General features: G+C 35.7%; 2 protein-coding genes and 1 pseudogene across 3 annotated transcripts; 1 reads left to right on the forward strand and 2 right to left on the reverse strand.

The window, feature by feature from the left end:
- Nucleotides 1-2,222: 2,222 nt before the first annotated feature.
- Nucleotides 2,223-9,262, forward strand: LOC113509487 (organic cation transporter protein-like). Of its 2 annotated transcripts, none has more exons than XM_052894019.1 (7): nucleotides 2,223-2,530; nucleotides 4,128-4,260; nucleotides 4,581-4,836; nucleotides 4,982-5,307; nucleotides 5,530-5,827; nucleotides 8,293-8,474; nucleotides 8,998-9,262. In XM_052894019.1, the coding sequence occupies exons 1-7, from the start codon at nucleotides 2,292-2,294 to the stop codon at nucleotides 9,166-9,168; spliced, it is 1,605 nt and encodes a 534-aa protein (XP_052749979.1). In that variant the 5' UTR covers nucleotides 2,223-2,291; the 3' UTR covers nucleotides 9,169-9,262. The 2 variants fall into 2 exon arrangements, with proteins under 2 accessions (XP_052749979.1, XP_026748624.2); XM_026892823.3 differs by having other exon boundaries at nucleotides 2,224-2,530; nucleotides 4,041-4,260.
- A 2,001-nt stretch (nucleotides 9,263-11,263) lies between these two features.
- LOC113509489 (organic cation transporter protein-like) lies at nucleotides 11,264-46,049 on the reverse strand (annotated as a pseudogene).
- An 11,348-nt stretch (nucleotides 46,050-57,397) lies between these two features.
- LOC113510234 (organic cation transporter protein-like) lies at nucleotides 57,398-69,414 on the reverse strand. The gene is made up of 6 exons (XM_052894028.1): nucleotides 69,170-69,414; nucleotides 66,855-67,068; nucleotides 64,038-64,293; nucleotides 61,783-62,424; nucleotides 59,319-59,500; nucleotides 57,398-58,676 (listed from the first exon to the last, which is right to left on the reverse strand). Exons 1-6 carry the CDS (start codon nucleotides 69,364-69,366, stop codon nucleotides 58,518-58,520), a joined length of 1,650 nt encoding a protein of 549 aa, XP_052749988.1. The 5' UTR covers nucleotides 69,367-69,414; the 3' UTR covers nucleotides 57,398-58,517.
- Nucleotides 69,415-72,089: the final 2,675 nt, after the last annotated feature.

Raw genomic sequence — 72,089 nt, forward strand, 5'->3', positions numbered from 1 at the left:
GACGGCCCACCTGATGGAAAGTGGTAACCGTCGCCTATAGACATGAGCAGTACCATGGACATAACAGAGTATACTGTTTCACCCATGATATGTTATTCCTCTGTACCCAGTAAATTCACGACATATCCCACCCTTCAAACCGAAACACAGCCATGCAAACACAACTACTTTACGGTTGAAACACGAATGGGACAGAGGTACCCACGCAATCGACTTTTGTACAAAGTCTCCCTCTGGCATATATATATATATATATATATATATATATATATATATATATATATATATATATATATATATATATATATATATATATATATATATATATATATATATATATATATATATATATATATATATATATATAATAAATCAATCAAGGCTTCATTTAAAATTATTTAAAAGTTAAATACGCTCAGCATCTGTATTATAAACCGTGGATGATATATTTAAGTGATTATTTCTAATTATATTAATAAATTATAAACAACTCCTACTATACATAAATTTCCATAAATATATTGATCATTATGATGTTAAATATTTACTAGAATTTCTATTACATTTGATATACTCGTATGCATCAAGATGCTTTTCCTTCCTTGTGTTGTTTATAGAATTATTGAACCCTAACAAGTTATTATAGTTCTACAGAGAAGCTACTTAGTAATAAAACACATCGTGGAGCGGCGAAATCTTTCGTACACGTATTCTAAATTCAAATATTTACAATCCACACTTTGTTGTAAATTTTTAAATTTAGAATACCAAAACGCTATATCTAAATGCAGATTTTACTTCGAAAGAAGTAGTTTTTTGCTCCACAAAATTAAATGGTATTTTATTTTTATAACAAAGGAGGCAAATGAGCATGCGGCTCACCTGATAATAATTGGTAGCTTTAATAAACACAAAATTAATATGGCATCTACGCGGGAGTAAACTCTTTGAATTGAAAGTCGCTTTTGAAAATAGCTTAAAAAAAAATTCTTATTTTAGAAAAAGAAAATATGTTCTTTCTCTACGACGATTAAATTTAAATGAAAGTACAATACTTAGATAAGATTAAATTAAAATGCGCAAAAGAATATTATCGCTAATGCCACTCGTGTACTGCTTGTACAGTTTCACTTTGATTGTCTCAAATACTATGGTTCGATTATTATCACGTTTCACAGCACTCGCTTACATCAACATATTTAATCATCAACAGTGAACCCATCGTGATGAATAGACTTGGAATTTAGCACGATGGTTTCTAAAGGGGACCACGTAAAAGTTGACCTGACAAGGTATATTGTTAACAATTGGACTGGTATTCCCCATTACTAACAATCCTCCTCCCGCTCCATTCTCGGCTGGGCTAATTTAAGGAAAGAAGAGTTCATTTCTTAAATTAGCCCAACCGAGAATCGAAACTCAGACCTCATTTACACAAAACAACATGTCTACCGCCGCGTCACAGGTATAGAACTACTACTCATTTGCTCTTGGTAATTCTGCAACTGCAACGCAAAAAGTGAACAACTTTAAAGAAATAAAATTTTGTATTGTCAGATTGCGAATTGCTCATGAAGTTAACCAATAATAATTACTTGCTAAAAGGAACCTAATGGTCGAGGGATGGTCCGCATTGACATTAAATAAGGCATTAATAATAATGTTATATAAGGGAGCTTATGGTGGGGGAATGGGCAGTAGCGTCCCTCTTAAAAAAATCACTGAAGCCTAACTGCGGTTGCCAACCCGCCCGCCAAGCATAGCACCTACGGGAAAAAAATAGAGATATAAAATTATGCAAATAGAGAATATATTAAGATAACTATCATAGAAATGTTTGCCAGATCAAATTTTAATCTGAACTCCAAAATCATACCCGATAACAATAATAGAATTGATTGATTTTTTGTTTTATGTTCGCGGTATTTCGTCAAAAAGTAAATCGAAATAAGACCCTGATACCCAAATATAAAACATGAAACCAATTTCATGAGTATAATCACAGTTGAAAGAACTCTTGTTCCTTACAGCGCAGCGTGCTACTCGCATTATCATTGGGTCAGGACCTTGGCGCACTTCCGTCGTCGTGTCCCATTAACACTGTCGTAATTTTGTGTCGCACATCACTGGTTTTCACAATCCCGTACGATACATGATTAAGATTAATATCAATTATAATTGGGCGTTATCAGAAACGAGTACATTTCATTATACGTAATAGAATACAAAACAAACAGAACTAGCTCCTTGTTCGCCCCGCACGTTTGTATCAACACAGCAAACGGGTGGAGATGGCTGAAAGTCGAAAGGGAAGTGTAATGTCGGACAGACCCAGTGTAACTGGAAGCAATAGGATGGCCAGGAAAGGCAGTGTGGCGGAGAAGCCGATAGATTTGGACGACCTGCTCATCAACGAGCTCGGCCAGTTCGGCAGGTTCCAAGTGCGCATGATCATGCTGATCTCGGTGCCGATGATCATGTCGGCGTTCATGAGCGAATATATCTTTTCGGCTGCGGCTATACCGCACAGGTATTTTTTGTGAGATTTTGTGAAAATAAATTAGGAACTAATTACAAAGATTAGTGACATTATTGATGATTAATTTTCTGTCGTATTAATTAACTTCTTAAGATTTAAACGATTTCTTTTTTTTTTTATTAATTAAGTACCTATTGTAATTTTTAGGCCATTTTTATAGTTAGCATTTAGAATAATCTGCATTGTTTTTATACATTTTCTTATAAAAAGTTTTTATCTGTTTAACTTGCATTATTAGTCTTGTCCGTTGTTCCGATTCTTTATACGATGTTTCAAGTATTTGTTACTATCTGTATGAGTTGTGATTTTATCAAAGATTGTCCCGTTGTATTTAGAAAATACTCGTATTATACTTACTGATTGACTGTCAGACAACACGATATTTTGCAAGAAAATTTATATTCACTTTGTAGCTAAGCACTTAATATGTATTTAGAATAATGTATTCACAATCACAATATAAAACATAGAAAATACATATACAAGAAGTGTCTCATACTAGGCAAAAGGCACCGGCTCAGCTGATTCTGTAAGCGTTCCAGCGCAATATGAACAGCGGCACAGCCCTGGTTTTCAGCCAGTCCCTCTCTTAACAAAATATTTCCCTATATTGGCATATAATTACAGATAAATTAGCACACGCGAGCGAAGTTGAATTACTTGTATTACTAGTTTTAATATATAACAAAATGTTATAAAACTAAAAAATTTTTGATAAATAGTTACCAATTGACACATATATAGGTATATGATAAATTATGCTAGACCGCAAATGTACAATATCAAATTGGGGTTATCAACTTTGTTAACTTTGTTGTTATGAGTGATTCATATGAAGTTGTAATTTTACAAGTATACACTTATTCGAAATTAAAATAACTTCTAATGGAGTGGCAATTCAACTGACAAGAGTATTTCATTTTGACAATTTATATTTAAAATTTATCTCATTGAAACTTGCGTAGTCACCGCTAAGGAAATTAAATTTTTTATACAGGCCTGTAGTTTTGAAATAAAATCCTATAAAGTGTCCAAAAATTTTAAAAACCTCCATTATCAAAATATCGAATTGATCAGACATCATTAAGACAACAAAACCAGTTAGGTATCTATAAAAATTCTGAATACTCAACTTAATAATGCGGTACCTTATTTCTCGATAAAAAACACTGTATAAGTGACAAATGCAGCCTCGTAAGTGAAGTCTAATCTAATTATGCTTGGAGCTCCTAAATAAACATTTGGATCTTTTAGTCTGATTTAAAGAGAAACTACGCGGATTGACGACAGTACTCCAGTGAAAGTTTAGCTTGTGATATGAACTCATAAGCAAGCTAATTCCTAAAGATAATATTAATAATACTCTATATTATCTATGACGTATCTTTGTTAAAAGGTCTTTAAAATGTTTCTTCATGGGCTACAGTACACACTTAGTACACGCATCGTTTGCGTAGAATATACTTAATTGCCAATGATGGTTTTATATAAAAAAATTCAGATGCATGATCCCAGAATGCGGTGAAACGTCTGAAAATGCTGTATTCGAACCAGATTGGCTCTCTAATGCGATGCCCAATAACACTAGATGCGAACGCTTCGAGTCCTCGCAAATTGGAAACGGATCCTTGGACTACTGCCCTGCTTATTTGTTTGAACAATCCAGAACACTCGAATGTGAGAGCTTTGTTTACGAGAAAGACAACTCTGTCGTGTATGATGTAAGTACTTTCTCAAGTTGTATGACTAAAATTTCTATTTTGGAACATGGCCATTCTGTATTATTTCTGACAGACTGGCAGATCCTAAACTGATGGATGTAAAAGGATGAAATTTTAAAAATTAGTCCACTAATAAGAACTAAAGTTTGTGGAAATATCATCAGGTTAGATCTAGTGCTTTCATAAAACGATTATTCACTTATTGGATTGTAATGAGTTGATTTGATATCTGTCCTCTTGTTTGAGACTTGAGGTCCATGTTTAAAAATGTAATGATAATGATCCAACATGATGATAACGTTTAACAATTTGTTTTTCAGTTCAATTTGGGCTGCAAAGACAACTTAAGAGTATTAGCTGGTACTCTAAACAGCGTTGGCACACTATTAGTCCTCCCCATCATAGGCTTCATTTCGGACCGCTGGGGACGAAGACTGGCGCTTACTCTCAGTGTCTTCAACTTGGCTCTGGTTGGTCTTATCCGTGCCTTCTCCGTCAACTACCCCATGTATCTTGTTCTTCAGCTCTTGCAGACCACAGTTGGCGCCGGAACTTATAGCTCTGCCTATATATTTGGTAATTTTTTGAGTAAATCTTCTATGTCTTTGTTTTTGTAACGCATCGTTTAATTCTCGTAGCTTCTAATTCTTTTCATAATATCTGGATATTATTGAAATGAATGAGATGTATTAATTTCTTCAACATATTATAATATTTTCAGCAACTGAACTTGTCGGCCCGAAGTATCGCGTAGTGACAAGTGCAACTTGTGCCTCTATGTTTGCTATCGGACAAGTGGTGCTAGGACTTGTGGCCTGGTTAGTACAACCGTGGCGGTACATGATCATGACTCTTCATATCCCGTGCTTCCTGATTATCTCCTACTACTGGCTCCTCTCCGAGAGCGTAAGGTGGCTCCTCTCAAAAAAGAAATACGATGAAGCAAAAGAAGTATTAGAAAAAGTAGCGAGAGTCAATAAAAAACAGATCAGTGAGAAATCTATGCATTCGTTAATGAATCCACCACCACCGCCACCAGTTACTGAGGTACTGTGTTGTTATTTTGATTTTAAAGTTTATTTTTTTTTTATCAAAATTTTGGAAAAGGCATCCAAAAGAACTGACCACTATTTTTGTATGAGAAGATTATGAATTTACCTTTGTACACTAAAAATAAAACACGTTGTTCTTCTAATGTGGTTAAAGTGGGTAAAAATAAGAACTTTTTACTTACTATAATTTGGCAATTTATACCACATTTGTTTGCAGGGCAACGATTATGGTTTAATTAAAACCATCATCAAATCCCGGGTTCTGCTTCGCCGCGTGTGCACTACGCCCATCTGGTGGATCACAACCACGTTCGTGTATTACGGACTGTCAATCAACTCCACCGCTCTCGTTGGCACCAATATGTACCTCAACTTCATACTGACGTGCGCCATCGAGATCCCCGGCTTCTTCACGGCCGTCCTCATTTTGGACAGAGTCGGTAGGAAAATCACACTGTCCAGTGGTTTCTTTCTGAGCGCAGCCTTCAATATCGCTTTCGTATTTGTTTCCAGTGGTAAGTTTGTGTTACTACAATTTATATTCTATACTAGTTATTACCCGTAACTACGTCCGCATAACTGTAAACCCTTGATTCACCAGGATAAAAAAAAATAGTCATTGTCCTCCTCTATCTCAAATACTATATATGTGTATTAAATTTCATGATTGCTTGAGCCCTTAAGATGCTATAAGGTAACCATACAAACATACTTTCATATTTTCAGTATTAATAATAATTTTTACTGTGTAACAAACAGTGACAGATTTTATAGTGAAATTTAAAAGAATAAATGATAAATATGTTGCCAACCACAAGTATTGAGAACATTTGATATTGAAAAATAATCACTATTCGTAAACGCCTATTATTATTTTTTTTATACAACTTAGAATGGCAAACAAGCTGACGGCCCACCTGATGGAAAGTAGTAACCGTTGCCTATAGACATGAGCAGTACCATGGACATAACAGAGTATACTGTTTTGCCCATGATACCCCCCATGCGTTGCCATTCCTGAGGACTCAGGTGTTATTCCTCTGTACACTGTAAATTTACGCCGTATCCCACCCTTCAAACCGAAACACAGCCATGCAAACACAACTACTTTACGGTTGAAACACGAATGGGACAGAGGTACCCAAGCAATCGACTTTTGTACAAAGTCTCCCTCTGGTAAGGCAAACAGTACCTGTACACTAAATTTCATAGCAATTGGTTGAGCTGTTAAGATAGAACAAACAAACTCTAACATTTATTATATCAGTAAGGACGTCATATTGTCTTTCATTGTTATTGAAGGTCGTGTTACCATTGTTTCTAATAATTCGATTTCGAACGATAAAAACTATCTAGTGATTGTACAAATAATCTTATAATCACGTATTTTCCATTTTTATTTGAATACTAGCTATTTCTTGCGGCTTTACTTACATGAATCAATATGTTATGTTTATTTATTTATTTTTATTTAATACTTTATTGTACACACTAATTATACATAAAAATATGACAGAGGTAATCAAATGTTCAAAGGCGAACTTAACTCTAAAAGAATTCTCTTCCAACAAAACTCTTTCAACAAAATTTCATCAGTATTAAATTAATTTGTTTAGTTAGTTCAATTTACATAGATAACTAATAAACTTATATTAAATAACTAACTTATAGTAAATAACAAACTTTTGCCGTGAGTGTCATAAGACAAAGCAGTAGCGTTCTTTTAAACATCACCAGAGCCTAACTGCGGTTGCAAACCCGCCTGCCAATCATATCAACTATTGGCAAAACCTCTCAAACTTTCCTATATGGATGATTTTCAGCAAGTGAGATCATTGTCTAATGTCGATGAACTTTATTGGTTTCGAATTTTCAGAAAAAATGATTTTTTCAGAAAGTATTTTATAAAAAGTCGCTTCTACTCGTATATTTCGGATATATCTGCTTCTCTGAGACCTATAAATTGAAAGAAAATTTGGAAGGCCCCCCAAAAAGACAGATAGACAGGAGTCATATTTGCTGAACATGACCCATTTTCGAATATTATTAGGATTAGTAGCTCACTGCATCTTCGCTCGGAAGAAAAATGTATGTTGCTTCTAAAAATTACTCGTAGTTTTGTCCAATGTATCATCATCAATCACTTATCAATCATCATTGATATTAACAATGTGAATGTAATTTATTTCGCTCAACATATTTAGCATGCACACTTGATCTTAAATGGTCACGTACAGTGCGGTTTCAAAGGAACTTTTTCCCGCGAACACTCAGGCTGTAGAATAAGCTCCTTGCCGAGATTTTCCTTAGAAACTATAGTATGAAGTTTTTCAAAAAGGGTATATTAAGATTTTTTCAGGATCGGCAATGCGCACGTTACACTCACAGTGTTGCAAGCATTCATAGGTTATAGTAACCGTTTACCATCAGACAAGCTGTAAATAAGTATACATTACATATTAAGAAAGAGATGTTGCATCTCTGTCCATCTTCTACCAAATTTATCATGGGGAATGCTTTGAGGAATTGTTCGAATTGATACATGCTCCTGATTTTCACAACCGTACAACCCGCCACATACTAAAGTGCCATCCCAACCATCTGGATGAGTGACATCGTCGTCGTCGTCGTTCACCATGCATTTATCAAGGCATCTTCTTCCACGCACAACCATTTTTTTAATCAACTTTCATCAGCAGTATTTCCGAACTGATACGACATTATAACCTTTAAAAAAAGAGCATATTCATTTTTACAAGGCTGGCAGCACAACTGCAATGCCTTTGGTATTGCGGGTGATCATGGGCGGCGGTAGTCACTTACCATCAGTTGAGCCGCATGCTAGTTTGCCCCCTGTGTTGTAAAAATAAAAAAGAAGAACACGCTGTATTTCACAATCACACCAATTGCCTGATCCTCGATCTAGGATAGTTTATATTATTAGGAACTAGACAATAAGCATTTGTCGTCTTTGCCCCAGACCTGACCACGGTGAGGCTAGTGCTATTCCTGCTGGGCAAGTTCGGCATCTCGATAGTGTTCACGTCGCTGTACCTCTTCACCTCGGAGCTGTACCCCACGCAGTATCGGCACACGCTGCTAGCCTTCTCCTCCATGATAGGCAGGCTCGGGTCTATCACCGCACCGCTCACTCCCCTATTAGTGAGTACTTGTGTTTTCTTTATAAGATGATAACGGAATCGTAACCCTGCCTGTGGTATCGGTATACGCTAGCAGGCAACCAGTGACAGACGATAGGTGAGGATGTAAACAGGTCAGTCGGCGCATCGTGAAGAATTCGACAAGAATTAACCACGATGGTTTTAAGGGGGAACCGCGTGAGTATCGACCTGATATGATGTATTGGGACTGTTAGACCCCATTACTAACAATCCCTTTCCCCCCTGATTACTTGTGTTATCTAGAGATGGAAATTTGGAATATTACTATATTTATTTCATGTCATTTAGTAAAATTATTATTCTTATTCAAAATTATATCACCGGTGATGTAATTATAAAAAAGTTATTTTGGCTCGCAATAATCTAATGTTCAAAATAAAATAATTTAATGTTCATGTACTTTCCAAAAAAAAAAATTTAATTTGTTTAAAATTCCAAAAAAATGTGATGTTGTTTTACGATACGCTCTTTTAAACTTAAAACTTTACCATTAAATATTCCAGGCGGATAATTACTGGCACGGGATCCCAAACCTGATGTTCGGCGGGATGGGCCTGATCTCCGGGTGCCTGGTGCTCACGCAGCCCGAGACCCTCGGCACCAAGATGCCGGACACTCTGGAGGAGGCGGAGGCGATCGGCAAACCAAAGTCCAAGCGGCAGACGTCTACCTGACATCCAACTTCTGATTAGCATTATTACTCGTATATTCCTGTCTACATTCGTTGTAAATATTAGTTTAGGTGTATTAAAAACGTTTATTTGTTTATATTATTTATTATTGACCTACACTGACGGTCTAACATTAGATTTTAAATTGTTGAAATGTATTAAATTACTATCCTGTTATTAAAATCAATGGCAGCATAGTTCTTTTTAATGTGTGAAAATGGGATAGTAATCCCGCCTGCGCTATCGGTATATTATACGCAGTTGGCCCATCGTAAATTCAACAAGAATTACAGAAAATTAGTCCATTATCTTAACGTTTTTTTTAATGAGTGAAAATAGCACGATAACCCGTTTGCGCTATCGGTATACATTGGCGGAGTACCATTGAGGGGTAATAGGTGTGGATGAAAAGGCAGGTCAGTTAGCCCATCGTGAAGAATTCAACGATAAATTAATCACGACAGTTACCAGATGGAACCACGTGGAGGTCGCTCTGATAGGGTATATTGATAGCAATGGCGACTACACTCCCTATTACTAACAATCCCTTCTCCCCATTACCTTAAGTTTGCTTTAAAAAGATTGCTTTAATCAATATGACTGCCTTACTGTGAAAATGTAACGTCATACAATGAGAATGAAATGTATACGGGGGACAATTTTAGGAGATAACAAGTAGCAATAAAGTCGGATAAATAAGTTACTAAAAATAAATTGGCAACACTCTTGGCCATTATCAAAAAAAGATATTTCACCAATCGGATTGACTCGGCTATGTTCGTAGCGATTCGTGCATCAACAACTACTAATGAAGTTATGAGTAAAAGCGTATAATGAATTCAATTAGTAGTCGAATGAAATTAATAATCGAATAATTTCAAAATCATTCGAATAATTCGATTAAATCGCTCAGTCGAATAATTAGTAAAGTCGCACATAGTTACAACTATTAAAATTTTATATTTTGCGACATTGACAATAATTGGTTCCACCATTTTGTCACTATTTACTCAAGTGAAATTCTGACACGCAAATAATTACTTATCCATAAATTATATTGAATAACAGCATTTATTATTGAATATAAATATTATTTGTTGTCAAGGTGCCTATATTTACCTATATTTACCTATATTTACAAGAGATGTACTTGAATTCTTACTATTAGATATATGTAGGTTCCATTTGTCTGCTAGATAAACTATCATATCTGCCTGTTTACTGTATATCTACCTTTTTATTGTACGGATAATCTGATAGTATTGTTTTATTGTTACCCTATTCCCTTTGGCCGCAACAGAATATCAGTGCTTTGCTCTTTTGTGGGCGAAGCAATAAACTGAGTTGTGGCCATTTTGTATTGTTATGACACACGCATAAGGAAATAGTACTTGGCTTTGTGTATTTTTTTTTTAATCATTTATGTTATCTCGCTTTTTATGTATATGTTATAATTTGTATGCTGCAAGTAATGCAAATAAATTATCTATCTATCTGTCTAGGTAGGTGTCTTATAAATTTAGTTGTGACCACTACAAAATTCGAGAAAAAGTAATTGTTAGTAATGGAGTGTAACAGTCTCATTGTGGGGGGAAGGGATTATTAGTAATGTGGACTACTAGTCCCATAGTTAACAATAAATCCTTTTAGGTCTACCTCCACGTGGTCCCCCCTAGAAACTATCGTGCTGAATTCCAAATGTATTTATCACGATGAGCTAACTAACATGCTTTTTCATTCTCACCTATCATCCCTCACTGATGCTCCGTCGGGGTATACCGTTAGTGCAGACGGGGCTACCATTCCATTATCATGTATTAAAAAAAACCTGTCTCATTGCTAGCAATATACTCTATCAGATCGACTTCTAAGCGGTTCCACCTGGAAATTCTCGTAGTTAATTCTTTTCGAATCAATTACAATGAGCTAACTGGTCCACTCACCTATCATTACACGTTGGTGCCTCGTCGACGTACACCGATAGCACAGGCGGTTTACCATTCTATTCCATTCCATCGCTAGTGCAATATAAAACACATTTTATTATTTATATTGTTTTATTTTATTAACATCAAATGCACACGTTAATATTAAAAAATAATATCAAATGCTTTACAAATATACTTAAGTACTAAAAAATTTTATATAACAATTATAAATAATTAATATTTCAGAAATTTTATTTATTCATACTGGTAATAGTTCATTACTGCAGCGGCCAGCAACTGAAGCATTGATGGACGAACGTGCAAATGTGGGCCGAGGCGTAGCCGAGGCACACATACGTGAGTTTATCAATGCCTACTTGTGGCCAAGGCTTCTATAGTACTTTTCTCAAACAATGCGCGGAAATCAAAAACACAATTTTACTTTTTAAGTTCAATGACGAATAACGAACAATAATAATTTTTCACGGGCCATAATGTTTTTTTTTTTCAATAAACAGCTTTCTATTTGCAAGCCAGTTCGAAATTTAAATAAAACCTTGTATTAGTTACCTCCTTGGTAGCCATGTTTCGAAGTAAAAGGTCATTCAATTTTTAAATTACAGGACAGATATGAGTTTACATAGTAATTTATCTGGCCGCAAAACACGACAGATATGGATTTTCATACAACTTTTGCCGGCCGCCGCCCGCATGTGTCTGGCCAGTAAGGCAAGTTTGATTTGTTTTGAAGAAGATTGTCAAAATAATGCTCACATTTTCAAGCATGTTTGAGAAAAAAATATTACACAAATAAAAATTATACAAAATATTGCGTATTTAATTTAACTTAGTAATAATAAATATTAATAGATTATTACAAAATTTCTTATTATAGCTAGCTAGTTAATAAATTCGAGATTATCTACATGTAGAATTGAACTACTTATAAACGTTCGACCGGTCGATCAAAGCGTAATAAATCACAGACATCAGTTGAATATTCTAAGGTAACTACGTCTTCTTACATCTCTAAGAAGGCAACCTAAAAATGAGACATTGCAACTGTCACGAGGTACGCATACCTCGCTGTTTTACTTGATTTGCGAAATATAATTATTATTTGTAATTATTTTGTTTAATTAAGCCGCGTGATCCCGGCATAGAATAGCCACCCCTTCCCTTCCCGTGGGTGTCGTAAGTGGCAATGAAAGGAGGTCGAGGGATGGGCAGCAGCGTCCCTCTTAAAACATCTCTAAAGCCTAACTGTGGTTGTTAATCCCAAAACCCCCCAAAGGGGGAGGCTTATGTTCAGCAGTGGACAGTTAAAGGCTGATATGATAGGATGAAACATTATTTTAACGCTTATTCTAAGACTAATCCTGTTTTCATCAGGATCATTAATATACCTTACCAGAGGACTTTGTACAAAAGCCGTTTGCTTGGGTACCTATAGAGGAATGGGATAGCCCATTCGTGTTTCTACTGTGAAGCAGTTGTGTTTCGGTTTGAAGGGTCGGATATGGCGTGAATTTACTGGGTACAGAGGAATAACATTTGAGTCCTCAGGAATGGCAACGCATGGGGGGTATCATGGGCGAAACAGTATACTCTGTTATGTCCATGGTACTGCTCATGTCTATAGGCGACGGTTACCACTTACCATCAGGTGGGACGTCAGCTTGTTCACCATTCTAAGTTGTATAAAAAAATTTGCAATACACTGAATACCCCATTTCGTTAAAATGGAAGATGTATGCAGTGTTGTAATACTGGTATTCCAGTTAAATATCAATACATACATTAATAGATTGCCGTGTGGTCCCGGCATAGAATGGACCACCCCTTCCTTGCTTGTAGTTGTCGTATGAGACGACTAAAGGAACTTAATGGTTAAGAGATAGGTAAAAGAGTCACTCTTAAAACATTACCAAAACCAAACTGCAGTTGCCAATCCACCTGCCAAGCATAGCAACTACTGGCCAAACTCCCCCTTATAGGGGAGGCCTATGTCCAGTAGTGGACATAGACATAACAGCTAAAGTAATGACGTTTAAGTTTACATTATGTTACAGTTGTCTTGCTTTATTTCTTTTGTAAAGCAAATAAAGTATACTCATTCATTGTTTATCAATTTTACTACGCAACTTGTGTGCCTATTCTCATCATCGTTGATCCACTATTGCCGGCTTGAAGTCTACCTCACACTTGATCAGGTCACTGGCGACGTCCGCGTCACCCAGCCGCTCAGCGTCGTTCACGCTGTCCGGGAGGTCAGTGTTGGTCGTGTCCGGGAACATCAGGGACAACGCGGCCGGCCCCAGGGCCACCAGGCCGAACACTATACTCGTCAGACCGGTCATGTACTTCTCCTGTAAATTTGAAGAAGCGTGAAAAAATACTTAGAACGGACAATCTCGTCGAGTTGGGGGGAAAGGGATTGTTAGTAATGGAGACTGAGAGTCCCATTGCTAGCAATATACCCAACCAGGTCGACCTCTACGCAGGTCCCTCTGGAAACTATCATGGTTAATTCCTAATGAATTCATCATGATCGACTAACTGGCCTGTTTTCATTCTCATCTATCACCCTTCAATGGTACCCCGCCAGCGTATCCCGTTAGCGCAGGCGGAGTTACAATACCATTTTCACCTATAAAAAAAACCGTTGAGTTACAACATCTTTGATTTGATCAATCGCAATACAGGGACAATATATTTGACCTTGTGTTTTCTTAAGATCGTTTATTTTTGACAACATCTGTAGCAGGAGGGCAAGGGATTATTAGTATTGAGAACTAAATCCTACTACAGGCAATATACACTGTCAGGTCGAACTTCACGCGGTTCCTGTTGGAAACTATCGTAATTAATTCCTATTATATTTGTCACAATGAGCTAACTAATCTGAGTTCATCCTCCCCTATCATCTCTCACTGGTGCTACGCCAGCGTATATTGACAGCTCAGGCGAGGTTACCATTCCATTAGCATTCATTAAAAAAGAAAATCTTTTTGGCAAGCAAAATAAGATGTTGTTAAATGAGATCTCGGGTTCCATTCGAAAAGAAATAAAAAGGAGTTTTTTTATACAACTTCGAATGGCAACTAAGTTAAGGACTAATTTGACGGACAGTGGTAACTGTCGCCTATAGAACTTTTCAGAATTGGCTTGGGATTGTGCCTCTAGACGTCCATAACTTGGTTCCTTACAAAGCAGGATATTTTAGCCTGAGGTAAATTGTCCTCAAGATAGGATACTTTGAGAGGTTGATGTGATTTTAGAGGGTAGAATAATCCTTCCCTTTATTTAACTTTCATTCATATCGGATAGAAATCTTAATTTTGAAAACTCCTGCTTTTAAAAAAAGGTGAATCTGAAGGTGAAGGTGAATGTGAAGATGAAGGTGAATGTGAAGATGAATGTGAAGATGAAGGTGGATTTGAAGGTGAAGGTGAATTTGAAGCTGAATGTGAAGGTGAAGGTGAATGTGAAGATGAATGTTAAGGTGAAGGTGAAGCTGAATGTGAAGGTGAAGCTGAATGTGAAGATGAATGTTAAGGTGAAGGTGAAGGTGAATGTGCAGGTGAATGTGTAGGAGGTTACCAGCAGCGGCGCGTGCGGCGCGAGCGCGGCGGCGAGGCGGCCGGCGGTGGCGGCGGCGTTGGTGAGCGAGTTGCGCGCCGGCGTGGGGAACACCTCGAGCGCCAGCACCGTCAGCGAGAACAGCCCGTAGCTCGCGCACATGCTCGCCGCCACGTGCGGCCACACGCCGCCCAGCCACCGCGCCGCTGCACACATCAACATCACTGAATACACTATGATCCCTACCAGCTATTCAACGGACAAGCCCAAGTAGAGAAATATATCCCAATTTTTTTCCAAAGAGGATTGACATCAGGCAGACGGCCGGACGTAAAACTATAAGACATCTTTGTATAATATTGACAAAAAACATATTCCGCCGACCCCAAATAATGATTGGGATAAAGGTAGGAAAATCATCTTCCCTGATCATGATCCCAATTTTTTACTAATCATAACATGAAATTAAGGGAAGAAAAATTCTTGACAATTCTTGAAAAATGTAGGAAGACTCCCCTACTAGATGGAGTGACGACCTGAAATGCGTTGCAGGGAGTCAATAGATGCAGGTGGCTCAGAACCGTCCTTTCAACTTAGAATGGCAAACAAACTGACAACTGATAAAAAATTGTAACCGTCGCCTATAAACATGAGTCTATAGAGGAAGTTTATGTCCAGCAGTGAACGGATAATGGCTGAAATGATGATGAACATGAAATTCGTCAGTTCGCTCAAGCGCAAATATGCACTACAAAGTCGCGAAAGTTACTTCGATATCCTTAAGTTATTATTGTACACATCGCACGGATATTTTCGATCGTTTGCTTATAATTGACCCATAGGCCTCAGTTGTATAAGCTAATTGGGCCGACATTGTATCTTTCTGCCTTGCTTGCTTAATGCCTTGAAATCGTTCTCTATATATTGTCGTGTATGATCTTTAAGATTAATAATACTCTAAATACTTAAAGTATTTGGAGTATTATTGTTTTGTACTTGTTTAAATGGTATGCCACTGAGTGTAAGTTTACCATCACATGACACTTATTTGTATAATTGAGGAGAGAGTAAGTATACTACAACAAGAAATGATTATTTCCTTACAGTTCGGCACAAATACAGACGCTATAAAGAATATAGCGCACAAACAGTATGCGGCGCAGATGGGTGTCTTCCGGCCGAACCTGGTGAGTGTGAAGGCGGTGACGGCCCGCGTCGGCACCGCCACCAGTAACATCAGCGAGAAGTTCAAGTACCTGCAAACAATGCGAAGACTATATGTTGTACAAGATCCAGAACTTAACCAAAAGGGAGAATGAATTGCTAGTCCTAATGGTCCCTGTTCTTAGCAATGCAATCCCCTGGAAGCTATCGTGGTTAATCCCTAGTGAATTACGACGGGCTAACTAACTTGACTTCATCCTCAAGTATCCCGCAAACATATACTTTAACCAAGAGCAAGCCAGAGAACTTAATATTTTAATCCAATTTATAAAACTGAACTAAAACTCAAGCAATCCAGTTGACCAAAGGTCTTATCACAAATTTTTAAATACTTGACAGGTTGAAAGCACATTACTATAAGCAAGCTTTGTCTATGTCTTTAGTGCCAATTCGCTGGCAGGTTCTATGTACAATTCGCAAAGCAGTGCAATTTAATCTGTAAAACTGTCAGGTTTTAAGCGTTCATAATAAGCTATCTAGAAAATAAGTGGAGATAGATACCAATAGATACTTGTTAAATTATATTAAAGAAAGTGTCCTACCAAGATTAATTTCTATTAATTTTAGGATTATTTTCCTTCTGGTTCCTAGACTTGTTTTCCCTTAGGAGGAAGCCAATAATTCCCTTTCCACCTTGTATTACTACTGAAATCAATAAACGTAACGTACTTGCTGCCCGAAAGGTTGGTTGAATTGACCACTGTGCCGATGTGCACGAAGATGGCGCAGAAGAAACAAGCCGCCATCAGTATGACGCGTAGTAATATTTTCTTAGATCGCAGCACCGAAAGCAATTGTGATTTTTGCCTGTTTTCCTTACAATCCTGGAGTAAAAACAAATCAAACTATAGAAAGTAATCATACCTTACTAGTAATAAAATGACAACTATACTATGTCTAAACCAGGAGATATTTAGGAGAAATTGATACGGGGCGTCTTAATCAGACCAATAAATGACAAAACAAAAATTCTGTTTGTCTATATATCTTCTTACCCTTATCCCAATAATTTGGGATCGGCGTAATATGATTTTTTCCATATTACAAAAAGACTTGGTTTTTAGTTTTACGACCGGCCACCTGCCTGACGTTAATCCTCTTTGGGAATAATAAATAATACGTAATAATAAAACACAAATTAAAATAACAAGAACATAACCATATTCATTTTCGTATTCAAAAGTTTGTTTGTCTATATCTGCAAGTTTATTTCAGTATCATGTAAAAACTACTGTACGGAATTGGATATGATTGTCACAGATGTATATCTGAAAGTCTAACTTAAAATCTGATATGGAATATGTTTTAACCCTTATATGCCATCTAGAAATAGTCTTTTTAATTAGTTTTCCAACTTTTTAAATCAATCTACGCGTAAAAAGATCAAAATCAAGAAACAGCGAGTAAAGAGATGAGAACAAAAAATATCACGACAATCTAATACAATCCCAGTTGTTGCAAGCATTAATAATCGTTTGCTAATAATTGGCGAATATACGTAATTAAAGAATCGGTGAATTTATTTTTCTATAAATTTGTAAATAGATTTACAAATTGATGTAGAAAATGAAGACGGACAGGCGATATGTTAAAAGAAAACAGTAAATGGATCAAAACTGTAACATAATAGAGCCCTCGGTATAGAACTGAAAGAAAAAATGGTCAGCAATATAAATTGTGTTTGGATAAGATCCAAAGTGTTGCATGCGGATCAGGACAGCAAAGGATAAAAAAATGGAAGACGCTAAAGCTTTATAGACTTTTGTTCTTCAACATAAAGGAACATTGACTCAAAAATATCGTACCTACTTTCGTCCACGGCAAAGGGGGTATCTCTATGGAATCATAGGTTCCTTTGTTTTATTAATCATGTAAAATATAAGGTGGATTAATAAAGATTTTCAAAATGACTTTATAAATTGATGCCTTAATTGTTATTGTCATTTTTAGTCAACTTCAACCAATTGTTCGGTGCAGGCCTGCTACGAGTTACCATAGAAATATCATGTGTATATTAATTTGTGTTTACCTTGCAACAAATGAATAGTTATTACTCACAATACTTTAAATATATTAATATCTAAATAAGATTTGCGCGTAAGTAGTGTGCGCGAATCACAGTAAAGCGCGTCTGTGACAGCACTAGCGGCCGCGATATACAATGCCAACACCGGCGCGCGACACACGCTTTCTTTTAATGCAAAAAAAGATTTTTGCGTATCTTCCCAACGCCATTCATTTTCCTTTTTTAATGTTGTCTCTCTCATGATTGTATAAATTTTGACAAATAATTTACCGCTCCCAAAAATTTAAACTTTTCATCAGGTTCTGGGACTTTTATATAGTCTTGTTTTTATCAAACTAAATATACAACTTCTAACTTTGCATTTATCTCTGTTAAATTTTAAATTTATATATATTTAAATAATAAATGGTCTTTCCCCAAACAATAATATCATCGACGAAACTATCCACAAGTCTTCTAAATGGATCGATGATATCAATAGATGCGAAAGTACAAAGATCTACGCTTTCCTCATCGAGTTGCACAGCCCAAAAGCCTGATTGGCATCAAGTACTGTTTCTTCTAGCTAACTCCGTTACTGTGGGCAGCTGGAAGTGTGCGCGCTGTACCGCGCGGTTTATCGCGCGGGAGCATATGCGAATGCCATTATTTTTTTTAATGGACAATTAACTAATGGATGAACCCACGGGTAGGATGATATACTTTCCTAATGATACCTAATTTTTCCATTTTTTGTAACTCTTAATAATCTATCCCGTATCCCTAACGGTATTTTTCTGGAAGCACATACGACAGGGCGTATGGAATTATCGACTACAATGTGATACTTTCCGGGCAGACATCCAATCTGAAATAAGTCACTATAATCTGTTAAATTTATTCCATAAATTCGTTTTACTAATTTCATTAATTCACATGATTTTCGGCCCAGCACACTTTGACAATCATTGTCTGCTATGCAAATCTCAAATTATATATAGTATTTTTATACAACTTTATGATGCTTTAATGTATTTTATCCCCCAACTTCTAGCTTTATATTAGTATTTTTAATATCACATTCATTATAACCTAGTTCTGGTGTGTATGATAATAATTTATGTCTTGGTCAATTTGTTTCTTCCCCGTTCGCACAAGTCAAAATTTCAAACCACTTGTTACTTTTGTTATCAGTAATTACTGATATGTGAAACGATTCTTCCTCGTCTGACTCCATTCGCTTCTTCTTCGCCGACTTGCCTAACTCTATTAAAGACTTACATGCTCGACGAAGTGTCCTCCTACAAAACGTCGTTTCTGCTTCTGTGCCAGCAACAGAGCATCTGAACGACCGTTCGTCCGGCGCGCCGCCCGCCACTGCTCAACAGACTCAAATGACAGTGAAACAATTCACTGCCGACCGCTCCTGTGATGTTTCCTCGGCGATGCACAAATTCATAGCTTTTTCCAAGGTCAAATCTTCGTGTCGTAATAGCCTAGATGGTACCCCACATACTATACGATCTTTAATCAAATCCTCTTCTAGCGATAAGAATGCACACTTCTTGCTAATAAGACGTAACGCCGTCACGTACTGTTGAATGCTTTCACCTTCTTCCTGATTTCTCGTGAAGAATTTATATCTAAGTAATGTAATATTTTCTTTAGTTCCAAAATAACTATCAAAAGAACGTCATCTTTATCTGTATCTTTAGTAAAAGTGAAAGTTTGATACACGTCAAACCCCTCCGGACCGATCAAATTTATTATAAACTGGCTTGTACTGCTGAATTCTCGGAATCTACACCCGAAGCCTTGATAAACAGCAGGAATTGTTGTCGCCAACGCCTCCTGCACGACTCACAGGGCCTCCCTCCATATTTAATTCGGGCGGTGGTCGCGCGTGCTCCATTATGCCGTATAACAAAATATCCAAGACTAGTTTTTTATGCAAATTTATATTTGTTAAGTTTAATCTTTATTTAAATACGTTATTTATAACACTTTTATCAAATTTATACGTATTTATGATAACGTGTCACCATGTAATGTTTTAATGAAACCAGCCCAATGTCAGACAACAACTGTTTTAATCATATTATTAAACTACCTTCAAACTAACTATACATGACAGTCTATATCTGCAAGTTTATTTCAGTATCATGTAAAAACTACTGTACGGAATTGGATATGATTGTCACAGATGTATATCTGAAAGTCTAACTTAAAATCTGATATGGAATATGTTTTAACCCTTATATGCCATCTAGAAATAGTCTTTTTAATTAGTTTTCCAACTTTTTAAATCAATCTAGGCGTAAAAAGATCAAAATCAAGAAACAGCGAGTAAAGAGATGAGAACAAAAAATATCCCAGTTGTTGCAAGCATTAATAATCCTAATAATTGGCGAATATAATAATTAAAAAATTGGTGAATTTATTTTTCTATAAAGATTTTTGGCAAACAAAACTGATGGAAAGTGGTAACCGTCGCCTATAGTTTCTCTCTATGATACGTTGCCATTCTGAGGACTCAGATGTTATTCCTCTGTACCCTGTAAATTCACGCCACTTGTATTATTTTCTACATCAATTTGTAATAGATTTACAAATTGATGTAGAAAATGAAGATGGACAGGCGATGTGTTAAAAGAAAACAGTAAATGGATCAAAACTGTAACGTAATAGATCCCTCGGTATAGAACTGAAAGAAAAAATGGTCAGCAATATAAATTGTGTTTGGATAAGATCCAAAGTGTTGCGGATGCATTGCGGATCAGGACAGCAAAGGATAAAAAAATGGAAGACGCTAAAGCAGGCTTTTGTTCTTTAGACTATCTTAAATCATGTAAAATATAGGTGGATTAATAAAGATTTCAAAATGATATAAATTGATGCCTTAATTGTTATTGTCATTTTTAGTCATCTTCAACCAATTGTTCGGTGCAAAACCAGGTATATTAATTTGTGTTTATTGCAACAAATGAATAATATATATGATATCTAAATAAGATACACAAAACCTGTAATATACATGGTGCTATTTCCATACAATTTTCCATCAGGTGGACTGTTAGCTTGTTTGCTACTCTAGTATTATATAAAATAATAAATGGATCGACCACCTCAAATGGATCGATGAATCAATGGATGCAAATGGCTTTGCACTGTTTCTTCTAGCTTCTAGTAATCCATTAGGGAGACTTATTTTTTTTTAAATGGACAATTAACAGCTGAAAGGGATAATTATTATAAATTGGCTCAAACCTTTCATTAGCAATCTGCGAAGGCCTATGCCCAATAGACAATATGTATAGAAAATGATGCATGTACCAACCTGATTTGGTTTATTGTTCTGGTGTGAAATCTTGGTCAATGTCTCTTTGGACTTGTTGGATAGAGTGATATTGTTGATTTTTGCGACTTTATTCAACTGACGGCCTCGTCGTTTCTGGCAGTACCATCGAACGCCTTCGTCCACCAGAAAATGTACAAAATACGTAGATGGCTGAAAATATGGAATATAGAAACTGCTCCGAAACTGGACAAAATATCAGCTATGCACGAGAAGATCACACGACGCTTATGACTCACGGTTTCGAGTGCTAAAAGCATAAAGTAATACAAAGTATTCGATTAAAATTAATTCGATAACGTTCTTGGACATCCAGTAATTTCAAATTAATCTCTCGTTTAGGACATGAAATTATATTGATTTTTTGTACGTTTTATTTAGTAAATTCTTAAATTATTCTCTATATAATTTTCCTATATATATTCAAATTTGATTTTGTCCGAGATCGGGAACTTTAATTATTTATAATGAGCTGGTTAGTTTAATCTTAAATAGTTTAATATTTAAGTTATTAGAAAAAGATTTTTAAAACCAGGAGGTTATTGAAAAAAATACATGACACTTACACAAAACCATAGAAGCATTTCCATATCCCAGTGCAGTTTCGAGGAATTCAAAGACGAGTAGCATCCAATAGTTGACCGAGAAGGACTTTATCAGGCCTACCATGCCAACCACAAGAGGTGTAATTATTATAACAACTTTTCGGCCGTACCTGAAACCAGATATAAAATCCTGTGAAAATCTGATATAGTGCTGAATAGTGCTAAAGAGAACATCAGCCAATAAGTCGACGGATACCGTGAGTGATTTGAGACACGAATTATCTTTGGATATTGGATTGATGGGTTTACCAGAAGGAGACTGTGTACAAAAGTCGTTTGCTTCGGTATCTCTGTCCCATTTGTGATGTCCATGATGTGTTTTGGTTTGAAAGGTGGGATATGGCAGTGAATTTACTGGGTACAAAAGAATAACACCTGAGTCCTCAGGAATGACAACGCATGGGAGGTATCATGGACGAAATAGTATACTCAGTTATGTCCATGGTACTGCTCATGTCTTTAGGTGACGGTTACCACTTTCCATCAGGTGAGTCGTCCACTTGTTTGCTATTCTATATTGCATAAAAAATATGAGTAATGAAGTTAATTCAAGTAACCACTAACATCTGTTAACAATGCCCACCACTAGTATAACCTAGCCGAAACAAGAGGCCCTAATGCTAGCAATGTAGGTCTCTTAACTTACCCACCGCACGATTCCCCGTGGAAACCACCGTGGTTAATTCCTGGTGAATCATTCTCTGTGGGCCAACCTATTACCACCTCACCAGCGTAAACCCATAACACAGGAGGAAATATATGATTGATAGATACCATATTTGATTCATCAATAAAACCCAGCTCACTTATAAATGTAAAGAGACGACTAAAAACAGTCTTTCCAGTTTCCATTCAACTACATTCGCGGGCATTTAATCAAAATGCTTGTCGCAATAATTTTGCAGTAAACAATAGCATTATAAAACTAAATAGATACTGCGAAGCACATGCTTATGTACCCACATGATTGTGATTTCTGTGCATTATTAATAAAATTGTATGTAATAACGTCCAATTTTATTAACAATGACTCGGACCGCAGCCACTAGACGGTAGTTCGTGTTTACAACCGTGACTGTTGACCGACCATCCATCTATTTATATAAAGAAGAAACTGCCTGATTGACTGATCAACGCACAGACAAATATGGTAGGTCTAGAATCATGAAATATTCACGACTTCTGTGACCTATTTGAATAATTCTTTTTTGTTGCGTTTGTCAGGACAATGTTTATATGAAACTCCGTAAGATTTCTTAATCTTTTATAAAATTTCCTTACCAAAAATAAGCGAAAGAATGAGAGAGGACATTAGGTCTTATTTTCCTCATTAGTACACCCGTGCGGGCGAGCAACTAGTTTATAATTAATTATAATTAAGAAAGAAGTTCTGTTCGTAGTCAACTAATGGCTTGAATCCACACATATTTACGACTAAATGCCTAGTGGGGTATTCAGAGGTTTTTTTACGCAACTTAGAATGTCAAACAAGCTGATGGCTCACCTGATGGAAAGTGGTACCCTCGCCCATAATACCATTCAAGCATTGCCATTCCTGACGACTCAGGTGTTATTTCTCTGTACCCTGTAAATTCACTGCCATATCCCACCCTGCAAACTAAAACACAGCCATGTAAACACAACTGCTTCACGGTAGAAACACGAATGGGACAGAGATGCCCAAGCAAACGACTTTTGTAGAAAGTTTTCTTCTGGTAACTTCATCAGTCCAATATCCAAAGATAGTTCGTGTCTCATCTGTATTAGGATAGGTATTCTGACTCTTGATTGTATAGTATCACCTTTATCCAGATATAAATTCGAAAAATTTGTACATTCACCTGTCTGATATAAAGCCGGACAACAGAAACGAGACCACCAGCCCGAGGTTATGCACTGATCCGATCATCGTCCTCTTCCAGGGTTGGCAGCCCAGGTCGAACTGGAAATAACATGCAGTCCAATATTATTAACTGCTATCTTGAAAATTATGGGAACTTTTTTGGAAATTCTACCAGGAACATCGACAGATGGCTCACCTGTTGAGAAATAACCATCGTCTATAGACATGAAAAGATATTTCTGAGAAGTTGACATTTCTGAGGACTAAGATGTTATGCTGTCATACCTCCACCACCCTTTAAACCCAAATACTCAAACTAAACATAGTTGCTTGGCAACTTTTATATAAAGTCTTCAAGGTCTGGCAAGTCATTACCAGAGGAAGACTTTGTACAAAAGTCCATAGCTTGAGTACCTCTGTCCCATTCGTGTTTCAACCGTGAAGCAGTTGTGTTTGCATGGCTGTGTTTCGGTTTGAAGGGTGGGATATGGCGTGAATTTACTAGGTACAGAGGAATAACACCTGAGTCCTCAGGAATGGCAACGCATGGGGGTATCATGGGCGAAACAGTATACTCTGTTATGTCCATGGTACTGCTAATGTCTATAGGCGACGGTTACCACTTTCCATCAGGTGGGCCGTCAGCTTGTTTGCCATTCTAAGTTGTATAAAAAAAAAGTCATAACCTCGTATATATCAAGGACTATCTTACAGTTTGGTATATAAGGTAAGGTATATATAGTACTAGCTGATGCCCGCTACTTTGTCCGTGTGGTATTTCTTATTCCTGTTTAGTATGTATCGACATATGTACCTACTTATTATGTCTGGGAATACTGGACCAAAATTAACAAATGACGTGTCGTTCTCACTCTTTGCCTTAGGTCAAAATGGGTTTACTTAAGTAGATTGTGTACTAAGTTGTATAAGTTACTATAGTTTTTAACTATCCCACAGGAACTCTTAAATTTTCTGTAATTAAAAGTATTCTAAAAGGTTGACCAGGGATGTAAGGTATCACCATGCAAAATTTCATTTAAATCGGTCCAACAGTTTCGAAGATTAGCCCGTATACACAGAGGGACAGAGAAACCAAAAATTTTAAAAACTCTGGATGTGTTTTATTTCACGTCTAACATCCCCCTGACTCGGTTTTTAACGTTTTTTTTTTTTCTATGTACAGACATTCGAGCTCTACAGTATATAGTTATATGTATAGATCTGAAAGAGTGACTTAAAACTGTACAATTATGGTTCACAATTATGGTTCGTTTGTCGGAAGGAAGTCCCAAGAGACTCGACGATTAGATAGATACCCGTCACATATTCCATTACGTACGAAGCAGTTCGACAGTAGCTACTCGTAATAATAAATTTATTTGCGAAATGACAAATCACATACCATACGATACATAATTTACTCTCGTGTCGACTAATACATACTTAACTAATGAGTCAACGTAAGACTATTTATTTAGAGATTGCGTACATTGTTTCTATTATGTTGGAAATACTTTTGGAATACGAATAATTATTATTAAAACAACGATATTGTTTACTTTTAATCATAATTATGATAAAATAATATAATTCACTGTGTGTATTGTGACTTCATTGATGGAACTTCATTATATGGACTAGAAAATATTATTCAAAATACTACAAGTATTTTTATTCTACTGCGTATATTTATACATTATTTTATACACATACATTTATACACATACATTTACGCACATACATTTACGCACATACATTTATACACATACATTTATACATATACATTTATACACATACATTTATACACATACATTTACGCAAATACATTTATACACATACATTTACGCACATATTATTTATATACGTATGTTTACAACTATGTTTTATTTTTTTGTGTTAGATGAAAATGGTATGGTAACCCCGCCTGCGCTAACGGGATACGCTGGCGGAGCACCAGTGAAGGGTGATAGGTGAGAATGAAAACAGACCAGTTAGCCTATCATGATGAATTCATCAGGAATTAATTATGATAGTTTCCATAGGGAACCGTGTGGAGGTCGACCTGGTTAGGTATATTACTATCAATGGGTTTATCAGTCTTTTAGGATTGTTAGTAATGGGGATTAGTAGCAATATACCCTGTCAGGTCGACCTTCTCGTGGGCTAACTGATCTATTTCATCGTCACCTATCATCTCTCACTGGTGCCTTGCCAGTGTATACCGATAGCGCAGCCAGGGTACTATTCCATTATCCTGGAAGATATCGCTTTTAGCGATAAGGTCGCACATTGTTTTCTCACTGTGATTATTTCTTGTAATTATTTATATTTATAATAAGTTTACTATTGTAATCTTTTGGAGGAAACAATAAGAAGTATCTATTTATCATCCATTAAAAAAACATGGAATAAGCTCCGTAACAAGTGAACCGAATGCCGAAATGGGCTGAACAAATACTGTAATTTTACATTTATAATGTTTTACTATAATTTTAACATTTTAAAAAGCAATTTGCACATCCGCTCCCCGAGTTCCGGGACCTTGAACTTGGCCTGTGTGACCATTATACGCCAGGGCTCATTAGGCAGTTTACACACGTTTTACGATAAATATTTACAGTGTTATTACTGTATCTAAATACGTAAATAATATAAAGTACATGGAGTCGGTGTGTGGTCCCAGCATAGAATAGACCACCCTATTCCTTTCCCGTGGGTGTCGTAAGAGGCGACTAAGGGAACTTAATGGACAAAAGATGGGGAGCAGCATCCCTCTTAAAACATCATTAAAGCCTGACTGCGGTTGCCAACCCGCCTGTCAAGCGTGGCAACTACTATCAAAACCCCAAAGGAAAGGCCTATATTCAGCAATAGACAGCCGATATGATAATGATAATACGGAATTGCTGGGGGGGAAGGGATTGTTAGTAATTGGGAGATTAGTCCCCGTTGCTATCAATGAACCCTATCAAGTCGACCTCCACGCAGTTCCCCCTGGAAACTATCGTGACTAATTTATCGTTGAATTCATCACTATGGGCTAACTGACCTGCCTTTTCATCCTCACTTATCACCCCTCATTGGTACCCCTCCAGTGTATACCGATAGCGCAGGCGGGGTTATCATGCCATTTTCATGCATTAAAAAACTTAAGATTATGGACTAATTCTGGGTAATTATTGTTGAATTATTCATGATGGGCCAAGTGCGTATACCGATAGCCATTTTCACCCATTAAAAAAAGATACGGAATTACTGGTGGGGTGATGGGGGCGGAGGGGGAGGGGGTATTAGTGATGTGTATAAACCAATCTGGATTAGCTATCAATGATCTCATCTTAATTGGTACCCAAACATGTTCATCTCATTAAAAAAAATATTATTGGGAAGAAGGAAATCAAAAACAGCATTTCATGACGATTGGCTCGATTATTTAGCGTCAAGAGATAACATACAAACTCACTATCATATTCATAATATATATAAATAAATAAAAAAATAGAAAAAAAAAATAAGTTTTTTTTATACAACTTAGAATGGCAAACAAGCTGACGGTCCACCTGATGGAAAGTGGTAACTGTCGCCTATAGACATGAGCAGTACCATGGACATAACAGAGTATACTGTTTCGCCCATGATACCCCCCATGCGTTGCCATTCCTGAGGACTCACTTCACTCATTGCTTCACGGTTGAAACACGAATGGGACAGAGGTACCCAAACAATCGACTTTTGTACAAAGTCTCCCTCTGGTATATACGTAATATATTAATATTGTTGTGTTCACTATCTGTCTGTCTGTGTCGGACTCCGCACAACAATAGGAGCCGACGACCGCGTCACCACACATACATATGTACAATTGTAATCACTCAATTATTATACGTATATATACATACATAAACCATTTCTCACGTTTTGTTTATAATGGTATACTAACGGTCATAAATTGGTCTTATTTATTATTACCACAATAGAATTGCCATTTTATTTGTCCACCGTACTTTATTTGTCCACTTTCCTTCAGGTGGGCTTTTTTTTTATGGATGAAAATGGAATGGTAACCCCGCCCGCGCTATCGGTATACACCAATGAGGTACCAGTGGAAGATGATAGGTGAGAAAGAATGCAGGTCATTTGGCCCACCATGATGAATTCAACAAGAATTAACCAAGACGGTTTCCAGGGAGAACCGCGTGGAGGTCGACCTGTATATTGCTAGCAATGTAGCTATTAGACCACATTACTAACAATCCCTTTCCCCCCTTTCAGGTGGGCTGTCAGCTTGTTTGCCATTCTAAGTCGCATAAAACTCAAATCCCACCTAATATGACGTGGTCATCGTCATCTATAGACATGAACAGCATCACGAGTCCTACTTATCAAGGACAAAGTCCAAATAGTAATAAAGGAATGCTTACCTCAGCAACAATGCTATTGTAATCCTCATACACAATTTTCTCACAGGACATTGTTCTGTTGAAGTGAAACCTCTCCGGCGAGCACGTTTCATTATACTGGGTCGCCCACGAGGGACTGTACGCTTCAATAGACGAATTAGAATCCAACCCGTAAGGTAGCGGCCTTTGACAACTTCTGGTGTCGTTCATCAGAGCAAATGATATCCAGGACACGTTGAATCCGACTTCGGCCAGCTCGCATTCTGGTACTATACATCTGTGGACAATCGTCTATTTTCAATTCTAGTTCATATCAGACTAGCAATATGTTCCGGCTTCGTATGGGTGAATTTTTTAAATTAATTTTGTAATTTTTTAAGTTTATTCATTGCAAACAAACAATCGAATTTTTAATCTTTATAACATTAGTATGAATAATATAAATCATAATTTAGATACCTTTAAGTAATGATCACCACATTTTATCACATCAACCGCCAGCTTGTTTACCAACTTGCAAAAAATATGTCCAAAAATTTGCAATCTAAATCTAAACTGGGTCAAAATAAACGAATTACAATAGTACCAAAACAGATACTTAAAATATCAATCAATTTATCTGCTGAGTAGATTCAGTATCTTGGAGTATGCTAAGAAGCAAGAAGCATGTAAATTTATAAAAAAAAAATTAAAATGATTTATTTTTAAACAAACTCACAACTCTTGTCAAATATAATAAAAGTATATATTATATATATTTTTTTTTTTTTTATACAACTTAGAATGGCAAACAAGCTGACGGCCCACCTGATGGAAAGTGGTAACCGTCGCCTATAGACATGAGCAGTACCATGGACATAACAGAGTATACTGTTTCGCCCATGATACCCCCCATGCGCTGCCATTCCTGAGGACTCAGGTGTCATTTCTCTGTACCCAGTAAATTCACGCCATATCTCACCCTTCAAACCGAAACACAGCAATGAAAACATAGCTGCTTCACGGTTGAAACACGAATTGAACAGAGGTATCCAAACAATCGACTTTTGTACAAAGTCTCCCTCTAGTAAACTACTGTTTCAGTATTACGTAAATTCTACTGCACCAACTTGAATGCAGTTTTCACAGTTGTGTTCCTAAAGGTCTAACTTAAAATCTGATATAAATTTTAGCTTATATATAATAGTATAAAGTTTCTTTTTTTTCTTTCTTATTATATTATATGTTTATAATTACTCCTCTCCATCCAAAGGTTGCCTGGGAGAGATCGCTCTTAGCGATAAGGTCGCACATAGTTTCCACATTGTGATTATTTCTTGTAATTATTTAATTTATAATAAGTTTAGTATTGTAATCTTTTGGAGGAAACAATAAAGAGTATCTGTCTATCTATATATTTTGCTATTTAGAAGTAATCTACTTCTTTGGTCTTTCCTACTTCTAAAACCATGCGTACAAAGTAACAGGCAAAAAGTTCTAAAATAGAAATACTATGTGCCTGATTAGCAAATCAATTTACTAAGCAAAGTATGAATATGAGACCAAGATGGGAGTAAACATATCAATTGAAATGATAATGATTAAAATAACGCTGAGAAATTTAAAAATATTTCATGATCACAGATAAACTTTCAAGTCTTACCTTTTTTTTATTACATTGTCACAGATTAATCATAATTATATCTGTAACATAATGCCTCATAATTATAAGCTATGTTGTAAAGCATAATAATGTAACTAGATTATTAAAAATATTCCATCAAGAATCTTAGATTTATTACAGCATTGTACACAGCTATTTAAACTATAATTTACTTCGTGTTTATAAAAATCGAACCTAGGAGTTATCAGATTGTTGCCTGTACCCATGAGGTTCTCCATAAATCTTTGAAAGTTGTTGGTTGAAGATTTCCCTATAATGAATCAACTGAAATCCCGTCAGAGTATACAGCTAAATCAAATAGTTACCATTCCATTTTCCTCCATTAAAAAAAGTAACTTAGTCCCAATAGAAAGAAAGTTCTTAATTCGACTGTATTTTTTTGTGTACAATGCATGAAAGGTTCAGAGGTTCGTTAATGTACCAAGAGATGACAAATAAACAAACGCACATTTACATTTATAATATTAGGAAGGATGAGAAAGCTAGTTTGTTACATGTTGACGCTTTATAGAATCAACTAAATGTCACGAAATATACACGTACTATTTAAGTCGAAGGAAAACACTTTCGAAGGAAGCTACTTTTGATCCTTGCCATGCGGACGAAGTCGTTGGATTGTTATATTAGCAAACTGTCCACTGCCTAACATAGCCTCCCCTATAAAGTGGGGTTCTGCCAGTACTTGCCATGTTTATCAGGCGGGTTGGCAACCGCAATTATGATTTGGAGATCTTTTAAGAGGGACGCTGCTGCCCATCCTTCGCCCTCCCTTAATCGCCACTTACGACACCCACGAGAAAGGAAGGCGTGGCATATTCTGTGCCGGAACCTACACGGCTAAAGTTGCTGAGTAAAAACTAGTAATGTATAAAAAGTACCTGTGAGCCACATCAGCGGCCGTGAATACATAATTGAAGTTGCACATGGCGAGGAAGGAGTCCCTGAAGGCGAGGAGGAATAGCAGGAACACCTGGTACTTGCCGAAGCTGCCCAGCTCATTCAGTATACCGTCCACGTTGAGCTGCCCGTCGGCTGACTCCTCCGCCACCTGCACACCACGAGGGAATCTTAGTCTTCAATTTCACACATTTCTTTTTTATTATTTTAATACCTTCAAAATACTGTGGAATAAAATAGTTGATAATATGGGTAAGGTACAAAGTGAGAGGTACTCAGAACGTAAGGTGAGCATTTAGAAGTAAGCGCTTGGCAGTGGCGGTTCTAGGCTGAATGTGGCGAGGACCAAGTTCACTTATTCACTAGTTACTGTATACCAACAGCGCAGGAGTGGTTACTATCGTACTATCACCCATAAAATACGAGTATAATAAAAAAATATCAAATACACATAATGTTTCATAATTATTAATATCAATGCACTTACTCTGACTGCAGTTTCCGTCCCCATTTTACTATTTTGACATTCACCTGATCTTCCTGATTCTCTCAACTGCGTACATTATTTCTGTAACAAACATTTACAAATTGAAAGTCTGGAAATGTTTGTATTGGTAGAAGAAGAATGCAGATAGAATATATGATCTAGGGCAGAATATTAAAAAAAGAAATATAATTTCTCAATGTCCTCTACCCAAAGGTTGTCTGGAAGAGATTGCTTGGCGATAAGGCCGCCTTTTGTATCACTTCTCATTAATATTTACTGTATTTGTTATTTCTCTTTTTACTTGGTGCAATAAAGTGTAAATAAATAAATAAATAATTTATTTCGAGTACCTATTTTTCTAGTATTTCTCCCTTTGTTTGAAACAATTTGGTATAATCCTGTTATTGCCGTTTTTAGTTTCATTCATTCATTTTAAAAAAGTACTTACGCTAGAGTGTCATTAGCAGACGATTTTTAAAATGTAATAGAAATATGAGAGATAAATATAATATATAATAATAATAAAGTAATATTATAAACAAGACAATATTATTTATTAATGGAAAAACTCAAAAAATTATTAACCAATTTTAATAATTTTTTTTACCTTTAGGAAACTACATTAAAAAAATTTTAGAGATACTACATTATCTGTATAAGTTGGAGCAGATTACTAGCTGAAATAAGGCTGCAGAATCTAGTGAGCGGTTGATTACACTTAAAAATAAGGTAATGAAAAGTTCTTTGAAATTAGTTGCTGAAGATTGTTGCTGATATGCCCTTTGCATTCACTTCCAGTGCATATAAATTAGCTGCATGTATTGTACACGCAAGAGGACCGTGTATAATTTGGCTACTGGACATTTCCCTTTGGGTAACGCCGCCAGGAGCAGTACGCGGCGGCTAAGTCTTTGGTATTCATTTCTACATAGTTATTTATTCAAAACAGTGCTTGTAACATTTACAAATGTACAACACACGTCCAAAAAAAAAAACAGTCCATTGATATTGAGGCACCGTTAATAAATTTGTGCTTACACTACGAGATATTTGATTTCTGTATCTTTTTTAATTTTGAATAATGTTGTTGCGTACATTATTTTCTTTTCAAAATTAATAACCATGTCTTTGTTAAGTAATAATAATAATAATAACTTATAATAATAACTTTATTGTAGCTAAAAATCGGGTACACAATTTATTATACAGTGATTACTACACTAGGCTCGCAGGCCTATACTCGGTAGGTGTACAAACGGGAACCCGGGATCCAACATAAGCGCCTCGAGGTACGTCGTGTGGTTTTTAATAAGTACGAATCCTACACACCCCAGCTGCCCTCCCTCCGGCAGATGGGATGGTCTTTCCAAAGATTTTCCACACGTTAAACAAAAACAAAAGGCTCGCAGGCCTGTATCGTAGTAGTCGGTGAGTGGCTAATTAAGTTAGTACATATTTATTGCCATTTACAGTCCGGCTCTTGTACAATTTTATCATTTAGGTACTCGACAATTAAAATACATTTAAAAATAAATAAAATAATAATGGTGCGTAGATATATAAACAATTATTGTATTCTAAGAACGCTGCAGACCCACAGTTCTCTCTGCTTCAATTTCTATTGAAAACCAAAAATATCTAAACAAATTTACAAGCTTTCATTATTAATAGAGCTCTCTTCCCACGCCTTTCTGAGGAAATCAATTTGTGTATATTTTTAAAAAGAACATCTTCTATTTTTATAAACATACTGTGAGAGGGAGACTTTGTACAAAAGTCGATTGCTTGGGTACCACTGTCCCATTCGTGTTTCAACCGTAAAGCAGTTATGTTTGCATGGCTGTGTTTCGGTTTGAAGGGTGGGATATGGCGTGAATTTACTGGGTACAGAGGAATAACACCTGAGTCCTCAAGAATGGCAACGCATGGGAGGTATCATGGGCGAAACAGTACACTCTGTTATGTCTATGGTACTGCTTATGTGTATAGGCGACGGTTACCACTTTCCATCAGGTGGGCCGTCAGCTTGTTTGCCATTCTAAGTTGTATAAAAAAAATCTTAATTTTTTACATATGATATACACCGTAGGTACTACTAGCTGATACTAATGTTTCTCTTCACTCTAGGTATGCCGGAAGAAATCTCATTTGCACATTTTTCTACCATTATTTAGCATGTGCAATAAAATATATTAATATGTAATATAGTATAATATATATATATGTGTATATATATATATATATATATATTATACTATATTACATAATAGAATGCACTATTAGGTATAGGTATAAAACATCATATTCTTTAAATACCTACCTAATACACGTATATCTCGAGTAACGTTTACGGGAATATATTATGACTTTCAGGAAATACAGTTTGCCGCACGCCACAATTGTAAACTTGTATTCTATTACGTACAGATGGCGCTGCTAGTCAAAGATCGCTCTCTGTGCCCTAACACGAGACGGGTATAGGGGAGAAATAGTTTGTTAGTAATGGAGACTGAGATTTCCATTGCTAACAATATACCCAACCAGGTCGACCTCCTCGCGGTTCCCCCTGGAAACTACCATGGTTAAATTCATGAATTCATCATGATGGGCTAACTGGCATGTTTTCATTCTCATCTATCGCCCTTCACTGGTGCTCCACCAGCGTATCCCGTTAGCGCAAGCGGGGTTACCATACCATTTTCACCCATCAAAAAAAACACGAGACGGCTCATTTATTATAATGACGTCACCATTGATCTGGCCTATGGATAGGTGGTAGATTTGTATGGCTTATCACCATAAGTATAATGGTTTCACCATCATCGATTCTTGCACAAAAAAATATCAGTAAATACACAGCATTTGTCAAATTTTATTAAAATATTATATATTAAATTAAAATAGTAAAATTAATTTTTGAATATTTCAAATTTTTAATTATCATTATTCAAAAAGACTTGTTTACAAGCACTTTAAAATCACCATTTTTTTTTATAGTCACTCTGTGTTCATGGCTAAATTAAAATGTCGATGTACCTCGCCATTGCATTATATTTATTTATAATTTATAATAATTTAAATACAATTTCCATTATTTGTATTATATTATTATTTATATTGTTAATATCTTTACTCATATAATGACATTAAATAATTTAATTCTATTTTAATTTTAATTTTATAATAATTTAACTCTGTGGTTACCTATAAATGTAAGAACAGTTAGATCTAATCCACCAGTGTATTGTATTGAAATGTTTAACTGTATCTTATGTTGGTGATCCTATAAATAAATAAATATGTATTATTGCACTTGTAAATTACATGTAATACAATGCATTTATAAAAATTATGAACAAGGGTGGACTTATTTCTGACAGAGATCTCTTCCAGTCAGCCCAATACAGTTAGAAAGCATGTCGTCAGCAGGCAGCTGAAGTGCTACTAATTATTAATATTTAGTTAAATAAAATATTAAAATATAAATTTAAATATTACATAAATACATATACTATTAATAAATATAATACCTACCTACTTAGCGAATTAGCAATGAGGAGGTCCTGCTTAGGGTTAAGGAAAAAAAAACAAATTATTAGAACTATTGAGGACAGAAGGGGAAAAATGTTGGGACACTTGATACGACACGACGAACTTATGAACATTATAATAGAAGGTAAGATAGAAGGAAGGAGGGGGAGAGAGAGGCCGAGACAAAGTTACATCAGGCAGATGAAGGAAGGAGTTGGTGTCGTGTCGTATCAAGAGGTGAAGAGACTCGCTGAAAATTGTAGTGAGTGGCAAGAGCTCCACCGACAAGAGTGCAGCTCTTAAATAGATAGATTTATATAATAGATGTTAAAATAAATGAATATAGTTTGATGATTTTAAGATTTGCAGTTCAATTTAATAAATACAAAATAAAAAAAAATAAACATTGCGAAGAGTGGTCAATCTACACAATGTATTACAGCGTGTTACTGCTATCGCGGACGTTGGCAATAACGATAAAGCAAAATTAAATAACCTCTGTTTATGTATACAAATACACGTGCCGGTATTATAGACAAAACATGCTTTATACCGTACGTACATAAAAATTATGACACCATTTCGAATGCTTTTCTTCTAATTGTTGCAATTATAACGACTTTACTCATGTATTAAGTTTTATATTGCCTGACGTTACGAGTCAATAAGAGCCCTTATTAATGAGCCCAGTTGTTCAGACTTTATCTATATTATTATTAATTAACAATCTACATCTTGAACATTTTCAAATCTTCAAGACACTCTTTTAATATTTCTTCAACGTGGTAGCTATTTTGACACTTTTAACAAATTATCATTAACGAATATTATAATTTGCTTGTTATAAATTTGAATTTAGAATAAAAGTTTTTAAATTCTATGCATCGAATTTTCGTTTTGGCGCGCATTTTTTTACTCTTAATAATTCTTGCTACAATGAATGCAGTGCGTTCCATTTTACGTATAAATTATCAGAAAAAAAAAACACATTAAAATAAATTTTTATACAACACAGTAAAATCATACTTTTTACATGTTTTGAGGTAAAACTTTTCGTATAAAATATTCACTCACAACTTTTTTTTTTATCAACAGCCCGCTTTGAAGAACGTAGTATCACATAAATTGTATATTTTTGTTTCAGTCAGATGTTTGTGTCTAGTTTGAATTTGATCACAGTAAAGCACATATATACGTATTAGTCAGATTTTCACCTATAAGTGGGATTTCATAACACCCGCTCTCAGTATATAAGCGTTCGGTAACGGTCGCCGCGACGTTTGAATCAAACATAACAATTACAAATGGACGTAATTACTTATATAAGTTGTATTGTAGGTGCGTTCATACATCACATTTGGCAGGGCGTCATGGGATTATTCTAGAGGAAATTATTCAGATCATTTACGTACAATATGGTCACTTTTGACGTATGTAAACTCTTAGTGCTACTTTCTTTACGCCGCAGACTGTCAAAGGCCTTCCCTTTACGTTTCCATGAGTCTACTGTAAGCTTGACTGGATCATATTCTGGTCAAACCCATCTTATTTATACGTCATTGTAAATCTATCTACGGTTCCGTAGTTCAAATATAAGATGATTTTCCTTTCTTTAGACTATCGGAAGACCTCAATTTAAATTAGACAATTAAACGTCTGGAATAAATATTTTGTACTATAGGCATAAAATGGGCCACCCCTTTTTTCTTCCTTTCTAAGGAACCTAATTAGTTGAAGTATGGGCAGCAACGTCCCTCTTAAAACATCACCGAAGTCTCACTGCGTCGCCACGTTTAGCGAACGGATTGACAACCAACCAGTTCGCCAAGCGTGGCAACTACTTGCAAAATCTTCTATATGGGAGAGGTCTAAGTTCAGCAGTGGCCAGTTAAAGGCTGATATAATAAAGAATAATTATAACGTATCTATGGTAAATATATAACTAGTCTGGCCATAAATACTGTTACATAAAAACTTTTCTTTTTTTCAACTTATTAATTATTTTGAATTTGGAACACGTTTATTATTTTAAAAACTTCTTTCGATTTCGCGCCATTTTACATATTTTTTCGTGTTCATTATTAAATTACAATATGGAATGGGGTGTTAAAGAAAATAGGATTGCAGTGATCGTCTTTCACAAAGCAACACTTCCTCTATCGAAGACCAGAAAAGATCAGGGCGGCCACGTGCTGTTAAAACTACAAAGGCTGTTAATACTGTTAAAGTCAGAATTCGTCGAAACCCCATTACAAAGCAAAAAATCTTATCGCGAGAAATGAAGATTCTCGCTAGGACTCGGTCGCGTATTATAAAACTAGACCTGAAGCTCGGTGTTTATCGTCTATATACAGGACATGCCGTAAATCAATCTTTACAATTCAAGAGAGTGGATCGATCAAATCGCCTTGCTTCGCGATACGCAAGTGAAAGGCACAGAAATGTTCTCTTTACCGATGAAAAAATTTTCACGATTGAATAACATATACGCAATAAGCAAAATAATAAAGTGTACGCTTACAGTTCTAAAGAAGCTGCTCAAGTGGTCGTTAAGGTACAATGTGGTCATCATCCTGCGTCAGTGATGGTTTGGTTTTTTTTTATGGGTGAAAATGGAACGGCAACCCCGCCTGCGCTAACGGGATACGCTGGCGGAGCACCAGTGAAGGGTGATAGATGAGAATGAAAACAGGTCAGTTAGCCCATCATGATGAATTCATCAGGAATTAACCATGATAGTTTCCAGGGGGAACCGCGAGGAGGTTGACCTGGTTGGGTATATTGCTAGCAATAGGATTCTCAGTCTCCATTACTAACAATCCCTTTCCCCCTGATGGTTTGGTTGGGCGTGTCTTGTCAAGAAGTCACAAAATTAAATTTTTGTGAAAAAGTATTTTTTTATTCAAATAAACACCCATTTTTGTAAATTCTGTTACCTATAGAAAGCTTTATTATCACCAAGCAATGTGAGTTGTACTTTATTTAAAAAAAAACTCGTGTGCAGCCAGGGCGGGTCGCTAGTAACGTACATATATAGTTCAATACTAAATAACATAACCAGCACAATTTACGTTCTGCAGTACATATGTGTGGTCACGCTCAAATGTGATATTTTGTCTCGCTCCCGCGCCGATCAAGTTTTTTTTTTTTGTAAATCATATACATTATATTATTTTATGGCACATTTTTTTATGTTTCTAAAATTTAAACAAACCAATTTCTATAGTTAAAATTTAATGTTTTAAAAAGGAATTCAATTCAGTAAAGAGCATATTCCTTGTTAAAAATTTGCACGCCAACATAGAGGCAGAATGTACACGGGAAATGTAAAATGTAATTTCATTTAATTTGTTTCGTTTAGTTCCATTTCGTTTCGTTTCATTGAACATACGGCTCACCCGATGGTAAGTGACTACCGCCGCCTATGAGTCCCCCCCACCAGATTAATAATAATAATTGCCAAGTTACTAGCAATGTACTCTTTCAGATCACCCTCCACGATATTACCTTTGAAACCATCGTGGTTGAATCTGGAATTCATCAAATTATTCTAAACCCTCCTTGTCCGTAAACTCCTGGTTTTTTTTGATGGGTGAAAATGGTATGGTAACCCTGCCTGCGCTAATGGGATACGCTGGCGGAGCACCAGTGAAGGGTGATAGATGAGAATGAAAACAGGCCAGTTAGCCCATCATGATGAATTCATCAGGAATTAATCATGATAATTTCCAGGGGAAACCGCGAGGAGGTCGACCTGGCTGGGTATATTGCTAGCAATGGGATTCTCAGTCTCCATTACTAACAATCCCTTGCCCCCGTAAACTCCGGCTTAGGTGGGAGCCTCGGGGCCCTTTGCAGTTTCAACTCGGGGGGCAACTACCCTCAGGTCACTAGTTTCAAGCCTCTCCTAAAGGTGAAGCTTGAACTTCTGTGCCCCAACTTGAGAAAGACAATAAAAATGGGCCCCACAGGTGATGGTAGGGGATAAAACAACGTCTGAAACGTCAGCTAATTCGTGTGTCTACAGTGTACGTGGCAGGGCCGGCGATGCAGCAGTGCAATACAGTTATCGCGTCGTAATGTCAACACGCTGATTACGACCATTGCCCGCGCTTCACACAATCTGGCGCGACCGCCACGTTTTACTCTATTTATTTTTGTACAAATGCACGTTGCTTTTTTCCTCTATTCTTTTCTATTTTAAAACAATATTAAAAAGTGTTTTTTTTTAATATAATTAAGCATGGCAAACAAGTTGACGGCCCGTCTGATGGAAAGTGGTAACCGTCGCCTAGAGGAGCCATATCAGCCGTTAACTGAACATAAGCCTCCCCCATAGAGAAGAGTTTTGCTAGTAGTTGCCACGCTTGGCAAATGGCTTGGCAACCACAATTAGGCCTTTTATTATGTTCTAAGAGATACTCTCGACCATAAGTTCCCTTAGTCCTCTCTTATGATACCCACGGGAAAGAAAAGGGTGGTCCATTCTATGCCGGGACCACACAGCGAAATAATAATAATATATAATGATTTGTTTAATAATATCAAATATAATAATATTATAATAATTTTTATACTTTAACTATAATGGGAAACTGCAAATGTAATCAAAGTTGATATCATATAAAAAATGGTTTGGTGCGATGCTTTTTTTTATCTTTTAATTAATGTAGAGACAAAATATAACTTAACTATAACCTAATAATTTAATCTAACCACAATAATAACTTCACCCTCGTGACCTCATTTGCTGTTACCACGTTTCTTTAAACATTAAAATTAATAGATAAAAGAGGACTTGGATATTAGTAAATGTTACTGTGATAAATATTTTTTTTTTTATTCAACTTAGAATGGCAAACAAGCTGACGGCCCACCTGATGGTAAGTGGTAACCGTCGCCTATAGACATGAGCAGTACCACGGACATAACAGAGTATACTGTTTCGCCCACGATACCCCCCATGCGTTGCCATTCCTGAGAACTCAGATGTTATTCCTCTGTAACCAGTAAATTCACGCCATATCCCACCCTTCATATGCGTTGCCACTACAGAAACTACAGAAAGAAATAAAGAGTATCTATCTATCTATCTATTATATTATCAGTCTAACTGTCCACTGCTGGACATAAGCCTCCCCAATAAGGGGAATAAAGAAATATGTTTATCTTAAATCCATGTGTATTCATGTGTATACACTAATCAATTCAATTTATAGTAGATGTCATTTGCTTTCTAAAGCGATATAATTACTGCAACCGCATGTCATACAATGCAGCAGTTAACTGCAATGTTAATTGTCAGCTAATATTGTTTAGATTATGACTGTTATGCTTCGAGATTTATTTGTGGCGTGGTTTTTCCATTTAATGTATTTTAATTACATATTTTTTTTATACAACTTAGAATGGCAAACAAAGTGACGGCCTACCTGATGGAAAGTGGTAATCGTCGCCTATACACATGAGCAGTCCCATGGACATAACAGAGTATACTGTTTCGCCCATGATATCCTTCATTATATAATATACAAGCTTTTGAATGCGGTGTTAAAGAATCATGGAAGAATACAAAAGTTGTGCTAATAATTTCAATATGTGTTCAAAGTTCCTCCAAGAGTTATGAATCGTAAATATATAGTCAAATAACATGTTATTGTTGTTTGAAGGGATATGGCGTGAATTTACTGGGTACAGAGGAATAACACCTGAGTCCTCAGGAATGGCAACGCATGGGAGGTATCATGGGCGAAACAGTACACTCTATTATATCCATGGTTCTTCTCATGTATATAGGGGACGGTTACCACTTTCCATCAGGTGGGCCGTCAGCTTGTTTGCCATTCTAAGTTGTATAAAAAAAAATAGCTGTACAGCAGAACATTGCTCGAGTGAGTGACATTCAAAATGTGCTTCAATTTGTTAACTTCATAGCTGTGTGAACTGTTATGTATATGAAGTTTCATACAAATACAGTAATAATCAAATACATATAGAGACTTCCTATATATATATATATATATATATATATATATATATATATATATATATATATATATATATATATATATATATATATATATATATATATATATATATATATATATATATATATATATATATATATATATATATATATAAAATATAATTAATAAATAAAACATATTAATATAATTGCATTTAAATAAGTACCTATTCTTAGTATTATAAATTGTATAAAATATTGCTTTGATATAAAACCGCCACTAAATGTAAACACAAAAGAACAATAGCCTTCCATTATCGACAAACGATGGTGCAGCAAGTGGGTGCTTACTGTGAACACTAATAATCATAATAAGTCATAATATGCAACAAATATGTCGCATAGGTTGGTAAGACTTACAGTTTTACACATAATTGGCTGTTGTGATAATAGTATCATGCATATAGATGCAAAAAAAAACACGAAATGAAACAAGTTTTTTTTTAATGGTTGAAAATGGTATGACAACCCTGCCTGCGCTATCGGGATACGCTACGGGAGCACTAGTGAGAAATGATAGATGAAGATGAAACAGAACAGTTGGCCCATCGTGATGAATTCATCAAAAATTAATCACGATGGTTTCCAGGGGGATCCGCGTGGAGGTCGACCTGTTAGGGTATATTGCTAGTAACAGGTCTGTTGGATCTCATTACTAACAATCCCTATCACTAATTAAACGAGTACAAACGTAAGTTAATTGAGACAGTATTATGATATATCTTTATAAGTGTTAATAGACTGCTGTATCAGCATATAAATTATGGGGGGAAAGGGATTGTTAGTGATGAAGACTAAGAATCCCATTGCTAGCAATATACCCAACCAGATCGACCTCCACGCGGTTCCCCCTGGAAACTATCATGGTTAATTCCTGATGAATTCATCATGATGGGCTAACTGGCCTGTTTTCATTCTCATCTATCACCCTTCACTGGTGCTCCGCCAGCGTATCCCGTTAGCGCAGGCGGGGTTACCATACCATTTTCACCAATAAAAAAAAACATATAAATTATAAAAAAAGTAAGTATATATGTCCAATTAAATATGATTATTGTAATTATTTTTAATATAAAATTCTATGAGCAATAGTGCGCGTCTGTTCTTTGTTTTCAGTTATTTTTGTAGTAGACACGTAGTGTAGAACATGTCGCGCGATGATAAGTTTATATCAGTAATTCCACACGCTTGCATACAAAAATCATCAAATTCTATTATACTGTAACCTTAGATTATATAAACTAGAGTGTCTCCATACAAATGCTTCTAGAAAAGTGTATCTACTTTTTCATACATTTTTACATGATAAATAGTTACGAGTGATTCCTTTATAACTTCTATATTTGTTTTGTTTTATAATTTTTGCTCTCGCTCGCGCTTAATTTCGCTCGTTTAAGAACGCTCTTAATTTCTTAAAAATCCAATAAAGCACTAACCTCCCTAGTGTCATTAAGTGTTTATGAGCGATGCTTCTTCCCATCAGACGGGCCTTCATCAGCTAGTTTGCTACCCTAACAATCAAATAAATTTAGGCACCTTATAGGAGTACGGTTAAATCAAAGTTAATGTATATTAAATCAACTTTCATTACATCATGCGTTATTTATTTATTTATTTATTACTGCGTTATTTATATATTGTTTATTTTTCATATAGTTTCTATTATTTTCTATCTATAATATATTATAGAAAATTTTAGAAAAGAAGAAGTAATTTTATTCAATTAGATTTTATTTACAAGTTCTTGTAAATCGTAATTTTTTTTATGCTTTTACTACTGCATCTATATCTAACTTGAACGGATTCTTTTCAGATTATCAAAGGTTTAAAATACAATCAAACTGTAGATTGGTGGTCATTCGGCGTTCTTCTGTACGAGATGCTAATAGGGCAAAGTCCATTTAGTGGGTGTGACGAAGATGAGCTCTTCTGGTCCATCTGTAATGAACTGTAATGAAATGCCTTCGTATCCACGCTTCCTTTCGCAACAAGCACTTACCATACTGACAAGGGTAAGAAACACGTTAACATAGTTATAAATTTATTATAAAATATAAAAAAAAAACCTCGACACAAACAAACCTATAAAAAGAGCTGATGACCTTGAAACGCCTGAACGATCTTCATAATAGTATTTAAAAACCATCTCCATTACGTCAGCTTTTAAACAAAAAATATTATCCATTTGTTTAAGAGCTACGATGCCGTAGACAGACACACAAACACGTCAAACTTATAATATCTCTTTTTTTCCCTCGTCGAGGGTTTTTTTTTTATGGGTGAAAATGGTATGGTAACCCGGCCTGCGCTAACGGGATACGCTGGCGGAGCACCAATGAAGGGTGATAGATGAGAATGAAAACAGGCCAGTTAGTCCATCATGATGAATTCATCAGGAATTAATAATGATAGTTTCCAGGGAGAACCGCGTGGAGGTCGACCTGGTTGGGTATATTGCTAGCAATGGGATTCTTAGTCTCCATTACTAACAATCCCTTTCCTCGTCGAGGGCTAAAAACTAAGTCACGTGAAAGTTTAGTCATAATTCTAGTACTCGTAGGATATTTAAGAAGTTATGATATTTATTATTTACGCATAAACGGCTAAACTGATTTAAATGAAATTTGGTACACGGGTAGGTAATATGAGTAATTAATACATAAAATAAATTATATAATGATTTATGCGGGTAAATCCGCAGGACATATATTTAATTATATCAATGTTGGACTTTTTAGACTGTGATTGAATCGTATTCAATATTTAGCTACTTGCGAGTAGTCACTGTATTAATATAATTTAATCGGAATATGATAAATAGTTACGAGTGATTCCTTTATAACTTCTATATTTGTTTTGTTTTATAATTTTTGCTTTTTTTTAATGCGTATAACCTCATTTTATTTATTAAATAATTAAATATAAATACGTCAAGATACATCACGTCCGTAACTATATAGAACACTGATAAAAAAACGTGTCATCTAATTTGACAATTAGCTGACAAAAAATTGGCCAGTCTTTGAGACTCGAGGCTCTATCTCCATAATCTATGATTGTAACGTTATAAAAATTGTACAGAACTCATTTACATAGAGTACCTCTTTTTTTTCTCGTATTTTCTGCCGCACAACAGCTGCGCCTGATGTGGATGCAGGCAGTAAAATTACAGGATACGGAATCATAACACATTACCCCCTTATTCATAAAATGTAAAACCTTATTTTTTATATTGCACTTTCTTCCAAATTTGGAACTTAGCGCAAAACAATTCAATAACCAAAATAGGTTTACGAGACGTTTGACATTTTTATCTATAGGATTATTAGCCTTTAGAAATGGCGACGCATGAGGGGTCATCTATATTCCCTGCTCACGGTTTCATAGACGTGCCAATCAAAATTAACTATGTTCTTAAAAATAAATTTATTTTTTACTAACACTTTGTCTTTGTCCGTATGCTTTGTATTAATTGAAAGAAATGGATTATTATGTTGACAATCTAATTAGCAAAGACCTCCCCATTTACACAACTTTATGAAATTGTGTAAAATGAGAGAATAGAGCGGTATTATATTTTTTTTTATACAACTTAGAATGGCAAACAAGCTGACGGCCCACCTGATGTAAAGTGGTAACCGTCGCCTATAGATATGAGCAGTACCATGGACATAACAGAGTATACTGTTTCGCCCATGATACCCCCCATGATATCCCCCCATTTTCGCCCATGATGCGTTGCCATTCCTGAGGACTCAGGTGTTATTCCTCTGTACCCAGTAAATTCACGCCATATCCCACCCTTCAGACCGAAACACAGCCATGTAAACACAACTGCTTCACGGTTGAAACACGAATGGTACAGAGGTACCCAAGCAATCGACTTTTGTACAAAGTCTCCCTCTGGGATGTAATACTCCTCTATTCTCTCATATTTAATTCAATTGATTCTATTAAAACTGATACAAAATTAAAAAGTGCACTAATGTACGATATGCTATTAAAATTTTATTTAAATCAGTCAGTCATAGTTATTTACTCATAATTAACAAACAAAAAATATACAAAAATTACTGGTGTTGGTATTTCTTTTCAAATTTCTATCATTACTTTTAACATTAAGTTTAGCGAAATTTCGTTGTTTAACTAAATGCGTAGTCCTGTCACGCTTCCGATGTTATTGTATTATATAGGTAAATAGCATAATTATATTTAGGTGTAGGTGAATGATCTCTGAATGTAACAAAAATAGACCAACGGACTATCTCAGTTTATGACCTCGACCGTTCGTACGACGTGTCTACGACGTGCTGTCTATTCATTATCACCAACAAACTGACACAAATACGCTATATTATTATTAGAATACACGATCCTTTGCAAAAAAAGAGTGTCCTCTTTTAGAGTTTTTCTTGTTGTGACGAAACATATTGGACATCTTATAAACTTCACAAATGCAACACCTTTTCTACAATGTTTCTAGCAAATAAATTTCACTTCATTTCATTTCATTTCTTTATTACCAGCTGAGTCCGATATTTCGATCGCAAGTATAATAAGTAGCTTATTTTCTTTTCAATCCCAAATACTACATTTGTGCTTAATTTCATAATTATTAGTTAAGCTGTTAAAACTCTAAGATGTAATAAGATAACGGGCTTTCACATAGACAACATTAGTAATGAAATTAATAAAAAAATTAGAATTCATTTAGCATGCAGAAAACATGTCCATCCGCGATCACCACAGGGAGACTTTGTACAAAAGTCGATTGCTTGCGTACCTCTGTTCCATTCGTGTTTCTACCGTGAAGCAGTTGTGTTTGCATGGCTGTGTTTCGGTTTGAAAGGTGGGATATGGTGTGAATTTACACAGTACAGAGGAATGGCAACGCATGGGGGGTATCATGGGCGAAACAGTATACTCTGTTATGTCCATGGTACTGCTCATGTCTATAGGCGACGATTACCACTTTCCATCAGCTTGTTCGCCATTCTAAAATGTATAAAAAAAAAGATCACTACAGTTTAATTATCACTTCAATTCAGACATAGTACATTTAAATAAATACACATAATGTTATTAGCGATTTAAAAGAGTAACTGTTGAATTTTTTGCGGGCTCCTCTCAACCGATAACAAGTTCTCGAACCCTGCAGAAGATTTAGAAAGGATGACGATTTAAAAAAGCTTGTAAACAAGACTATTTGAATAAAGATGGTTTAAATTTGAATTGCTTTAGTCACCAGCATTTACAGAGACGACATTTTATTAGTAATTTTTTTTTTACAACACAGGGGGCAAACTAGCATGCGGCTCACCTGATGGTAAGTGACTACCGCCGCCCATGATCACCCACAACACCAGCGTCATTGCAGGTGTGCTGCCGGCCTTTTAAAAAAGAATATACTCTTTTTTTGAAGGTTATGTTGTCGTATCGGTTTGGAAATACTGCTGCTAGAAATTGATTCCAAAGAATGGTTGTGCGTGGAAGAAAGTGCCTTGAAAAACGCACGGTGGAAGACCGCCACTCGTCCAGATGATTAGGATGGAACTTTAGTTTGTGGCGGGTTGTGCGGTGGTGAAAATCAGCAGCAGGTATTATATTGTTTTTATTATGTTATTGTAAACAAAAGTTTTGGAGAGCCGTATGCCCCTTTAGATACGATCTTAAAAATAAATCCCAAAATACTGCGTTCCATAAATCGCAGATACATTCCAAATCTGGAAGTTTCGGCCATAGCGAAAGATCAAGTTAGTATACGACTCTGTTATATAGGAAGAATGTAATTATTGCATAATGTTTACATATCAATATTTAATAACAAAGAGTTGTTTAACTTATCTGCTAATGTAACCTTTAACCAAAAGATTATGATTAATTATTTACGTTTATTAAACAGAGACAGCGCTGTCGATTTTAACTTTATCCGTCCAATAACTACTTTAATTGTTTTTTCCTCGTGTCTTACAGGATCGACAGAGAAAACTGTCCGAAAACTCGCTACTTACCCTTTCTGTTTCATCTGCTTCTAAGTGTAAAAGGAATGTTTATTGTTTGGCCCGTCTTATACAGATCCTGTATATTGCAAGTCTGAAGTCTGAAGAGATTTATAGGCTTCGTTCGTTTAATACAATATAGCTTATATTACTATAATAATACAGTCTTTTACATATAGGTGAGAGATTCTTTAAAATCGAATCCTTAATTTTTTTCTTTTTTTGTATTCATTACAAACAAAAAGTCAAATTTATCCTCCTTCTAATATTAATTTAGACATTTGTCATCTAACAAACAAGCATACCTTACGTTATAGTACTTCATTCTCTTCTTACGATATTATGGGGCTTAAAAAGAAGACACTTTATTCTACTAGGAGAACATAAGATTCCTCGAACGCACTAGTATGTTTCAATGCTCTGTGATATTTCAATTTCAAGATCGTGAGTCGTGGCTGTGACATAACGCAGCTGACGGCACGCTATCACGGCGCACGATGCGCACACGCACGCGGGTGCATTGTGTTGGAAAACAAATTTGTTTGTCGATGCGTTCCGCGCTGAACAATTGCATTCTGTCTTTACTGCAATTGTTGGTATTATACTTCCGCCCCGGGCGATGCCTTCGTTAGGTATGCACATATGTTTTATACAATAAAAATCATTTTATGACAATAAGTTTAATTGATAATAATAAAAGATGACGATTTAAAAGTACTTGTAAACAATAAACCAGAGGGAGACTTTGTACAAAAATCGATTGCTTGAGTTCCTCTGTCCCATTCGTGTTTCAACCGTGAAGCAGTTGTGTTTGCATGGTTGTGTTTCGGTTTGAAGGGTGGGATATGGCGTGAATTTACTGGTTACAGAGGAATAACATCTGAGTCCTCAGGAATGGCAACGCACGGGGGGTATCGTGGGCGAAACAGTATACTCTGTTATGTCCATGGCACTGCTCATGTCTATAGGCGACGGTTACCACTTTCCATCAGGTGGGCCGTCAGCTTGTTTGCCATTCTAAGTTGTATAAAAAAAAATATTGTAAAAAAAACTGATATTTATTTATTTTGAGTCAATAATGAATTGTTAATTAATAACGGCGTTAAACTGACTCATACCGTTTGCAAATTAAGTGGTAATATAAAATTACAATGATCCGAAATATTTTTCGTCACCATGGATGTCCCACAGCTGAGCAGAGTATTTTTCTATAAGAGGACATCACCCTCCTTTTGCTATATCCATAAAATTATGCCTACCAAGTTTTCTCTCTACTACAACGACCTGTAGTTTGTTATAGAAATAAAAAGGATTGTATGTAGTATAGCAAATTTAATTGATTTTTTTTCCTTTAATTGTTGTTTATTTTTTTTTACCTGTGATTATTATTGTTGATGGTAATAAAGAATCTATCTATCTTAATATAAGTCCACCCTGCACCCTGTATAGTGCACCCTGTATAGTGCGCCCTGTATATTGACGTATTTGTTGCCTTTGTTTTATTTTATGTTATTCTAAATACAGTATATTCGCACGTTGCTCTTGTAATTTTTTTATACCTGTTTTATGACAAGAACGTGATATGAAATTGCAGTAAAATGCACCATTTTAATTTTAAATATAATTATATGTTTTACGTATGAATTGTTTAACAGTTGTTAAACGCACTAAGTAGCTATCGATCACAGTGGTCGCCGGTTCGATTCTCGCACAATACATGTACAGTACAGTGTATTCATAAATACATCTAAATTTTGCTTTTTTAATATAAAAATAATGATTGCATAGCAATTACTCGTAAACAGGTGCCAAAATAATAAATTATGTACAATAAAGGTTTTATTGTACGATACAATACAATACTACGTGATTTTTGTTTATAATTTTAAAACTATTTAATGCAAATAAACTCATTTCATTTTTTTTTATAAATTAATAAAAAAATGCTTTAATAAAATAAAAATAATAGAATAATTTTTAAAATCTGTTTGATTTTAAAAATACTTTTTCTTATCATGTATTTTAAGATGATATAAATGTATGCTTTGTTGGTTTTTTTTTAAAACACAAGGGGCAAACGAGCATGCGGCTCACCTGATGGTAAGTGACTACCGCCGCCCATGGTCACCCACAACACCAACGGTATTGCAGGTGTGCTGCCGGCCTTTTGAAAAGGAATATGCTCTTTTCTTGAAGGTTATGATGTCGTATCGGTTCGGAAATACTGCTGCTGGAAGTTGATTCCAAAGAGTGGTTGTCTTTAAATAAATAAATACATATAGAAAACTACATTGTCAGCAAGTGACATAAGCTGTATTGTATTTTCAAAACAAACGTGTGAAGCCGGATTAGATCACTAGTCTGTTATATTTTTGTACGTTAAGGAATCATTATTGATGATTGTAATGATATCAATATTTTAGACAAAGGACTTTGTAAAGTAATTTATATTTCTTATTATTAGGTACATATAATATATAGAATACCAAGATACAAATCAAAAGATAAGCATAGTAGGTACTGTTTTTTTTTATACCACTGAGGTGGCAAACCAGCATACGGCCCCTCTGATGGTAAGTGGTTACCGTGGCCTATGGACATCTGTAACACCAGAGGTATTACGCGCGCGTTGCCAACCTTGAAGAAACCTCTTTACTCCCCTTTTGAAGAACCCCATGCTGTAGACTCTTGGGAAAACTTCGACAGGAAACTCATTCCATAACCTGAGTGTTCGTGAGAGGAAACATCTCTAAAACCGCGCAGTACACGACCATTGAGGCTGTAGGAAATGAGGATGAACTCCCTGTCGATGGCGAGCCATACTATAGACTGTCTGATATCCATCCATATATTTGTCATTATAAACGCTCTATCAAACAAAACACACCCCACAAGTGTTAAGTCGGGAATTTTTCATCTAAATAATTTTTAATTGGCCTATTTTGTCTTTCAACATATATGGTATATGTGATTTCGTCTATCTCTTATAAAGTTAAATAATAGTTTTTTGGTTTGAAGGGTGGGATATGGCGTGAATTTACAGGGTACAGAGGAATAACACCTGAGTCCTCAGGAATGGCAACGCATGGGGGGTATCATGGGCGAAACAGTATACTATGTTATGTCCATGGTACTGCTCATGTCTATAGGCGACGGTTACAACTTTCCATCAGGTGGGCCGTCAGCTTGTTTGCCATTCTAAGTTGTATAAAAAAAATTAGATATACAGGCAATATCGTTTAGATCATTAGAAAATTTGAACTTTTTGCTTTATCCCCAATGAAGTTATAGGGGATTAAAAATGCGGCCAGTCGCTTCAAGAAAAGGATAGTGCTTGCTTGACGGGAGCGCTGCCATGCCCTTTGATCAATAACATTAATAATTTATTACAAATGCATCCCGTGTCTTTATCTGCGTGAGTTAGGATTTTCGATGTATTAACCTAGACTGAAGGATATGGCCTGGGATAGAGCTGGCTGGAGGAAGATGCATGAATTAGTTGCACCGACAAGAGGAAACTCTTAAATGAAAATGAAATGAACCTAGACTACAGCGACTCTCGCTCGGTAGAGTGACTATCTCAAGTGTTACTAGGTGCCGGTGGTTGCAAATGGCGCAGGATCGCTTTTTATAGTAAAATATGAGGGCACCTTTGTTCAAAATATGGATAAAGGATACCTTGTAATTATAATAATAATTTATAATTAAACTTCTCCGTATTCTAAATATTACTCACTTGAACGAACATGTGATGAAACTTTTCATAATTCTTATCACTGCACTGCAAAATACTGTCCAAAAGATTAACTAATACTTCAGTGGCACTTGAACTTAATGAAACTTGCTGCGGATATAATTTATCAGTTCGTTGACATTTGGAATTTCTCCTAATATATCTCACAATCTGGTTACATCCAATTTAACCCATGAATCAATTACAACTGAACACCGAACACTTCTAATTTATAATAAAATATTACGCTCCATTTAATTATAATTTCTTATTATATATTTATTTACAATTGATAATTCGCTTCCTACATTTACCGAATGAATTTTGAACGCAGTCTTACTTAGCATATTCCAAAGCATCACACGTAATTTTTTTTTTAATATTTCAAATAGAGAATCCGAATCAATTTGATTTTCGAAGTGATATTGTATGTTTACACGGCAATTGAGTGCGTATGCGTGTTATGTGGTCGCACGCGTCGCGTCTCGAAGCCAGGCGGCTGCGCGTGCGCCGCGTCCCGATAACACGCGTGTGTGACTCGCACTGCTTCGCCATCTCCGTACACATACAATATATACTTAATATAGTACACAACGATTGAAATATATTTCGAATTTCAGTTATACGAACAATATAGAATACTGAAACTATTTAATTTAGATCTACGTCACCGATATAGTTGGAAACAGACGACGCGAACATATACGTGTACCTTAAATTAATTGAGCGTTAACAGATCAGTCGATAACCCTTGACTACAGTCCGGAAGTCACAAATTCGGATGCCATCTTAAACCACAAAATTTTCGAATTCATGTTTGATCATTTAAAAAAATTACATTTGTTTCATGTTTCAGATGATACGCAAAATTGTCGTCCAATACGCCACGTCAGAGGACTTCCTATACAATAAAGGTGGCCTGAAAAGTCTTGACACAAAAGGATGACACCCTTACTCGAGTAGCAGTGGTATTTAAATTAATGAAAACTAAGCGCACAAGTATTGTGATAACAAACCCCTTCCGCGATAAATAATAATAATGAAAGTGCTGGTCGTTATTGATTTATTTACTTGTTAATCTAATAACAACTACACTGTAATTAGTCAACCTTTGCTAGCAATATACCCAACCAGGTCGATCTCCTCGCGGTTCCCCCTGGAAACTATCATAGTTAATTCCTGATGAATTCATCATGATGGGCTAACTGGCCTGGTGGTCTACCATGAAATGAAATTCCGAAATTTCGGGCTCAATTTCGTGTTTTTGTTCGTATCAAAATTGACCCATTAAATGGAGCTTAACATTTCGTTCATCATAAATCCTGTCCTAATAGTCCAAAGGAACGATATTTTAACATTTTTAATCATTTTAAACAGCATGTATTATGTAATTTTAACATCAAATTTCTGTTTCGTTCGTCCCCGAAATTTCGGAAAATACTTCATGGTAGGCCCTCTGTTTTCATTCTCACCTATCACCCTTCACTGGTGCTCCGCCAGCGTATCCCGTTAGGCGGTGTTACCATACCATTTTCACCCATCAAAAAAAATTGTCAACCTAATTCTAACCGGTTAGGAATTCATTTCATATAATCGACATAAAATCTACTGTATGCAAACTAGCTTTTAAACATAAATAGCGCTCCGATTTCTTCAAAAAAATCACTGGTCCTTTGAAGTTAAACTTGCTGGTACCTAACTCTGTTATGAGTCATAGACTGTTATTTGCTCATCTGTTACAGTTCATTCTTTGATAAACTAATTTTATGTATTTATTTATGTATGTATTTATTATATGTATATTTCACATAATGAAAATGGGTCAATGGGTCGAGTGCAGATGGCACTCCGAACCTACGAAAGGACTTACGGAGCGACCTTTCGCTATCTCCTGACCACCGGACACGACTTAATTATCGTCTCAGGACACCGCGAGGCGGTTCGACCTTAGCTCAGGCCAACATATCTCGATCCCCACCTAAAGTAGCAGCGGGATCGTTTAGGACTAGCTGAAGTGCTGGAACTAAGTGCCCGGACGCTGGGATGTATGTCAGCGGGGTCGTCGAGAACATGCTTCAGGCGGCGTTATCGCGGCAAGACACCTCTCCTTAGTACGTAGTCTGCTGTGCTGACTACGAGTGGGTTGGAGTGCGATTGAGCTGACTTGAAGTAACGTTTAAATGTTTCCTTTATGAAATGTTTAATAGTGAGAAGTTTAAGACTCGATGGAAGTCTGCGTTGCGGACGAACCATGGCACGCCGGTAGCTTGCCACAAGAATTTATTTTCCAATATTTGGAATTGTTTGAGAAGGGCCGGTGCCGCTTGGGCTAATACAAGACTAGTGTATGTGAATAAAGGCCTCACGTAAGCTTTGTATAATATCAGCTTATTGTTAAGCGACATTCTACTGTACTTGTTAACGAAGGGGTATAGCCGTCCGAGAATGTAGGCGACTTTGTCGCGGACGCGTTTTATGTGAGACGGAAACATTAGTTGTTTGTCAAAAGTAACGCCTAGATATTTAAATTGGGAACCCACGGGATCATTTGACCGAATAGTTCGATCAGGTGAGTCATAGGGCCTTTTCTCCGGCTAAAGTACAGTGCTGCACTTTTTCTGGGATTAATCTCTATGCGCCACCGACGAAACCATTCACCCAATAGGTTTACGGTTTGTCGCGTGATCCAGCGGTACGGTAGCGATAAGTTCGATTCGACTGAAAGTCGCGTATGATGTGCGGAACTGTCTGACACTTTCAATTGGTGTAGATTATATATCAAGCTGTTGTGCTATATTTTATTGAACGCTTTGGCTACGTCAAAAATTCCTTTGGACCTCCTAATGGCGAAGTAGAGGATGTTTTTGTGAATGAACTCCGTGATGCGGAAATGTACTTGGCGGACGCAAGAGTGTATACCTCGAAAGCCAAACCGCTCGCCGATTTTGATATTTCTGAACTGGATGGAATCCTTCAAACGGGCGAGAATGAGTCGCTCGTATAGCTTACCTATTGCTTTGAGGAGGTTGATGAGGCGGATGGCAAGTTGGGATTTGTTTTTGCCAAGTTTAGGGATGACGATGACCACGGCTTCTTTCAAGGCTATCTGGAAATATGGTTAAAGAGCGCTGCATTGTAGATGGCGACGAGAAGTAGTAAGATGTCCCTAGATGAGCAGACTTTTAATGAGTCTGTTGCAGATTCCGTCTAGACTGGGTGATTTGTTTGATGGGTAATTTTTTAACCAACGTTTGTAACTCGTCGAGCGTGACGGTTAAAAGCTTTTCGGTGGGTGAGGTGGACGCGATGCGTTCGACTTCGGCGTCTATCCTCTCGACATGAACTGTTTCGACCGGGAGTATGCTCGGTGAGCACTGAGATTCTATGTTAGTTTTCCTACACTATCCATCTCTGTCTATGTAATGCTATCTCGATTTAGTTCGTACCAACCTATGGATGTTTTATTTTTTTACTTTCCAAATTTTAACATTTACATATAAATAATGTAGCAAGAAATGACATAAGATAACAAGAACAAATACTAATAACTAAACTATATACGGTTGGAGCTATGTTCCGCAACAATTTACATACAAATGAATTAGCATGAAACTGCATAAGATAACAAGAAACTAATAACTATAAAAAAGTACATACAGTTGGTACCATCGTCCGCAACACAATAATGCACCGCCTACCTATTTTTCGATTTGCCCAATGGGTGACTGGTAGAGAACACCATCCGGTATTAAGTCCGGACATTTGTACATAGATTTTTACTATGCATTAAAGTTTAAATAAATAATTATTGCACTTAGTTTGTTTGCCGGAAGAGATGATGGGGGAAAGAATCCCTAACGGGGTGTAGCGGTCCGATTGCTAGCAATATACACAGTGAGGTTGGCCTCAACGCGACTTACATGGGGTAGTAAAACCATTGTAATTAGAACCTAATAAATTCATTAAACTAAGCTATAATACCGATACCATAGAAAGGAGAGGGGGTACAATTCGTTCAGTCGAAGCATATAATAATTATGTAAAAATATATTTTCATATTGTAATTTAATGCATCTGGCAATAAGTAAAAAGAAAACGGGAATAAACCGCATCAGTTGTTGGGATGCGACGCATCGGGAAAACCAAATTGGCGCTCATGTTTGTTTATATGGGGTGCGTCACCGTATGTCTGCTTGTTCTAATATTCCCCATATTGGAATTTTAGAACAATGCTACGTCCAATCTTCGCTAAATATAATTCAAATTTTCATAATTTATTTTGAGGTCGATAAGCGACTGCCATGTTGATCTTATATTCGTTTCGCCTGATTGCAGTCGAAATACTTTCATTAAATATATATTATATAATTTAATACGGAACTATTTTAAATTTATTTTCAATCGACTCCAAAAAAGGAGCTTCTGAATTCGGTTATAATTTCGTCCCGTTGAAATTTTCATCATAATCATTTCAGCAATTTAGTTTTTTAATAAATAAATCTTATATATCTCGTGTCACGGCGTTTGTTACCAAACTCCTCCGAAACGGCTTTACCGATATTTATGAAATTTTGTGTGCATATTGGGTAGGTCTGAGAATCGACCAACATCTATTTTTCATACCCCTCAATGATAGGGGCGACTCACCCCTAGATTTTTTCTTTTATTTTTTTGGCATTTTTTTTTTTTATTTTTATTTTATTATGATTTAGCATTGAAAAATACATACAAATTAAAATTTTCACGTTTTTACAATCAACCCCTGTTATTTTATCGCAATTTTTATATGCCGCAATAGGGTTGCAGGATGACAATCCTATATAATAATTGTAGTACGATATATTTTCATGTATAGTTCTAGAAATAATGTATATGGTAAAACAACGTTTACCGAGTCTGCTAGTATGTATATATATTCTACTCGCAATTCCACTCCTTGCAAATTTACCAATAATGAATTATATAATAATGTCTCAGTTTTTGTGGCAAATATGTTAACATCATATACAAGCCTGCACTGTCCAAATACAGGACATGTGGGTAACAGTGGTGACTAAGACGTTACATTAACACGATTTACTTTATTTATTTGCACAGTGGATAGCGGGCAGTCGTTCATTATAATCGACTGCACATAATAAGCGTGACAATAAAATTTGATATGTACGTATGTACAATCTTTTTCGATACTTTACACAATTACTAAATAATGTCGATATATTATTGTCCACTGCTGGTCATAAGCCTTCCCCATAAGGGGAGGTTTGCCCGTAGCTGCCACGCTTGGCATGCGGGTTGGCAACCGCAGTTAGACCATTAAACATGTTTTAAGAGGGACGCTGCTGCCTATCCTTTGCCTTCCCTTAGTCGCCTCTTATGACACCCACGGAAAAGGAAGGGATTGCCCATTCTATGCCGGGACCACACACGGCGAATATAACAATGCACAAAATATAGCGTCCCAAAAAAAAAACCGACTTCCACTGTGACAAAACTAGTTTTTTTTTTATTATTTAGAAATAAAACTATAATTTTTTTTATACAACTTAGAATGGCAAACAAGCTAGGCGACGGTTACCACTTTCCATCAGGTGGGCCGTCAGCTTTTTTGCCATTCTAAGTTGTATAAAAGAAAAAATTTGATTGAAAAACCAAGATTTTGTTAATTCTACTACAGATTGAACAAAAAAAAATCAAATACCAGCAATACGCAGCTAGTATTTCAGATGAAGTAACATGTGAGTAACATTAGATATAGTCTTAATTGTATGGCATTACTTGTGATGTGTATATATGTGTGTGTATACACAATGCAAGTTACAATGTTAAGGCGTCTCGGTATGTGGACTTTGGCGTGCGCGGGCGCACGTGTCTACCGCCGCACAGTACATTTACCTGACGAGTATTCAGTCGTAGATGATAAATAAATAGTTCTTTAGGATAACTTTATACGTAAGGGTATTCAAAATCACCTCGATAAGATTCAAATACGTTAAAGTTTTATATTAAAATATTATTTAATTCCTTTTTATTTAAAAATAAATTATTTATTATTTTGTATTAAGACATGAAACTAGATTTATAAAGGGGAGCACAGCATGGGAATTTTTATAGTACATATTTAGTCCTAAATTAACTATAGATATAATAATAATAAATAATAATGAATATTAGTAAATGTATACATAAAATACACAGAAAATATCCACACAAATACACACACGTTCATGGACACCAATAAACTGTGATGGAATCGAACCCGCAACCATTGTATATAGAGCCAGTACAAGGAAGTGATAAACAAGCATACAGCGAAGATAAATATGGTAAGATATTTAGTAGGTACAGTACAAATTACATCTTTGTCCATCTTTCAAACAAGCAAGCTGCTTACAACAATAATTAGGTGAGGCAGATGTACCCAAGCGGATCATGACAGACTGCGGAAGAAAATGCACACAAAAGTAACTTGCATGCCAAAATTGGCTAAAAATATAACGTTGGCCTCATTTCAACTCCGTTATACGGCGAACAAATAACATAAATTTCAGAGCATGCTTAAAATAGCAACAAAAGTCTTAATTCCTTTGTTTGAATATGTTCCGGGACTTCCCGAATAAATATTTTGTCGTTTATTGTGCATAAAAGTGACCTATTTATTAGATAATTGCTAGTTTGCTATAATAATTATATATATATATATATATATATATATATATATATATATATATATATATATATATATATATATATATATATATATATATATTACCGTATTGGTCCTGACATAGAATAGCTTTTAGTGATTTTTGTATAGGGGACGCTGCTGCCCATCCCTCGCCTTCCCTTAGTCGCCTCTTACGACACCCACAAGAAAGGAAGGGGAGGCCCATTCTATGCCGGAAGCTACACGGCAACTCAAGGTAAATACTAGAGCTAAAATAAAACACCAAGAGTCACCCATACATTTAATAAAAATTTAAATAGAAACATTATAAATACTGTGTATTAAATGTTACAGTAGGATATAATTTTGATTAGGTAAATAAATACATATTTGGTAATTACTAATAAATACGTTTTATTTGACACATAATATAAATTAGCAGTCATTACACAATATTAATTGTAATTGTAGGTACAGTTTAATAAAATTATATGTGAAACTTAAAAAGCTTAATTTAAAAAACAATTTCACCTTTAATAGATTAGAAAATTAAAAAAAAAAAACTAATTAAAAAAACAAACATGCAAAAAAGACGGAAGTGATACAGTAAGAAAATAATAAATCATTTGAAAATGCTGCGTTTCACGCCAACCGAGTCGATGAATTTATTGATCGTTGTGATAATGACACATACATACTTACTTACTACACGAATGTAACAACAAGTAACATTTTTATAACAGTTTCTATGTGGTGGGATTGCGTATTTTGTGTCTTGTTTTAAACAAGCCACAAAATCAATGTCCAAACTTTGCAATAGAAATGGTGGACTTATGATGAACAGGATCATGGATAAAAGAGTCAAAATAATAAAAAGGATCTATATAAACACATTTAGCACTCTCTAAGAAGTCGGTTAAAAAATATTTGCATGCCGAAACAGACCGGCTATGAGGAGAAAGCAGACTTTAATATCATTGAAATAAGATTTATATTTACTTTTGCACTTATTTTATTACATGAGAATGTTTGAGAGTGATAAAAAAGTAAAATATAAAAATAAACCTTATTTCAATTATCTAAAACTTATTTTAAAACGCGATAAAGATCAGCGGGTCTACCATGAAATGAAATTCCGAAATGGAGTTTAACATTTCGTTCGTCATACATCCTATCAAAAAAGTCCAAAGGAACAATATTTTAACATTTTTAATATTTCCAAACGGCATGTATTATGTAATTTTAACATCAAATTTGTGTTTCGTTTGGCTCCGAAATTTCGGAAAATATTACATGGCCCTCTGATCTCCTCTTCGAGCCAGTCCGTGTGATCGGTCGCTTATTCTACGTACTAAATAATATTATATTATTAACTTAACATACAGATCTGAACGTTCAAAATACTAGTTTAGGGGTTAAGTTTATTTTTACCAATGTTGGAGGCCTCCTCCATGGTGTCTGGGAACTTGGAGCCATGGGTCTCTGGAGTGATGAATATCAAGCAACCAGATAGGAAAGCTAAGCTAGCAAACAGCAGGAAAGGTAGCTTATCCCATACTGCTGTGCCCTGGAAATGAATATTTGGTATTAATATGGAAGCAAAGGACGAAATGCAGACAGTATCAAAGCTCTAGATTTAGTTTTTGATAATGACTAGGAAATTTCGGAAATCTACATCTACACTAATATTATAAAGAGGAAAGATTTGAATTTTTGTGTATATATTTGTAATGAATAAACTAAAAAAAAACTACTTTGCCATTTTGTGAAGTCGTTTGCTTCGGTACCTTTGTCCCATTCGTGTTTCCACCGTGAAGCAGTTGTGTTTGCATGGCTGTGTTTCGGTTTGAAGGGTGGGATATGGCGTGAATTTACTGGGTACAGAGGAATAACATCTGAGTCCTCAGGAATGGCAACGCATGGGGGGTATCATGGGTGAAACAGTATACTCTGTTATGTCCATGGTACTGCTCATGTCTATAGGCGACGGTTACCCCTTTCTATCAGGTGGGCCGTCAGCTTGTTTGCCATTCTAAGTTGTATAAAAAAAATGGATAGTTATTTTTTTGCTGAATATAGCCACCCCCATAAGGGAGGTATTGCCAGTAATTACCACGTTTGGCAAGCGTTGATGTTTTAAGAGCAACTCTGCTGACTAAATCAAGTAATCAGATAAAATAAATTTTAACATTACATGTGGTGTACTTACCAAGGCGGGAGTTAGCGGTGCCAGTATGGAGCCGATCCTGCCCATCATGGAAGAGAACGCGAACAGGCTGTGGCGATACTTGGTGGGGTACAGCTCGGCGGTGTACACGTACACTGACGTCATCACCATCGCAATGCAGTACGTCCCGATCAAGTACAGCGCCAGCGATGCGGCATATTGCTCTGCAACAGCATTCTATTGTTGAAAAGCCTCTGGGAAACACAACATTCTGATATATATTTCAACCATTTTAGTTTATGTATTTATAATATATATTGTTTAGGGGGGAAAGGGATTGTTAGCCTGTTTGCTAGCAATATACCCTATCAGGTAAACCTCCACGTGGTTCCCCCTGGAAACTATTGTGGCTAATTCTTGTTGAATCCATCACGGTGGGCTAACTGACCTGCTTCATCCTCACCTATCATCTCTCACTGGTGCCCCGCCAGTGTACACCAATAGTGCAGGCGAGGTTATCATTCCATTATCATCCTATTATCATGCATATATTTTAGATCTGAAACACTTTTTTTTATAATATTATAATGAAAAGCAACGACTTGTTAGATAGATAGATAGATAATTTATTTACATTACTTACAGCACACAAATTACAATATAAAAAAAACATACACATAATACACAGTAAAAGAGACAAAAGAATAAAAATAAAAAAACACAAATAAAAAAAAAAAAACAAAATATATAAACTAACAATCTCCTTTCTTTCCCTTCCTTCATGCATGTGCATGAAGTGTAACACAAAATGGTCACAGCTCAGTTTATTAGGTCATGTGAGGGGTTAGGAACCAATCATTATCAATTACAAAAAGAAGTATTAAAATACAAAAATACATACAAAACATAAAATTTAGAACCGAATCTTCGAAGTCACTTAACAAGAAAAAAAAAACGCTCTTTATGATCTACATAGATATACAAGAAAAAAAAAATCCACTATCACCTAAATCTTATATAGGTAATTATTATTCTGTACCTATTTAATATAAAAAACATTCAACAAACAAAAGTTCAATATGAACAATGCAAGTAAACAACAATCAGGTGCAACAAAACAACAACAATGCGGATTTTATTACATGATGTCCTTTGAATTGATGAAATCATAGAGTAATTAATCATAAATATATCAATTTAGACATGTCTGTATAGATAGTGCGTTTAATTACACGATAACGGTACAAAGCCTAGACGATTGTATGTAAAAACCAGAATTAATAGATTTTGATAATGAATCTTATGTCTTAATAGATATTACAATGATAACTTAAGTCCTGGTGATATAGATTCCTTTCTTTCAAGGTTTTTTTTTTATACAACTTAGAATGGCAAACAAGCTGACGGCCCACCTGATGGAAAGTGGTAACCGTCGCCTATAGACATGAGCAGTACCATGGACATAACAGAGTATACTGTTTCGCCCATGATACCCCCCATGCGTTGGCATTCCTGAGGACTCAGGTGTTATTCCTCTGTACCCTGTAAATTCACGCCATATTCCACCCTTCAAACCGAAACACAGCAATGCAAACACAACTGCTTCACGGTTGAAACACGAAAGGTTGCCGTAACATTACTAATAGTTGCATCAGATATAAGTACTTTATTAAGGGTGTTGTTGCATTAGGTGGGGACAAAAACTGGTGTTGATATATTCGTATCATCGTATGTAATCAATATCACAGTTTTTTTAATGGGTGATAATGGAATGGCAACCCCGTCTGCGCTATCGGCTATATACGCTGGCGAGGCTACCAGTGACAGATGATAGGTAACGATGAAAGCAGGTCAGTTAGCCCATTGTGACGAATTCCACAAGAACTAACCACGATGGTTTCCAGGAGGAACCGCGTGGAGATTAACCCCATTACTAACAATCCCTTTCCCCCCTCAATATCGCAGTTAGACTAGACAACATCAAGTGCGGGCTGTTTCATTAAATAATTGCTTTCATTTATCAATGAACACATATTATATATATTTTTCATAGACATAAATGTATGTAAGTTTCTAATTTTTGTAAATTGTATAATTCTTACAAACAAGACTTCAAATAAAAGATATTAAATATTCTCAATGACGGACGTATGTTGACCAAATAGGCGACGTGTTGAAGAAGGACCAAATTAAAAGTACGCGTAACCGGCGAGCGTGTATGAAAAGATTGATGAATGTGGAGGAAGCGAAAGAGGTTTGTTTGAATCGAAGCATTTGGCGTTCCATTGTTTCTGCCTACCCTAATGGAAGACAGGCGTGACAGATATGTGTGTATGTATGTAAATATTCTCAATTCTACCGTATATTGTATTTTTGTGTAAGTATACATTATATGTCATAATTGCCATTTTTTAATCGATTTTAATGATTTCGTCATCTGATTGTCAGTGATTGCTGTTTTTGAAATATAGTATCTATTATTATGATGTCTAAGTGTCTAACTTACCGTCAGGCATAAAGATATATCCAATTTGACAGGCGGCACACACCCAGAAGGCAATAATCAGCACTGGCTTCCTTCCGATTATACCCATGAGTAGCACCGAGGTCCAATACCCTGGAATCTGTGCTGAAGACACCGCGACATAGTTCACGTATCTATTTCCAGTCATATTTACTGCGTTAATCGACAAGCCGTAGTAAATAAATGTGGTTGTGATCCACCAAACTGGCGACACCAAACACCTGATCAGAACTTGTTTGTGCCGGAATACCAGTACTATCAGCCATGGCTCATTCTCTTTCTGCAATTGTTCCAATTCTGCTTTCTTCTTCTCTTCCTCGTTTGTAGCTCGCAATGCTTCTAGTGACCGCTCAGACAGCTGCCTACGGTTCACCTTAGCGATTTCTTTCAGAACTCTCTCAGATTCTACATAACGACCTTTGCTCATGTACCACCGTACTGATTCTGTTATTATCCAGAAATATGATATGGTTAAGAGTTGTGGTATGTAAAGCACTAAGGTAAGATCCCTCCAATTAGGCACACCCCATGCAATAAGACCCAAGGTAATTTGACCAACAGAGAAAAACGTGTTCATAGTTGCGCCGGCGGCCACACGGAACCTAGGGCCCACGATCTCCATCACTGCAAAATTGCATGAATTTTTCACATTATTTATAATTATATACAAATTTCTAAAGAGAGTTGACGTCAGGCAGGCGGCTGGTCGTAAAACTATAAGCCAAATCCTTGTGTAATATGGATAAAACCATATTACGCCGACCACAAATAATAATTGGGATAAGGGTAGAAAGATGAATGATGTATAATTATAAACAAAGAAGTGTAATAATCCTGAATAAAATTAATTAATTCATGTAAATGATCAATTTCTTCCAGGATTGCGAATCACCAAAATGACGTCTGGTCCTAACACTGCAAAAACATCATCGGTTTATATAAAACTAAATATGTAAAGTAGAATACAGGCTATATTAAAATAGATAGTATTCGATCCTTCTAATAAAGGGACCGAATGAGAATGATGATGAATCTTTGAAAAATATTAATCATAGAGAGTAGGCATTGAATCCCATGAGAAATTTGAAGGCTAACCCTGAAACCGTTTTACATTTTCTCCTTATCTTTAGGTATGCTTGATAACTAGTCAATAAGTAGTATTAAGATTGAAATTAACGTAATTTGCATAATTTATGTTATCAAGTATTAATGCCTTTACCTATCTACTAATGTGCTTAGAATTTTATCGATTAATGATTAAAAAAATTATTGATATTTTAATTATCACTGTACAATACTGCAGGTATTTAATAAGCCAGCATTGTTTGTATTGTATCGTTTTGTATTACATGCTGAATCATTGTGCTCGATTTCCTGATTCACTGAGCCGAGTTACGCCGAAATAAAATTGAATTTTATATTTTTAAAAATTATATTCAACTTAGAATGGCAAACTAGCTGACGGCTGACTTGATGGAAAGTGGTAACCGTCGCCTATAGACATGAGCAGTACCATGGACAACAGAGTATACTGTTTCGCCCATGATACCCCCAATGCATTGCCATTCCTGAGGACTCAGGTGTTATTCCTCTGTACCCTGTAAATTCACGCCATATCCCATGCTTCAAACCGAAACACAGCCATGCAGACACAACTGCTTCACGGTAGAAACGCGAATGGGACAGAAATACCTATGCAATTGACTTTTGTACAAAGTCTCCCTCTGGTAAAATTTTTCTTTAATGTTTTTTTTTTTGTTATTTGGTTTAATAAATCTATATTTGTTAATTGTATTAGACTATTCCTCACTGTAAATCTTTTTTTTTATGATTGTACGATATCTTGTACAATTAGTAATAGCACAGATAATACACTATACTAGTTGTAATAGTCATATTTTTTATTGTTTTAAATAAATCACAAATTTGTAAACATGTTACTATCATATCCAGGGCCGTGCCTGACGGGCGTTCATTGCGTGCACCGCACGCAGGCGGCCGAAATTAAGAGGCGGCCAAATCGTTACAAGTTGTTTACTGGGCCGATTTCGGTTAACCAAAAACTGATTTTTTTCCCGGTTTGATGCCCTGTGTATAATAATAAACATTAAAAATTAAAGTAGTTTTTTTTAATGTTATCCTGGGGGCGGCCATACAGACTGGCACGCAGGCGGCCATATACCCAGGCACGGCCCTGATCATATCGAAGGTCAAGGATGTAATAAAATTAAACTTACATAATATATAAGCGCAAGAAAATCCAGCAGAACCCAAAGTAGCTTCAACAAATTCGGATATGACGAAGCCGGGGTAAGTACCAGCGAAGTATCTGACTACGCCCAGCCAGGCGGTGTTGAATGCGTTGAGAGCGAGCGCAGTGCGTCTGCCCCACCGGTCTGAGATGAATCCAGTAATGGGCAGGGCGGTGAGGGTGCCCACTGTACGTATAGATCCAATCAACGAGCGAAGCCATTCCTCGCAGCCAAGATCATACTGTGGGACAATATGGTATACTGTATTTACAATAGTATCAACTTTCAAAAACTAAGTTAAAATAAAAAGACAGGTGAATATAGCATAGCATATATATTAATGAAATCAAAATCGTTAGCATCCTTTTAAGGATCAGCGAAACTGATCATTTTTACCAAAGAAACATTGGTCGGAAAACGGCAAACAATTTTAAGCCTCTCATGCTAATGAGCTTGGGAGGCTATTGAATTAGTGAGTTAAGATGGAAGACTCCAAATCTTTTGTCATTTTTAATTTTCGATTTACGTAATATCCTAATATGTTCTATAGTTAACGATTGAGATTTCATCCTTTAGTAACCGATCGACGAAAGCTCCTAAAATTTATAGTTCTCAAAAATTCTTTGTTGATACAAATATTTTATGTAATACATTAAATTATTAGTACTTTAACTATACAAACTATTATATATTTTTGTTACAAACATATCTGACATTCTTTGTAGAAATGCCATCTTAATAAGCTAGAGTTATTTATCTAAGCAATAAGCAATATCTCTATAGCCCTATAAAGAAATCTGCTGAATTTTTTTTTTTAATTTATAACAAAACATTACCATTTATCTTATTTTTGTTATTACAGTAAAACCTCTTATCATTTCATTATCGCCCCTTGCCATACATGACCGCCTATAGTAGCAACCTAGCTAATATTGTCACCAAACCATAGGGAGACTTTGTACAAAAGTCGATTGCTTGGGTACCTCTGTCCTATTCGTGTTTCTACCGTGAAGCAGTTGTCTTTGCATGGCTGTGTTTCGGTTTGAAGGGTGGGATATGAATTTACAAGGTACAGAGGAATAACATCTGAGTCCTTAGGAATAGCAACGCATTGGGGGTATCATGAACGAAACAGTATACTCTGTTATGTCCATGGTACTGCTCACGTCTATAGGCGACGGTTATCACTTTCCACCAGGAGGGCCGTCAGCTTGTTTGCCATTCTAAGTTGTATAAAAAAAAACATATAAATTGTATCCAATATGTGTTTAAGAATTTTCTAACGTGTAGCATGAAATCTAATTTTAGAATCAAATTGTAAACTCGTAAGCATCTTTGGCACGGATTTTATTTATTATTTGGATGGCTTCGATCTGATCTTAGTTTCTGATCAGATCTGATTTATAATGATAGAATTAATTTCACTATAGATGGTATAAAGATCAAATAGTTTCTCTTTTTTTTCAATTAGCATCTAGCTGATCATTACCATTTTAACGTCTAGCTACTGGATATTTAAATGAACGAATGAATCTTTTTTTTTTAAATGATATCTTTATTGTCTCTCAAACCTTATCATTTGAAATGTCTTACGAGTATTGCTATTGTTTTCAATAATTACTTTTTTAATATGTTTTTAATGAGTTTATTCTGGCATTGGTATATTCGTTTAACACCAATTTAAACCAAACACCAAATTTATCTGTAACGTTTCACATTTAGTTGAAATATAAAAGAGAATTTTTAAAAATATACTTTAATGGGATGATTAATTACCTATATTATTTATATCTTTACTGGTAATAAAAATGATATCTCGAAACAATATAACGCAATTTTATAATTTACACAGTATCTAATACGATGTTTGGGGGGGGGGGAGGGATTATTAGTAATGAAGCTAGCAATGGGTGCTAGCGATATGCCCTATTAGGTCGACCTCCACGTGGTTCCCCCTGGAAACCATCGTGAACAATTCTTATTGAATTCGTCACGATGGGCCAAATGACCTGCTTTATTCTCACCTATCATCCTTCACTGATGCCCCGTCAGCGTATCTCGATAGCGCAGGCGGGGTTACCATTCCATTATCATCCATTAAAAAAAAAAATAAGATGTTTGTAAATATTATGATACTACGTACTTTTAAATCCAAGGTATAAGTATCCTGTGTCGTGTGTGTGTTAAATTAGGCTGTAACCCGCCCATATACTGATCCATTCTGACCTTTGCATGATTTACTCAATCACGCAAATATTAACACCATGAAACCCCCAGTATCCTAACTACTTAAACAGCGAGTTCCAGTATCTGTTTGTGTTTCGGTGAAACTCACGATCGTAACCTTGGTTCCAGTGATAATCTCCAACTATCTATCCACTCTCACCGTACTGGTTTCGCTTCAAATTCTTTTCTCCTACATTCTTCAGGACTCTGGAACGCGCTTCTTGATGCCATTAAGAGGCTACCGACTGAACCGTCTTTAAAAAAAAACGTTCATGCTCACTTTTTACTTTGTCCGAGCGTAAGTCCTTTATATTATTCTCAATTTCGTGTATAATATAGTATATATCATATATGTGTAAGTATATTTGTTATTCGTATATATTTATTCGTTTATATATGTAATTTTAGTATGTATGTATATCAATAATTAGTAGTACCGCATTCGAGTATTCTGACACTTCCCTATGGTTGACTGGGAGAGAATGCTTTTAGCATTAAGTCCGCCATGTACACATATTTGTACTAATGAATAAATAAAGTAACTGCGGTATTAATTATTAGGATATAAAAACTTACATCGTAAGCAACGGAGTGCGTGTTTTCGTACACTCGCTCCTCGCAGTCGAGCAGAGTGCTGGTGTCGAAGAGTTCAGCTGGACATGTGTCCACTGTAGCAACAGCTGACACGTTCCCATACCGCTGACAGCTAGAGGAAGTATCTGGAACAGCGTTCAGGATCCACGAAGGAGAGAACTCCGGCTCAGCTGCATCACACTCCGGTATCAAGCATCTGGAAGCAAATTATAAAACAATAATTAAATATTAGTATGCTATCGGCATAGAATAGGCCACCCCATCCTTTCCCGTGGGTGTCGTAAGAAGTGACTAAGAGAAGGCGAGGGATGGGCAGCAGTGTTCCTCTTAAAACATCTCTAAAGCTTGGCTGCGGTTGCCAATCCGCCTGCCAAGCATAGCAGCTACTGGTAAAACTCCCCAAGGGGGAGGCTTATGTTCAGCAGTGGACAGTTAAAGGCTGATATGGTGATGATAATGAATTAAATATTAAAATCAAAGAATTTTTACAATTAAATTTATGTTACCATCAGTTTTATCAAATAATCTTTATTAGACATTTGACAGAAAGAAGACACATAGTGCGGGATAATATTGTAAGGTGCATAGGTATATAAACCTTTAAATTCTATTAAATCAAACGTGACATTTGTTAAAAGTGACAATGACCGTACATTGTTTTATAGTCATCTATAAAAATGGTGACGTTAAGAGTTTTTTTTTTTGAATGAAAATGGTATTGTAACCCCGCCTGCGCTAACGGGATACGCTGGCGGAGCACCAGTGAAGGGTGATAGATGAGAATGAAAACAGGCCAGTTAGCCCATCATGATGAATTCATCTGGAATTAATCATGATAGTTTCCAGGGGGAACCGCGAGGAGGTCGACCTGGTTGGGTATATTGCTAGCAATGGGATTCTCAGTCTCCATAACTAACAATCCCTTTCCCCCCGACGTTAAGAGTTATACCTACTTAGTTCTGTTACCTCGATATACATATATGTAATAATATTTTCTTTTTTTGTTTTTATAGCAGAAAATATGACTAAAAATTCGGTCATCGATTTTGGAAACGCTATTTCACTAAACCTTTAAAATTATAATTTGATATCACATACAAATCTTTATTCTAAGGACAAATATGAATAAAATTTTTAATAAATTAATTTTAAAATTATTATAAATTTAATTTTTGATAATCTAGTTCGATGAAACAGTAATTTTAATAAACTATTAAAATATTAGATTAAAAGATACGAATAGAAAAATGGCATATGAAAATCGACCCCAATGTGTATTGGATTATGTATATATCTTCAAAGCGGAAGCTCACGTTACAACGCGAGAAAATCTGTGAATATATATGTATACTACATAAATTTTTAACATCCCAAATCTCTAATTTCTCTAACTTTTCATACAAAATTTATAAAATGAATGTTTTTAATTTTATTTATTCTTGTATAAAATAGAATTTGGGTCACTCTTGATAACAAAATTTATTGAACTTCCCGTCTTAAAGACTAGAATTAAAACTAGGTTTAAATATTAACAAAGATAAAAAAAAAAAAAACATTAATGAATTAAACTACAAGTTAGTTTTATCACAATTATTTTCAATAGTTGATATTCAGGAAATGTTTTTTTTTTTAATTACAAAAAATTCTATCTACATTCGTATTTAAAATTGAAACATTTAGGAATTTATTTTTATATTTTGTCTATAACATAGTTAAATACTTAACAAGTCTTTTAACTAATCAATATGGTATGTAAAATGTTAATGCTGTATTTAAATTTACAGTATAAATAATAATTACAGTAGCTGATGTTTACACAGATAAATATAATACATAGGGGGGAAAGGGATTGTTAGCAATGGAGTTCGACATTGCTAACAATATATAGGGCTATCAGGTCGACCTCCACGTGGTTCCCCCTGGAAACCATCGTGAACAATTCTCGTTGAATTCGTCATGATGGGCTAACTGACCTGCTTCATCCTCATCTATCATCCCTCACTGGTGCCCCGCCGGTGTATACCAATAGCGCGGGTGGGGTTACCATTCCATTACCACCCATTTAAAAGAAAAAAAAGGCGTCCAGAAGGCTGGCCTATACTTTGGTCAACGCATTTCCATAGCTATTCAGCGTGGAAATGCAGCAAGTCTCCTAGGTACCCTACCAGCTGGCAGTGATCTTAAGGAAATTTTTTATCTTTAACTATTTAAATTTATTCCATTAGAAACATTTATCTTATATTATTTGTTAATTACATGCTGTAAACAATCATAAAAAGAAAAAAAATAATACATACCTCGTGTTAATTCTAGAGGTAGTGAACACATATTCGTTAGCGCCCCAAGACGAGAATATCACCATAATGACGGCCAGGATAACGGTCTTAAGTTGGAATAATCCAAATTGGCCTAGTTCTTGAACCAGGATAGTATCCAAGTCCACCTTGGACTTTTTGCCTTCCACATCAGTCGGTATATTCTCAGTGTTGGACATTTTGATGTTTTGTTTATGTGCTTCCACGGCATCCACCGACCGTGTAATGAATTTTATTAATTTATTCATTTTTATAAAGCTTACAGATACTTGATAATATTCTAAAGACGTTGACGTCGAAAAATTTATCTTTATTATCATATATGATTGTAATACATCATTTAAATTATTTATTCACATGTCTATGTATGATACGTTGTCTATTTACATTATCTACTCATTGTTTAAAGTGCGTGTTACAAGTAGCTAATCAATCTATATGAATAAAAACTAAATAATAATAGCTTGTAAGCGAGACGCTTGATAATACCTGAATTAATACCGTGAATAATTTTTAGGAAAAAATATAAAATTTGGACAGTAAACAAGGAACGTTTACATTAGCTAATATAAAATAAACACATAATTTTTTCAAGTTCAGTTTTATTCAATTTAAAATGTCTGTAAACATTTGTTTACAGAGTCATCTCTCATGAAGTTGAAGTGAGAGATAAAGTTACTGTTTTTTTTTTTACCATTTTACGCCAGACTGCGTCAAAACTATACGTGGTTTTGACGCAATCTGGCGTAAAAAGACAGCTTCGTTCTTATATAGAATATGCGGGAGTGACAAAAGTATCCTGAACGTGTTTGGAAATTCTCGTGAGAATTCTTGCCGAGAGGACTAGAATTAAGTTGTCTCGTGAGGTTCCGGCATACAATAGGCCATGCCTTCCTTTTCCGAGTGTCGTAAGAAGCGACTAAGGGAGGGCGAGAGATGGGCAGCAGCGTCCCTCTTACAACATCTCTAAAACCTGACTGCGGTTGCCATCCCGCCTGCCAAGCGCGGCAACTACTGGCAAAACCACCCTAGGGGGAGGTTTATGTTTAGCAGTGAACAGTTAGAAGCTGATATTATGATAGTAATTAAATATTAACGTTATAGTCTTTAAGTACGCTTACTAACAAAAAATGGATTCAACTTGTTTGAAATAATTAATTTAATTGAATCATTGTAAACATCTTTTTGTCATTCGACAAAACATATCGCAAAAATTTATGTAAATTTAAAATAACTCGAATTTCTTCCAGAAAATGAAGGTACTTCTATGTAATAAAAAAAACAAGCTGACGGCCCACCTGATGAAAAGTGGTAACCGTCGCCTATAGACATGAGCAGTACTATGGACATAACAGAGTATACTGTTTCGCCCATGATACTCCCCATGCGTTGCCATTCCTGAGGACTCAGGTGTTATTCCTCTGTACCCAGTAAATTCACGCCATATCCCACCCTTCAAACCGAAACACAGTCATGCAAATACAACAGCTTCACGGTAGAAACACGAATGGGACAGAGGTACCCAAGCAATCGACTTTTGTACAAAGTCTCCCTCTGGTAATTTATATATTATTATTATATTAATTATTATTTTTAATCTATGTTTAATTTGTAATTTAAATTCAGTATCTCTTTTTATAATCGTAATCATGTAATCTTCATCGAGTGATTTATCATAATTTATTATTACATAGAACTTCCTATACAATTGACCACCAAAGCTACCATTATTCGACTACTGCATTACAATAGCGCTACATGGACGTAGGTATTAATAATGCAATAAATTGATAAAAAAAAATCTAATATTACACTAAATAATTCACAGCATTGATATCTGACCAATAGGTAATGCATACGCCAAAAACTGGACATATGCCAATAAGGCATATACTATACAAGATGGGTCTATCTTCGGACACACTGTGCAGACTGTGCGGGGAGAAATCGGAATCCATGGAACACTTGATGTGCAACTGCGATTCGTTGGCAAGCATGCGTATGGGTCTACTGGGAACAGCTTATCCAGAACCAGGGGACTACAGATATCTTAAACCGCGGGATATCGTTAGGGTAACACATAGGATCTATGAAATGATGGTATAAGGCAGGGGGAAGCACAAAAGATCCGTATGGGTCGACGTGCAACAACTTAGCTCACCCCATATGCGAAAATAAGTTTATTATAAATTAAATATTTATAATTATCTAATAAAATTATTAATATTACAAAATTGTAACTAATAGGAAAGAATAAGGGTTTGTTTGTTTGTCTATCTGTCTCTCTGTATGTTTTTTCTAGCATTACTCGAAAAGTGCTGCACCATAACTGAATGTGGTTTATCCAGATCCCAAAAATCTAATTTAAAAACTGGTGTATGTTTTATGTTGGTACGCCGTCTAGAAGTAATTCATTTAATCGGATTTCAGTTTCTAAATAAAATTTTATGTCTCGAATTGTACTAAGTCGCGGATAATGTAACTTTCTATAACTGAATGAATTTACAAAAAATGCCTAAGTATTTTTTGAATTTATCCATTACAAACAAAAAATCAAGTTGGTTAGACAAAATTTTGTTTTAGCATTAAGTCCGCCATGTACACATATTTGTACTAATGAATATTTTTTTATTTTTTTTATACTACTTAGAATGGCAAACAAGCTGACGGCCCACCTGATGGAAAGTGGTAACCGTCGCCTATAGACATGAGCAGTACCATGGACATAACAGAGTATACTGTTTCGCCCATGATACCCCCCATGCGTTGCCATTCCTGAAGACTTAAAATAAAATAAATACCACATACTCGTAGTATATGTTGATATACAGTCAACAGTTATACTTTTAAAAGTAGCTTTATGACAAAATTTTCTGTATATATATATATATATATATATATA

The sequence above is a fragment of the Galleria mellonella genome, unplaced genomic scaffold, assembly GCF_026898425.1.
Source record: "Galleria mellonella isolate WM207_F2 unplaced genomic scaffold, CSIRO_AGI_GalMel_v1 utg1899, whole genome shotgun sequence".
Classification (NCBI taxonomy): domain Eukaryota; kingdom Metazoa; phylum Arthropoda; class Insecta; order Lepidoptera; family Pyralidae; genus Galleria; species Galleria mellonella.

Coding starts and splice junctions, on each gene's coding strand:
- LOC113509487 (XM_026892823.3), top strand. CDS start 2,292: ATGGCTGAAAGTCGAAAGGGAAGTGTAATGTCGGACAGACCCAGTGTA. Junction 2,531..4,040: donor GCTGCGGCTATACCGCACAG/GTATTTTTTGTG, acceptor AAAAAAATTCAG/ATGCATGATCCCAGAATGCG. Junction 4,837..4,981: donor TAGCTCTGCCTATATATTTG/GTAATTTTTTGA, acceptor TAATATTTTCAG/CAACTGAACTTGTCGGCCCG.
- LOC113510234 (XM_052894028.1), bottom strand. CDS start 69,366: ATGTCCAACACTGAGAATATACCGACTGATGTGGAAGGCAAAAAGTCC. Junction 62,425..64,037: donor TTCTTGCGCTTATATATTAT/GTAAGTTTAATT, acceptor GCAATTTTGCAG/TGATGGAGATCGTGGGCCCT. Junction 59,501..61,782: donor ATATATCTTTATGCCTGACG/GTAAGTTAGACA, acceptor ATGCTGTTGCAG/AGCAATATGCCGCATCGCTG.